This window comes from Caloenas nicobarica, chromosome 3, assembly GCF_036013445.1.
Source record: "Caloenas nicobarica isolate bCalNic1 chromosome 3, bCalNic1.hap1, whole genome shotgun sequence".
Lineage (NCBI taxonomy): Eukaryota > Metazoa > Chordata > Aves > Columbiformes > Columbidae > Caloenas > Caloenas nicobarica.
The window spans coordinates 56,327,720-56,399,808 of NC_088247.1; the positions used below are offsets into that span (position 1 = coordinate 56,327,720).

The 72,089-nt window shown below is 38.4% G+C and overlaps 1 protein-coding gene across 1 annotated transcript; it reads left to right on the plus strand.

Moving 5' to 3' along the window:
• The first annotated feature begins 31,833 nt into the window (after nucleotides 1-31,833).
• On the plus strand, nucleotides 31,834-39,796 carry CENPW (centromere protein W). Its single transcript, XM_065632330.1, has 3 exons — nucleotides 31,834-32,017; nucleotides 36,973-37,086; nucleotides 38,798-39,796. The coding sequence occupies exons 1-3, from the start codon at nucleotides 31,928-31,930 to the stop codon at nucleotides 38,822-38,824; spliced, it is 231 nt and encodes a 76-aa protein (XP_065488402.1). The 5' UTR covers nucleotides 31,834-31,927; the 3' UTR covers nucleotides 38,825-39,796.
• Nucleotides 39,797-72,089: the final 32,293 nt, after the last annotated feature.

Consider the following 72,089-nt stretch of genomic DNA (forward strand, 5'->3'; position numbering starts at 1 on the left):
ACAGCAACACATAAATGCTGATAAATTATATAATATTTCATTTCCTTTTCTATCATCCTAGGTAGCTATGTAGTCTGCCCCTGTGACACACCAGCTTTTCCTAAGATGTCTCTGGACCCTCATCTCCCCTCCATTGCTTCCAGTTTTGAAATGTCACTTGAGGGTCTATTACCCATTAATTAGTGCATTTAACTTGACCTGTATGTTTTATTTGCTGTAGTGTCTCAAGCAAAATGTTCTACAGTACTAAATCAAATATTCCACCATGGGAATTATTTTAACCCTATTACCTTTATCAAAAAAACCCCAGAACCTTATTTTTAAAAGTAGTTTGACATAGGCTCATGCGAACAAACTATGTAAATAAGAATTCACTGGACAGCACCTTCTTTTAATGCAATCCAGTAGTGGTCACATAGTTTCACTTAAGAACGAGAGTAGCTTGCCAGGCCTGCAGATGACTTTGTCACCTTGTTTACCCTTTTGAGTAAGCCCATCAGATGGCACTGTTGCACATAGTCTTGTAAGCTCTCTCTCAGCCCATTTGAGCAAATTTTTAGTCCTGTAAGAACAGAATTTTCTTGAGTCTTTTTTTCCCCGAAATCTATGCCCTCTATGGGATCCATGAGCAGCAGTCACTGTTTTTTTTTTTTTTTTTTTTGACTTTCCAGCATAGAAAGACTTTCAGCAGATAGAATTATCCGACCTTGAGAATCAGGCATTTGAACAGCCATCCTTGAAAGCAGAAAGAAATTCTTGGAGTGGTATGTAGGTGTATTATGAAATCATTCGCATTAAGACAGGACTGGTATGCTGTTGATAACAGTGTCAAAGCTGGAGAGCCATATTGAGAAGGAAAGTCATTCTCCCTTTCTCCACTTCTTCCTTCCTTGCCCGCTGTGCCAGGGAGTCTCTGCCATAACTTTCCAACTGATCAGCCTGTTCTCTCCAGCTTCTGGGGATGCAGCCTCTGTGGGTCAGGGGAGCATCAGGGTTGTCATTCAAGGCAATATCACGGAATATTAGAAGAAAGAAATGTGGGAGGAAAAAGCAAGGTAAAGCTCAGGAAAAAGCCTGATTTGTTCTACATGGCTTCAGCACGTCCCTTGTCTACCTTAAACCAACTGGTGTCACACATACATTCATGTTGCATAAGTTCTTTACACTTGCCTTTTTACTTAAAGAGGCATTAAACATTGATTAAAAAGTGCCATATTTGCCACTGAGGGACTCATGTACTGTAGCAGAAATATCCCTAACAAAACTGAAAACTTCAAACAAACCAGAAAAGTGAAGAGCCATATCCTTGCATATGCTGTTCAAGAATTATATTTTGTTAGAAATCTAGTAGAAAGTTAGCAAAGAGTCAGTTTGACCAAGGCGGTCCTACTACCTGCTAGCAATATCTGCTGCTTAGGCTAGAAAGCAAACAGGCTTGAATTGTAACTGAGATTCCAAACATCCTACAAATTGAGTTCCTTTCCTAATATAGTATCACATTGTTATGGTTATAATAGAACAGTCTCTGTGGCAGATAGTCACCATCTGAAGAAAAAGCCCAATCATGCAAGATCCTAAAATAAAACTGAGGAAATGATGTATGTGTGCATATACGTGTGCATTGGGAGAACATAAATCATCTTTTACCTGAAAGTTGTACTTGAAAATATCCATTATTTATTAATCCAATCATAAGGTCAGTGATTTACTTCTCTTTCACATTTATTCCCAGGAAAATGTCAATGCTAGTCTGAGAAAGCACAAGAAACAAGCCATACAGAAATTATTTATCCAGTCGTTGGAGGCTCCAATATTATTTAAGTGAAGCTCCCAACTAATTTTGATGATGAATGACAGAAAAATTAAAGTCACAAATACTGGGCCAGACCTTTACTAAGCAGAGTCAGTGTGATTATATGAATATAAACTGGGAAAGAGCTGATTTGCAGAATATATGCTATACATCCAAAATTGACTTGAGTGCAATGGGTCAGATAGTAGTATTAGCATGGTTTTAGATAAAACATAAGTCACACTGTGCCAGTTCCATTTGCTTTAGCCTGACTTCAACCACCAGCTTCATCCATTTGTTTCAACTGAATCAATTCTGGTTTACACCAGTGTGGCAGGAGGAACAGGTCCCTTGCTGTGGCCAGACACTTCAGCAGCAAACTCAGTGATGGATCACAGAGTTATTCTTATGCAAGAAAACATTTATAAACTGTTTGTGAAACATTTGTTTTGTCTGTAGTCTAGAATTTAAATTAATTCCATGCTCCTTTGTGAAACACTCATTGACCAGTAAGAGAAGTTTGAACTTTAAAATAATCCCAAATCTACCCAGTTCTGCATGGGAATTGCATTACTTGTAGCTTGAGAAGAATGACTTGCTGTAGCTAATTCCTTTTTCTTGACCCCTGAGTTTAACAAAGATCTTTCCATGTTGTCACTTTAACAGGCCAGTGTGGATGCTATTTCTTCATTATGCCTTCTTTGAAATAGAACCAGGCTCTGAAAAGTCCCCTTGGAAATGAGAATGTTTCCTGCCACATGCTCTGCGGGGACGGAGGAACACCAGGGTGACTGATGGAAGTTTTGTGTCCTAATGTAAAGGTACAAGCTTTCTGTAAAAGATGACAGAGGAAGGGAGTTTATTTTTGCGTAAGTGGTATATATTTTTCTATTTGTGTTTTTCTATTAGAAAAGGTTGGTTATGGTCTCTTGGTAAACCTGGATTCTCCTCTTCCTGCCACCCCCCACAATCTCAAGACAGCGAATGCAGCAAATGACCCACTGCACATGAGTTAATGCTTTAGCAGTCTCACAGATGAGCCCTGCAAGGATGTGAGCTCTGCATGGGACAGGCACAATGTAGCTGTCTTGTAGGGTTCAGCTGAGCACAGGGTTTCCTGGCCCCAGTACCAATCGCTTTAAACTGACTGTGACCTGAAGATACGAGATGCTCATTAGAGGCCTTAGTAGCCTAATATCATCAGTAGATTGAACAAAGCTGCTCCAGTCTTTGCCAGCACAAACATTAATAAAAGGGACCATGTCAATAAAAGTTTCCAAGATGAACCCATAGAATAAGGCACTTATAGACTATTATAAACAATTTGCCCCTTGGTGGTTGTCCGTTATCAGGCCCAGTCAAAGTCTTGATAAGCCCTGCCTCTTTAGGAATCATTAATTTCCTTGGAAATTTAAACAGCTGTCACTTGTGATATTCTTCAGGTGTACATGTGGGAAAGATTAGCTCGTGTTTATAATCCAATCTGTTCATTAAGCGCCTGCCCATGTGGAACCTCCTTCGCAGACTGAGAGTTCGGCTTGCAAATCTCCCACAGATAATTGGAGGCAGCCATGAACTATGCGAATGAGCTGTCGACAACAGGGATTGTGAGGCCTTACTAATATCAGCTGGTCTCAGTACAAAGTTTAATGATTTCTCGCAAATGGGATTTCACCTTTCTGGGCACATGTGCTTAGTCCTGATGAACAAGAAGAGCCAGACTGGTGACTTGCACTTCCTGCTTGGGCTGCTGTCCTTCCAGCTTGCGCTTGCTCTCTGATGTGACATCTTTGTATAAGGCAGTGAATCGCCTCATACTGGAACTAGAGCCATATGAGGTAACTGTCAATGCATTGAGGGCACTGATAGGGCTTAATGACCCCAACTGGCCTCAACTGGGACACTCACCCACACTTCCCCTGCCCAGAGGCTCTCTATAAGGTCAGGAAGAGGCACCTGGTCCTGTCCTGAGCTGTGTTGTAGGTGTGCCTGTCTCCAGCTCTGCCTCCCAAATAGACCTTGGAGCTACTCTGTAGTTAGCTTGTATCCTGGATGAACCCCCTCCATCGTATGTCGTAGCTTATCTCTAGCCCTGTCTCCAGCTCCATCTCATTTTGCTCCTGACTGCAGCCCCTGGGTGGACCCTGGCCCTGGTTCATCGCTTGTCTTGGGAGCTGTTGATGGTCCCTGCTGGAGACCCTGGTCCTGCCTGCTGTGGGATGGTGCCTTGTTGGGGAGGGCACGGCCTGTGCTGGGGTCACCCTTGGCTGCTGACTTCTCCTCCTTCATGGGGCAATCCTTTTCTTGCTGCTCCCTGACTCTACCCATCTCTGATGGGTATAAGCTCCAGAGCCTTTTTTGTGCTGTTTCATTGGTAGCACAATTTCTCTGTGTCCCTTGGGTCATGCTCTAGTATTAAAAATGCTTCCAAAACGCCTGGTTTGATGGCCATGGTGGCAGTCAAGGGGACAGGTGTCATTGGGTAACAGTGTTTTCTAGAACAGTGACATAGCTCAAGGAATCAGGGACTTGCACAATCATGCCCTGAAGAGCACAAGTGCTTTTAAACACCTGCTTATTTCCACTTTTGATCATTGTGCAATTCCACTCAGGCAGCAAGATCAGTCAACATCACAATACTTGCTATATGGTCATTTAGCGTGGGCTAAGTGTTTCAGATGTCTCGCAGTTTTGCTAAAGAAGTGAGGAGCAGCTGAGAAAGTACAGACTACCTCACTGAAGCTACTGGGAGTGGAAGCTGTTTAATGTCTTGCAGAAGATGCTTACTGTTTAAATAAAAAGTCATTTTCTCAGTTTACTCCTTCATTATTCTGAAAAGGTAATGTTCATTTTTTCATTTCCCAACCCTAACTCTTTCTTGAAGCTCCTAAGAGCTTGAATAAAATTCTCCCAATTTTCCTTTTCTTTCACAGTTTATCTTTAAACCATTGCCTTTACAATGAAAAGAGACTGTATCTCATTTCAGGGTCCACCCAAGACTGCTTTAGTAAAACTGCAAGGACTACTGGGCTTTCAGCCAAGATCTCTCATCTAGGCCAGGGTGGAAGATTCGGGTTTTGAGTGAGAATTTTTGAAGAGATGGGTGGAGGTGCATGTCAATACTTCTAAAAGACATGCTCTGGCTTTGAAGTACCTTTCTGGAGATAAATAGATTCTGCACATACCACACACCGACACTGGAATTTGTGCTACTGCCTGACCTTTTTGACTAAGAAAGACTGATCTTTGATTTTCAGATGGGCTCCATTCTTACAGCAGAAGTCTGCTCTGATCCATCACATAGACAAGAAGAATAAGTCAGTGCAAACTTTGAAGGTGTGCCAAGTATCGGATTGGCTCAGCAATACTCAGTTTCATTGAACTATTTTATTATTTTCTGTGATGTTAATTTATTGTGGTCAACAGCTTTGCCACTTGAACAGGAAACAGTAGACTCTGGGGTATATCTTTCAAGAGCAGCATAGGTTAACTATGTCATTGCACTTATTGATTCATTTCAAACAATGGTTATGTATTTATGTTTTAGAGCAAGGACATACATGACTGAAGAAAAAATGAGTGAATAAGGCAGACTGCATATTGGACTACATTAAGAGAAGCATGGCTAGTTGATCAAGGGGAGTTATAAGTACCCTTTACTTGGTGCTTGGGAGGCCACACCTGGGATACAGAGTCTAGTTTTGGCCTCAGTTCAGGAGGGAGAAACTGGAGCAAGACTAGAGGGGCTACTGAGCTGGTTGAGAGCCCAGAACACATCACCCCTGAGGAGAAACTGAGGGAGCTGGGCTTGTTTCTTCCTGGCAAAGAGCAGCCTAAAGGGTGATCTAATAGCAGTAGAAGCAGACTTACAGAGACGACAGAGCCAAACTTTTATCTTTTATGGCAAAGTATATAAGAAGGGTCGATGGACACATAACGTGGCTTGGGATGTGTTGCGGTTTAACCTGGCAAGCAGCTAAACACCACACAGCCGCTTCCTCGCTCCCCGCTGCCTCAGTGGGATGAGAGTGAAAATTGGAAAAATGGTACACCTTGTGGATTACAATAAAGATAGTTTAATAGGACAGAAAGGGAAAATAATGATAAAAATAATAAAAGAATATATAAAACAAGTGATGTGCAATGCAGTTGCTCACCACCCGTCAGCTGATACTCAGCCAGCTCCCAAGTAGTAGTTTTCCTGGCCAGTTTCTCCCAAAATAACTACTGAACATGATGTCACATGGTATGGAATATCCCTTTGGCCAGTTTGGGTCAGCTGTCTTGGCTGTGCCCCCTCCCTGCTTCTTGTCCAGTTGACATGGTGTGAGAAACTGAAAAGTCCTCGACTGCTTAGCAACAACTAAAACATCAGTGTGTTATCAACATTATTCTCATACTAAATCCAAAACACAGCACTATACCAGCTACTAGGAAGAAAATTAACCCTATTCCAGCCAAAATCAGAACAGGAGGACATTAAGAAAAAACTTTTTGACTAGTAGGGTAGAGTAGGGGAACCAGGTAGTGTGTAATGAGAGCCAAACACTTCTTAGTAGTGCCCACTGAAAGGACAAGAGGCAATGAGTGCCAACTAAGTACAGGAAACTCTATTTAAACATAGGAAAAAACCTTTTTTATGGTAAGAATGATCAAACATTGGAACAGATTGCCTAGAGATGCTGTGGAAATATCCTTGGATATTTCAAAATGTGACTAGGGAAGGTCCTGGACAACCTGGTCTAGCTGATCCTGCTCTGAGTAGCAGGGTGGACTACACATTTGTGAGAAGTTACTTCCAACCTCAGCTATCCTTTGATCCCCTGAAGTTTGTCAGTTGTTGCTAGATTGGTCAGAATTTGGAACCTTGCTGTTTTTTCCCCAGAGTATATGATAGATACAGTCAGCTTTTGATTATCCAAAAAGTAGATTTTTCAGGTTGCGCATTAACTACTAAACTTGTGCAGAGATATCAAACCTAGCTCAGGTGGAGCCAGATCAGGTCCAGAACAGTCTCTCTGAGTTTGTGTGGTGCCATATGTCACTAACCTGGGTCAGCACTACCTGAATGACTTTTCTTGAACATACTCTCAAGGTACGATCTGGTAGTTTATATCAGATGTACCTTGACACTGTCTGAGTAGTCTTAACTCTGTAATAATCTCAAGAAATTAAGATGCACCTTTATTTAAATCTTTCTACTGGTATTGAAACAATACAAGTTTGGAGTTTGTTTCAAAATCAGGTTCTATTGGTGTCATATCTTATTTTTTCTCCCTACATATATGAGATCATGCTCAGATTTTAAGAACAGAATATGAAAGGAGCCACTTTTCATAAAATGATATAAAATGTAATCTACTTGTGTCGTCATTGTGGAACTCTTACCTCATTCTTCTTCCAGGTGTACCAGTACAGTCACAGATGTATCACAAGATGCTTCTGCTGAACTTTCCTGTAGCTTCTTAAACATAAAAGAAATAATCTAAGCATTTTTACCTAGTCTTCAGCAATTTTTATAGCTAATTGCAAATTTAAGGTGCCCAGTTCCCTTTAAAATGTACTACTTTATCATTGTACTATGCATCTGCTTGATTCCTGAAGCTGCAGACTTGGGAAATTGTTCCTGGTCGGAAAACCTCCAGAGCCTGCAGGTATATAGCTACGCTGTTCATATAATACAAAACACAGACCTTTAGCATATACATTGTTTTCAATACATTGATATTTCACTACCTGTTAGAAACTACCTGATTAAGAAAATACTTTGAAATTATTGTGCAGGGTAGCCAGGAATTGTGTGAGGATGGCCATTGCATTTGCATGGAGCAATTAATGCCCAATATGAACACCTAGAAGGCTGAGCCCTACTACTGGTTTTTGACTGTGTGCGTGTGGGTGGTCAACTATTCCTTTCCCACTGAAAATTAGTATCTTGCAGAAAAAGTAGCTTATATCAAATTGCCTTAAAAAAATAGTTGCATCCCAAGACTACTCATTCTGCCTTTGGCAGAAAGGGTTTTAGAAGAAAGCTTATATTAAAACCTATTTACTTTAACAACAGTAAACAGTTTATAAGAACAAATTGGATGAAAGAAGACCCAGCCACTTTTGCCCATACACCGATCTTATCAGTGCATCCTCGCCTAGTGGTGATGTCTCTTAACACTACACTGCAGTTACTGATATCTTAGCTCCTATGGGAAAAGTATCCATCCCAGTCAGAACCCAGAGCGATATGAGCCTCTCCTTTTGGTCTTTGTTGAAGACAAGTAATTAATCGTGTGAACTGAACGAGGAAAAAGACATTATCTGACTACTTTTTTTTTTTTTTTTTTAATAATGATTAGTAAGTGGTTCAAAAGGGCACTACACATTGAAGGTTTAATTCTACCCTAGCATCATTTCAATGACTCGGCTGCATTACACTGACAGTTAGACGGTGAAAAGTAATCATTATTTCAAAGTCTGCACACAATGGAGGAAAGTAATAGTACAATCACAGCATGCTACATGCCCGGGTTCGGGTCTTCATAGACTCTGGGTCTCCTTCCCTTCCTCTCACTGGAGGGGAAGTTCTGCATAATGCCAAACTATCACAGGGTGTGAGGAACTGCACAGGCAGAAATAAGTTCCTGGAAACTAGCCCACCAGCAGAGATGAGGCTCCATGTCCTACCAGCAATGTGGCTTGTTGGAGCAGATGTATCTTGCTCTGGTCCTTATAACAGAAAGCTCACGCTTTAGTAAGAGGTTGACCCATCTTGTCCCTTTCTGATAAAAATCATGCCCATGCCTTCTACCTCACCTCCAGAGTCACACTCTTCCAGGTCACATTAATATTTTGCTCTTTCCTGTCTTTTGACATGGCCTCTAGAGGATAGGCTGCTGCCAGCACTGGCCAGGTTTTGGGAGTAGGTGGCCATGCTGTGCTATGTGCTGACCTCAGCACGCTACGTGTGTTGGAAGCAGGCTGTAATGGACCACAGCTGTAGATGGACATCCTTATCTCTGTATCATGGTAGAGGATAAGCAAGAACATGCCTCACAGCTGAGGCCCTACTGTGAATGTGCAGGCTCTTAGAGAGCTTTAAGACCATGAAAAGTCATAGATAGAGGTGCCCACTAAATTTTAGATACCTTCATGATAGGGCACTGCTGGATAATAGCTTTCTTCATAACTTTTCTTGGAAGTAAGTTTTGTCTACATTGCATCAATTTTAGATGCTCTCAATCATTCTCAACAAATTGGAAGCATTTTTGTTTAGTATAACTGAGTTATATTTTGATACATTCAGTTTAAGCACTTTAATTAAGTTTTGGAATTCTGTTTCCAGGATGAAGTTTGAGATTTTGATATATTTTATTTTCAGTTCCTCCCTTTCCTTGGCAATCCCCTGCTACCATTAGATTAAAGTATTTGTCTTTCTGAATTGTGGCCTAAATGGTTACAGCTGTTGAATCATCCCAGGCTAATCAAGATGAATTATGGTATCTGGTATTTGAATAGACTTAGCTCTCTCTTCACGTAGCTTTGTAAATCACTCTGCCTATGTCTATACAACCTTTGACAAGAACCCATGCTCATGGCATGTTCCCTGACACAGCTGCCTCCCAGGTGGCTCATGGACAACTTGTCTGGGCAAACCAGGTGGTGAGATCAAGGCTGCGGGATGCCACCTGTTGGGATGGTCTCTGAGATCACCTGGGGCCAGCCTCACAGACTGGCTGCTGGACCATGGGAACTGTGAAGCTGGTGCCATGGTCAGCCACAGGATGGTTCTCCAAGCTGTGCTGGGAGCAGTGAGGTCCAGTGACAGCAACCAGGGCCACCTAAGCATCCAGATCACCTGAAACATCCATATGTAGGAGACAGGCTCAAGGTTAAGCTGGGAAGTCCAGACAGCTGGCAATGGTCAGGCTCAGGCACGGCTGCAAACATCACTTGGGCAGAAATCAAGGGTGAGGGTCTGAGCTTAAAAGCTGCTCCCAAGGAAAGAAGGGTAGAAACCCGCTTCTGACAGCTCCTTTCTCACAGCTCTCTGGCCCAAGGCCATACAGTTGTCTCAAAAGGTAGCACTAAGATCAGGCAGCCAGGCCCTGGCAAGGAGGTGGAGGGGAAAGATGTTGCACGCAGACCCCCAACAAGCAGTGTAGCCTTGGCCTTGGAGACAGGTGGATATAAGCTGTTGTGCAAGATGGCTCTCCCATTCTGAAAACAGGTTTGCCAGTGTTTGCACTGCACTTGGAAAGTTCAGCACAGCATATGTATATTAAGGTGTCTTATATCATACTGTCTTTGAAAGTCCAACTGGGCCTGGCCTAAGACTGTGTGGCTTTGTAGGTCACAAACCTGTATAGCACAGACCATACCCAAAGATGAACAAATAACTTCAAACAAGCTTTCAATATTTGCACATAAGAAGTCATTAATGCTTTCTACATGTAGCTGGATTCCTCTGAGAGAGATTTGTAATTCTAACACCCTAAAAAAATCCAGAAGTCCAAGTTTTTTCAGACAGATTGCACAAGTGCTATGTTTTCTTCCTTACCACATTTAACTATGGTAATGATATGGAAAAGCAAGACCTAGACAGGCTGGAGAGTCGGGCATGGAAAAATTTAATGAAATATAACAAGGGCAAGTGTAGATTCTTGCATCTGGGCAGGAACAACCCCAGGTTCCAGTATAGGTTGGGGAATGACTTATTAGAGAGCAGCATAGGGGAAAGGGACCTGGGGGTCCTGGTGGACAGCAGGATGACCATGAGCCAGCACTGTGCCCTTGTGGCCAAGAAGGCCAATGGCATCCTGGGGTGTATTAGAAGGGGGGTGGTTAGTAGGTCGAGAGAGGTTCTCCTTCCCCTCTACTCTGCCCTGGTGAGACCTCATCTGGAATATTGTGTCCAGTTCTGGGCTCCTCAGTTCAAGAAGGACAGGGAACTGCTGGAGAGAGTCCAGCGCAGGGCCACGAAGATGAATGAAGGGAGTGGAGAATCTCCCTCCTGAGAAAAGGCTGAGGGAGCTGGGTCTCTTTAGCTTGGAGAAGAGGAGACTGAGGGGTGACCTCATTAATGTTTATAAATATATAAAGAGTGAGTGTCACGAGGATGGAGCCAGGCTCTTCTTGGTGACAACCAATGATAGGACAAGGGGCAATGGATACAAACTGGAACACAGGAGGTTCCACTTAAATTTGAGAAGAAACTTCTTCACACTGAGAGTGACAGAACACTGGAACAGGCTGCCCAGGGGGGTTGTGGAGTCTCCTTCTCTGGAGACATTCAAAACCCTCCTGGATATATTCCTATGTAACCTCATCTAGGTGTTCCTGCTCCGGCAGGGGGATTGGACTAGATGATCTTTCGAGGTCCCTTCCAATTCCTAACATTCTGTAATTCTGTGAACTTGCATTTGAGGTAATGGACAAAAGCATTGGCTATTTGGAGATTGCTGTTTGGATTCACCTCAATTATCTGCCATGCAATTATTTCATCTATAAGACCTTATCTAAATGTTGAGTTTCGAACTCTGAGGTGCTGGAACCACATTGCTACATTTCTCTTTTTGTTTATAGGTTAGATTGATATTGCCAGTGATATTCATGCCAAAGAGTGCCTCCTGAAGAAATGAGGTAGACTGGTCTGTTTCTGCACTGCTTAAGTCTCTGCCATTTGCAAGGATAGGTCTTGTCTTTGCTGCACATCAGCAGCGTGCACAGTCCTATAAGTACAACCTCTTCTCCCTTGCACACAGAGACCATTGGCCATGCTACTGAGTACCCCAATCTTCTCTCAGAAGGTGTAGAGCTCTGCCTTGTGCAAGATATGGAGAGAGAAATGTGCCAAGAGAACGAGAACTGGGATGGATGATAGGCAGCCTGTCCATAAAGGCTGTACCCCAGCATGGACTGGCCCCAATCAGTGCTTAGATTTTTCAGCTGAAAGAAATGTTGGTAAACACTAACGCAGAGAAAGAATGCAGACTATGCTGTATTCAGGGAGAATGTGGAGGTCATATAGGGATGTTGATTAGTGTTGCACAAAGTGCTTCATAAGGTCCCTGACTGGTAGTGAGAGAGAGGCTCTGGCATACATGTACACAAAGTGCATGGTCCTGTAGTTCTTCTGGGTCCTTCAGTCCTTGAGGTTGTGGCTGCATTTCTCCCCTCAGCTTGTTGTTTACACTCTCCTCACCTGAGGACTGACAAAGTCACAAGACCTTATTGTCAGCCTCCTCCTGGCGCTGTCTATGCTGGCTGTTCATGGCATCTAGGGAAGGAAATTTGACGGGTTCTGGTGTGTGCAGGATGAGCCTGTGTCCCATGGTTCTGTCCCTTCCATTTGGGAAGAGCACCACTGAGTGACACCAATTATCTCCTCAGGTGCCTTAAGCTGGATGCCTTGAAGGAGTGGTGATGCTGTTGGCACACACTTCTTGGAGCTATTTTGAGTTGCCTCTGCCCTACTCATATGTTCTACTTTTTTCTACTCTTGACCCTTTGATTCTTGACCATTCCTCTTTGATGTGTCTGTAATTTTTTGCTGTTTTTTTAATGTCATCATCCTTTCCTGGCTGGGTAGCTGGTATTAAGCATGAACTGAAGTCTGTTTGTAAGGGGAAATCCAGTGAGAGCAATGGTCATAAGCAGATCTGGAGGGAAAAACAAGAACAGAGCATGCAAATGGGAGCATACCCAGAGGACTCCCAGTTTTGTACTACTGCCAGCTGAGAGGTTTACTGAATCAGAAGTAGTTTCTATGCATTTAGTAACCTGTAATTGATTTTTCTTCATTAACTGGTCTAGTGTCCCCTCAAACCCACCTGTGTCCAACATTCACTACTGTCCATATTGCATGAAGAACCATGCTCTCACATTTGTTTGGATCAGAATTTACAGTCTTCACTTGATACCTTCCTGGTTTTGCACTGGAGAAAAAAGTGAGCAGCTGATCCTTATTCACCCCCGTGCACCTTATGATTCTGTAAACTCTTCATATTTTCCTTCAGTGGTGTGTCTTCCAGAACAGACTGCCCTACTCAGCCATTCCCTGTACTTTTAAATGATTTTTAAATGAGCCATCATTTAAAAATGTAATTTTTTTTTCTAGGGCTGTAGCTTATAAGCAATTTATGTTTCTCTGGATAATTAATCTTTCATGGATGTAGAGCCACCACTATTAAAGGCCATCTCCTTGTACTGACTCTACTTACACAGAAAAATATCCATAGTATTATCACTTCAGAGGTAATCGTTTATGAAATCCTTTGAACTGTCTTGTACACAGAAACTTTTACCCCTGTACCACACAGACATTCCTATTTCTATAAACTTGGAGGCTTCCTGTAATGCAATACAATAATTTCACAGTTTAATAAAGCATTGTCTTCTGTCTGCTTTTCAGTTTAATTGAAGCAACGTACTAGAAAAAAAGAGCAAGTCTAAAAACTCTTGGAAGGTACAACCTGAGCTACAGCAAGCACAAGCCAAGTGCCTGCAAATGTTTGCTTGTGTTGTGTCTCTTGCAGCAATTGCAATAGCTGTTAAATGTGCATGTGTGCCTTCAGGGAGGCTTGTACTAAAGGCTTCAGAAATGGTGGTTCAAGTGCTGCTGCCCATAAATAACATTACCTCCCATGACTCAGATTTACTGGCCTTGAGCCTTCTGTTCTCATTTTTGCTCATTTGTAAATGTAAAGCCCACACTGTCAAAGATAATCTATTAGGATGCTCTAAGAGATTTTCTTAACCACAATAGACTAAAGGATCCATTTTGTATGATCAGATTGTGTTTTTTGTAAAGGGTGGTGGGGTTTTTTTTGAAATTTTTTTATCAGCATGTGAAGCTCTATTGCTTTTGTCTCTTTAACTACATGATAGGTAAATCATCTTGCTGATGCCAGCATGCTAAGAACCAGGTATGTGAAAGAGCTTTTACAAATAATACTTCTTGCCCTTTGGCCATTTAAAAACCAAACCAACCAAACAAAATATCCTCCTATAGCTAAGATGTGATCTGTTTAACACAACAGAGGTTTTCCAGGACTTGGGTGAATTTTAACCATTCTTTTTGACATGTCAAGCTGTGTGAAGCAATGAAATTCTGATTGCCGTGTGGTGAGACGACTGGATAGTGTTACAGTTCCCTCATTAAGAGGTACTGGAGTTAACCAGGGGGAGTTGAACTTTCCTCTGTATTAAAACAACAAGTGTGGGAGACGAGGAGAGCAAGCTGGAGTAAGGGAGTTCACCTTATAACAACAAAGACTTAACATGCAGTATATCAAGTCTCCTGAACTTTGTCCTGCTTGGTAGTTTATCAGACAACCAAGATGAATAAAATAGCAAAGAATGATTTAAATGTGTCCTGATTTCAATCTTTTGGCCTATTTTTCAACTTAATTCTTTTTGTGTTTTATTATTTCATTGCTGTGTGTTCCCTCTCATCAAGAGATGTTCACAGTTTATATTAGGGTTCAAAATACATGCAGATCCCATTAGTGGAATAAAACACAGCGAAAATGGGTGAGATGTAATGCAGGAGTTTTGCTAACCTAATAATGATTTTTCCCTTTCCAGCATTGTAGCCAATTTACACTAAAAACAAAACACAACTCAAATACTCTCCACTAATTGTTTTTGTCAATGTTAACAGTACCAAACCACTGTTAAAATCCACGACAATATATCTGTGGCTTTTTGCAAACAGCAAAAAAAATTCATACAATCAAGATGTGAATAAACCTTATAAAATGATCAGACATTCTCTATCAAATTTTACAGAAAGTCTGAATGAAAATTGGAAGAGTGACATTTCAGTTCACAAGGTTAACATCAGCATATTATGATTGTTGGGGGTTGGTTCCAGAAAAAGATGAAGACACCATAACAAATCACAAGACCAACGTTCAACCCTGCAGAATTACTTAGAAATAATCATTCCAAAACCAGTTTACCCTGGAAAAAAACAATTTATTGAAGTCTTAATGTTGAGGCAAAATCAAGACACTGAGAAACACTGCTGTCAATTACAGCTGAACGAAAGCAAGTCAAGGAAGATAATTGTGTCCCATATTCTGTCCTACTGTCCTTGGGAATTGCAGCTCTCTCTTGCATTTGCAAGTCTTTCTTTCCCAGATGCTCATGCTCTATTATAGCCATGCATGCACTGACTGGCTCCTTTATATGCATAGATTGACTAGATGGGTACATCGTCTTGGCTGAGCTGTAACAGTTTTTTATTCAGAGACAGCATTTAATTCAAGGTTTTAAAGTATTTTTCCCAGGACAGGAAAGCGCAGAGCGGGTTACTGCAGTTTATGCAGAGAAAACGTACACAGCAGTAGAGAAGGGAAAAGAACCTGGTTAATTTGCAGCGAGTATGAGTTTCAAACACTGTCAAAGCTTGAACAAGGCACCAGTTTTCCCGGTCAGACTCTATGCCTTGCTGATGGGGCCTGCAACAGCTAGCAGCTGCAAGGGTCGGCTTCTGCCACGGGATCTTGAACAACACACAGCGACTTCACATCTTTGTGTCTAAAATGTGCCATGGAGTTAGAAGTCAGTAACAGAGAGCTCATGAGCAGACTAGAGAACAATCTTGATCACATCTTCTCTTCCAAGATAATAGAAAAATTTTGCTCAGTGCTTGGACTCACTGTTTCCTAAACAAGTTACTCACTTGTGGGTTAGCTAGGCTGATGTCTGGGCCAGTAGCCAGAGTTTAAAGAGGAAGAAAGCAGTCATGCACTTAATTTTTCCTTCCTAAATTATCTGCTTTTTGATTTATCTTGGTAAGTGTTTCACTGCGGCAAATGTATGGCTCTCCAATTACTCAGCCTGGGCGTGCAATGCTTCTTAAGAATGTAAATTACTTGGAGCAGGGGCTTCATGTTTCTCTATGGTGCCTAATACAATAGGTCATAAGTCTGGCTTCAACTTCTGGATACTAAAGCAGCATAAATATTTAAATAAAATGTTACTCTATTATCTTGTATATTTGAAGTTGGGCCCACGTATAATGGATCCTCTCAGCAGTCTGCAGGGTCTGTACCAAGGAGGCAATTTTATATGCTTCTCCAACAGAACAAGAATGTATTCTGCATTGTCTTGGGTAACATCACCTGATAAATTCATTGCAGGCGCTTCCATATGCATCGTGTGACTGCACTTATCTCTGGTGTAACTAGGAAAAACAGATACATTTTTAGCCTGGATGTTTGACCTAGTAAATACTTACGACCTAACATAAGCCCCAATTCAGCAAGGTAATTAAGCACATACCTAAATACCCACGAGAATGAAATCAGCCACACTTTTGAGTGTCTTGTTGAATCTGGGCCATACAGAAGCTGATCACATCAAGCAACTACCCACATCAAGTTCCCATAAAAGAAAATTGATTTCCAGAGTGTATTCCCTCAGGCTGTTAACACTGAAGAAGAGTGAGTGATAAAATTTCTGCTGCTGCTTCTTCTTGGACAGATGCTGTGCATGTACTTGCTTTCGCCGAAGTATTTTCTCTCTGGTATTACAAGTGATTTGGGAATTTTGGGAACTAAACCAAATAATGTGAAATAAAGATCCATGCTTTTTGGTATGATTTACCCCCCAGACCTTGAGAAATAGGACTATCCTATTAAATACATTAAATATTGAAATAGATGAAAATTAGTAACAGGAAAGCCTGTTGGATCTGGTTGAACTTTGTGGCATGTCTGTTCTTTAAATGGTTTTGTGGTCTGTGGGCTAGTCCTACTTTTTATGTGTGGAGCCTACAGCTTCAAGAGTGAGGACACTGCTCTGGAATATAGAGGTCAGTTAGCCAGTGACTGGTCAGCATTTCGATGTGTACTTTGTTGCCCTTTTGAGAAATATCAGTGCACTACAGTTGCCCAAGTTATCACTTAGAGATGCTTCGTGGATGTGATAAAGAGGACTCTTCTCTATCTGTGGATCAACAATTTATCATACATTCAGAGATAAGTGGAACTTTGGACCATAGCCTTTGGAATTTTTTTAAGGTGACTAAAGTTCTCTCTTTAAGTACATTGAGTGCTGTCTTGGGATTTATACTAGCACTATTGTTCCAGGGCATGAGCACAGCAAAATCACTGCCTTTACTGAAACGATTATTCACAGTGCATTATATATAGTCTGGTTATGTGAAATTGTTAATTAAGAATGCCCTCTGGCTGAATTGTGTGATCAAATGCTATTGCAGTGTATATGATCAGAAGGATCATCACTTTACTATTACTAGACACAGATACAAAAAATATTTTGACTCGTAGCCACGAAGGAGTGAGAATGAATCCTCAGAACATTAAGTCTTCTGGAGATTAGTGCTGAGAGAAAACATCAGGCTTCTAAAATTATATTTTTTCTGACTCAGTTTAGTCTGATCTGCATTAATCCGCCCATCTTTAAAAGTGTCTCCAGTTAAACCTGCTGCCAGATCAGACCATAGAGCTATTCTAAACTGCCATACAGCAGTGCAGACAAACCCACGGTTACCAGGAATGCAACAGCACCATCATTGCTGTTTTATCTCCATTGTGATAGTGTCTATGGACACTATCATTATACTCTGTTTTAGCCAAGTACAGTAACATGGCAGTCCCTTCTCAACAGGGTTTAATCATCTGGTTAAAGCAATGGTTTAATCAGTGTGTTGAAAGCAGTGATGATAGTAAAAGAAAAATAGGCTTGCATGGTTTCTTATGATATGTAATTTTTTATATATAACCCAGACATAAGAAGCTAAGAGATATTAATGACTCTTTAGATGGGACGATAGCTTCAGGGCCTTGACAAGAAGTGACTTTGTGGATTATGTATAGCTGTAAATGACTGCCTGAAGGAGAGGGTGAAATGCTTGGGACATTAAAAATTGCAGGAAACACTCCTTTTCCACACTTCTTCAGTGGAAGTTCTGTTGCTTGGATCTCCTTGGGTATCTCTACAGTGGCTCAAGCTGTATCTATGCCTTCAAACTCATGTCTGTGAACCAAGTAACTTTTAAGTTACCCTTTTACGAAAATTTTCAGTATAGCAGTTTTTTATGTAGAACATAGCCGATCTCTTCAGACACCTCGAGGAACCAGAAGTATTTCCCCACTGGCAGACAAGATGGAGCTCACTCCTTACTTCCCTGGTCTTAAATCAAACCTGAAGGGCTTCATTTTGTATCTCCTTATTGACTTGCCGGTGTAGGGAGACCATTCCTCTGAGGGACTTTGTTTCTGTGTTGAGAACCGGTAGCTATCATCGACTTTGAGAAACAGCAGCTTGGAGAACCGGATTACTGTGAGGCTGAGCAAGGACTTTGATCTCATCTTGTCAAATAGTGTTCATCTTTCTTATTATGAAACCCGAGCACATCACTTAGTTTCCCATTTTACAGTAATGCAATGTTTTCTTAAGACTGTTATTTGAATCTTCCTCCGAGCTGTGAATTAAAAGGTAAGGCAAAGGTAAGATTCATTTCACAATTCCCAATGAACGTGAAGATTTCTGGACATGAAAAGAACTGGCCTCACATTTTTTGGCTGGGGACTCCTGAAACCAGATGGTATAGATTTTGTACCTAAGCTTATTCAGCGTTTACTGCTGGCTGCTATATTAGTCCTGGCAGCTGCTTGGAAACCTCCTATCCCCCTGAAAATTAACACCTGGTTTCAGAAATACTGAAGTATAAGTGATGGAAAAACTATCTAGCTTCCTAAGAAGAAAACTCATGCATTATTGAATGGAAATTTGTTAGCCCAGAAGTAACTCCTCCTCTAGAAGAAGCAAAAGGGATATCTACTGAAAAAGGTAACTTTGTCTCATGGAAAAACTGTCTAAAAAATTAACAAATTTCAAGTGTCTGCAAACACATTCAGATAAATAAATATTACTATGCATGGTTTAAGTGTTTGGAAACTAAAGACAAACTTAAACAATGTTTTCAGACTTGGGCATCTATCTCCACAGACCTGAAGTAGTACTTTGGTACTTTGGTATTTTTGGTTCTGATAACTCTTACATCACCTGTTTGTTATTAAATATGTCTGCAGGTGTTCGGATTTAGGGTAACAGTTTGGTCCTAATATCTTAGAGTCAGTAAACGTGTCTGTGAAGTGAGGACTGAGATTCCTGTATCAACTTTACTGCAGTTTTGTGATGCCTAGATACTTGTTTGTAAGGGTCCGATAAGTGCTACAGCCATAAATGTATGTGTGCAGGGGAAAAAAAGGACTAGATTTTACAAAAGGATTGAAGCATCTTCAACTTTGCTTATTTCAGAAGGAATTAAGAACTAGTCTGGCTTCTTATTTATTGTAATTTTTAACTTGTAAACTTAGATCAGAATTAATTCCCCTCCAATTTTAGAAAATAAGTAGATTTTATGTATGTGAATGTCTAAGGTGTCTCTTTGAAATCCCATTTTCCTAAAATCTACATATGCTCCCACGTCTGCTCAAGCAGTGTCTCACACACCTCAAGGCAGCCCTGACAAAAAATCACATGCAATGAATGCCCAGCCCATAGAGCTCATGCCCCTGAGACTGCACAGACTTACAGGCTCCTGCCTGTAGGGTGTTGTTCCTGTTATATACTCCAGTATTTTTTCAGCAGAACCTGCAGTTCAGGGGAATATGAGGGGAGGTAAGGTGTCATTGGTGCCTTGAGGGTGGGAGAACTTCTTTTGTCCTCCTCCTTTCCCCTTTTGCCACCTGCCCATGATCAACTCTATACACCTCAGACTGTCTCTAGATAGAGATTTTGACAGTGCAGTATACACTCCTGCCACCTTTTTAGGCGGGTAATAGAGGATTATTGTTTGGCTCCCCACATCACTTTTTCTGAGTGTGGGGGCACTCACGTGTCAGACCGTGACTTAAATTTACAGACCTTTGCACAACTTGATTTTAAACTAATCACCTATTTTTGACTGCTAATGTATGTCATTCGGTTAAGACCTCAGAGATTGAACATCACCATTAAATTTACATTGTCTTCAGTTTGCAAAATTTAATGTGGTCAAAATAATGTTTAAAACACACTTTCACACTACAAATCAAGCTTTTAGATAACCCAGCAGGAAAAACACATGCTTTTTCTTAACAGCTGCAATTGCTCCTCCAGCTGTGCAGTATGTCCACACACTGATACAGGGGTTCGTGTTTGGCTTTGAGTCGGTCCACAGGAGAAGACATCCACATTCCTGAGTTGCACTCGGGTACACTGTTTTACCAAAATGTAGTTGAGCTGCACATGAAAGCAGCAGAGAAGGCAGAAAGTGGTACAGTTTTGTAGCACGTATTTGCAAGAATGCCTTTCCAGCACTCTTGTCCTTGCACTCCTCTATGAACTATACTTTCCGTTTTGGCTTTGACATGTGAATGAGTGCTAGTGCTCAGTCCATGTTTTCCTTGCCAAACATTTTACTGACCTCTGGAGTAAGTGGACAACTACTCATGCAGCTATTTAGGATTCTTTTTTTAACATTTGGCAGTCAATGGGAGAAGACATCTTGTAAAAGACGAGCTGTATTTATTTAACATATTACACAGTGAAGATAGTGGTTTACAAAGATAATAGATGCTAAGGTTGCAACTAATCCTACAGAATTCAGAAAATATTCCGATTCATTTGCAGACTGTAGCCTTTATTCGAATAACAAGAAAGATTTTTTGTATTTCAAATATCAACTTTATTGACAGGAAATGCAAGACACAAATGTCTATTAAACTTATATCTCACTAAGTTCTGAGCATGTTGCTTTATAGAACTGTATCAACTGAAAAGGCCTAAGTCTCTGAGACACCAAATTAGATGTCATGGGCATTTTATGTCTGAAGTTGTATTTGTAGCTTTCATTGCTTGCATCTAAGAGGAAAATTCAAGCATATGAAAAAACTACTGGAAGTGATTAAAAACTACCCAATAAAATCTATTAATGTATTCCCTTATGGAAGAGTTAACGAGGGAGTAGAAAAATTAGCCATCCACGAAGAATCCTCATTGTCTTTTGCATAGGCATAGGGTGAGAACTTCACTAATAATTTTCAAATGCTTACTAAATTTTAAAGATTGGAGGAGTATTTGGGATCTCACGGTGCTCTTCATGTATTGAAAAACATAATAAAGTATTAAAATATAATTTAGATTTGGAAAAGGATCTATATGTTCTGTTTGTTTGGAGCAATGGCTTTCAGGAGGCATCCTAAGGAGAGGGTTTTCTGTTCATGTGTATGTAGATTTGTTGACCTGAACAGATAATAAATAAATCAGGGCTGATACTGGAAAAATGGTATTTGTGATATTAATGCATGTCCTTGGCTCCTCTGATTTATTATATGCCAGAATACAGGTAATTCTGTATAAAACTGCATTTATCATTTAGTTATGCATATAGCAATTCATATTCCTGACAGGTTCAGTCAGAATTGTGTATAATACAGTACACTCATATATTTCAAGCTATCAGAGAAATGCTAGAACTGGAAATCTGGAATAAAATCTTCCAAAAGACAAAACTCCCAAACCCAATCTTGTGCAGAAGTTCCCATTTAATTGCTAAATTCCATCTTATATATGTATGGAACAGCGTCCCCAAGGGAACACAATCTAAATTAAAACTCTGGATCCAGACACTGATGTTAGGAGAATTCAGATCTCTCGTATGTACAGCTATGCATATACACAGAACATATATTCCCGTGAATTTATGCTCAGACTCATAGCTATCTACTTGCATGTTTAATTGTGTTGCTGTGCTATTGCATTATTGTTTCCTATTGGAATAAGGTAAAGTCAAATTTTGAAATGAAACTATTTCATGGAAGATTTAATAAATTTCTTACCTTGTGCTTGCCCCCTGACATCAAGCAACTCTTTGGGTGTCATGCAGCATAATTCTGAGCTCTGCTTAAAATCTGAGAACAGGTTATGCAATGGATACTTTCTAAACAAAAAACATGGCAAAACAACAAACAAGCAAAAATAATTGCTTACAATGGCTGAAGTGCAGGGCAGTGCCTATGGATCAGACCCTGCACCCCTGATTGCCAACCAGTACTTTCTACTTACTCTTCTAGGTGATACCTTTGTGGTGAGTATATTTTTCTTGGGAGAATGATCCTCATTCCATTTCCTCCTTAAATTTTGGGGCTGAAGACTGCATTCGCCACCTCCCAGAAGCATGCCCCAGCCATCAGGCTGTGGACAGGCAGAGACATCTATTACACTTCCCATTCTGCCTGCTGAAATACTGTTGCCACAGCAAACAGAGCATAATTCAGCACTAGAAAGAAAAAGCACAAGTAGCTGATGTTGTAGGTCAGTGGTAAGGACAGTCTCGAAGCATGGAGGAGATCCATAGCATGAGACTAGCAGGCACAGCTCTGGCCTGAGCCAACAAGACAAATCCTGGACACGGCCCAGAGGATAATGCATGGTGGGGTTTGCCCCCAGCAGTGAGGATTGACTAGATCACCCTATTAGGGAGAAGATAATTTAGCCATAGCTACCTGAGGCATAGCATGCCTCTTGCTCTCAGACCCAAGACTATGCCTTACATTATACTCACAAGTACAGATCTAGCCTATAAGATCGAAGCGGAGAGTCTTATTCTGAATGAACAACCAGATTCTGCTGTTTGGGTCTACTAAAATCAACTAATTCACAAATAAAGAACAGATTAAAAAAAATAATTGATAGCTATTTCAAATTGTCCTATGTGCTGGCAATCACAAGGAGAAGCAGTATGGCTGTGAGCTGTACATCAAGATACTGATACCTGTGGCTTCTTTATACAGTCATACATATTTCGGGACTGTATCTCAGGACTCTTGTAGCTAAGGGCAAATGAAGATTCGTCATCCACACATAGAATTCATGAGTGTAAGAATTGTGGCAGAAGGCAATTGTTAAATTTATTTTGCAAATATAAATCAATTTACTTCTTTGTAAAAAAAAGTAATAGGCAAAACTAATTAAAGTGCAATCGTGGTAATTATTGAAATCAGTGAGAGTTCTGAGTTCACAAGGCACCCAAATTGGATTAATCTGCTCAAAATATAATATTACAAAGAAACATTTAAAGTCTATGCATTTATGAACATGTGTTCTACGGTATAATTTTGTTTAATCTTCAGAGGCCTCTCAGAGGCCTCTAAATTTAATCTTAGACAAACTGGCAAACTTTTGCCTGACTAAAGAAAGCCAAATAAAGCCTAAAAAGGGATTGTTAGGATCAGAACTATTCGTTGTCTCCAGCTGCTTTGTTCTGCACTGGTATTGTAAATATGTCATAAATTCAGCTTAATTGGAGAGTTAAGCTAGGTTTACAGCTGTTTTGCTTACTTGTAGCACTGCAAAACAGCTGAGCATGCCAGTGAGTATGGGCTTTCAACCAAATGACATTTACACTAGAACCGCTCTCGAAAGAACTGCATCTAGGTGCAGCTTTCCATATTCTTGCACATGTTTTTTTTTTTTTTTCTTTTCTCTTTCTCCCAATGGCTCTTTTCCAGGACACTTCACACATATGAGTAGACCTAGTCATGTCACTACGTCATCAGATAAAAGTGAGAAGAACGCTAGAGAGATGCAAACACATCTTTCAAAACAGTAAATACCTTTAGACCAGTTTGAAAAACGTGCTGGAAAAAAAAATCCTGTTGTCAAGCATAAGCATATTTTTATTTACTCTACAAGGCAGGGTAGTATTCAATAGGAATGTATTACTATTTAAAAAAATCTGACAAAGCACAGACCTGCCACATTTTTAGGCAAAGAGCTGCCTCTGAACAGCAATTTTATGTTTCCCTCTGCATTGTTTAATGGCAGCACTGAGCAGTTGGTTTGTACAGGGGCAAAGTGCTATCAGTCAGGATGGTAACTAGAAGCAGTTTGAGGCTACTGACCTGCTCCAAGGGAACTGTTCCATAGCACATCTGGAAGCTAGCGTATCACTGGCGCTCTTAAAGAGGCATAGCCCATAACCAGGTAAAGGTACTTAAAAACCCTCACAGAAACCTTATTTACTATGAAGAACATCACTGTAGACTGAAAAAACAAGCTTAATCTTTGCTAATATTCAGGCTAGGTAGTCTAAATACGAAATGCCTATCTGCAATTCGTGGGATAAAGGCGAGAGACCTTAGAGCTGGCTTCTGTCTTCCAGGTGTTCCAGCTCTTTCAAAAAAATATTGCATTTGTGTTATGATTCACTCTGTGTTTTTCTGGGTTTACTTTTTTAACAACTGTATTTGTGCCGATGCAAGAAGTGAGACTTTCAGCTTAAAATAGACTTTTTTCTTAGCTTTGTGGTAGTTAAGTTACACCACGTAAGCTCTGGTAGGTAGCCTTGATGTGTCTACAAAAATAGTATGGCACCTCCATTTATTAAACGAGTTCTACTAGCTACTGTGCTTCCACGAACATTTCCTGTTTTAACAACAGGCTTACACAGCAGTTTGGGGTAGATGAAGAAAACTCGATATGGCTTCTCTTGTCCATAGACTATACGATTATTTTTATGTTAAGGCTCCAATGCAGTTTCTCACAGCAGAGAGCAGCATCTTGCCTCTGTGCAAGGCTGCAGCTACAGCTGCTATCTTTTAGTTTTATTAACCTGAAGCGTTACGCCCTCACTATTTTTCTTGGTGTCAAGCACTTTTTGAAGAAAGTGTGTTTGTTCTGTAGGAAAAGAAAAAGATTGTATCAGCAGTTGTTTATTTACAAAATTGTGGTCAAAGTTACATTTATTTAAGCAATACTTACTGGTGTCAGTTTACATTAGAAGAAGCATATACAGTATCTTTCACTCTGTAAACTACCACTTCCATTCAATAACATATGAAACTGCAAATGTTATCGTCCCCAGAAGGCAAAATGAGTCTAAGCTAATAAAAGAATTTTTAGCTTGATGGATAATTTATGTTTGAAGCCTCTTTTCATGCACTATATAGCAGGATATTTTAAAAAGCCCCAAACCTACATTCCTAAGAATAAAATTTGCAGTTAACTAGCCGAAAGGAAAAGGATTTAGTAATTCATATACTTCACCATATTCTCCGAAGAAGTATTTTTCCCTTGTCTACGCTACAGCAGCAGAAATTTTTAAAAATTTATCTTTTTCATTTAAGTACTTTTAGAAAGCTCCTGATTCTCAATACAATCTGAAATAGTTTCAGAAGGTTTTATATTTTGCTTATCATTGTTCTTTAAAAAAAGGTGTTTGCAAATTTGAAAAAAGCGTACATAGAGCCACATTCAGGAAGATTTCTGTGCACTCAAAAGGAATGTAAGCATTTCGGTAATGACAGAAAGTAAAGAATAATTTTGTCATTCTCCAGAATGTTTATCTTTACTAATACAGATATGCAATTAAAATTTTAAATCACTTTTTTTCTCCAGCAAAATAGATAGTTCAACACTGCGCATCCCACTCTCGATAGCTTGTATTAGATCATTCATTTCTTAACATAATTTTGAAGACCAATCATTTTATGTCTGCTTGCTAAAGAAGGTTGATCACTAAGGAACAATTTCTGGTAAACTGTTTGGCATAAACTATATTACTTCATTCTCAGGTGACTGCATGTTCCTTTTGGCACTTAACAAAACCTCTTCGCTTCTGAAAAACTGTATGGAAAAAATATATTCTGATTACAGCCTGTTCTGAATTACTCATATTTTATCTGAAATGTTCTTTTTAAACTCCCTTATTGGCTATGATGGTAAAAGAAATTTTAAAAAAATACTTAATTTTTCCCTCTCACATCTTCATGACTGCAGAATACGTGCCAACTTTGTGCACTAAGGACCACTCCTATTGTTTTAGAGGTGCATTCCATGCCCCTGAAAGTCAAGATTTAAATTCTTGCTCCACTATAGCTGCTATTCTTCTATCATGTTCACATATAACGATAATATTTTGGCTTGACTACTGTCACGTGAAGTGAGATTTAAGCAGTCAGCAATCAGTTTCCCTCATCTGAAACCTAACCTGTCTGTCACTTTATTGATTCTCTCTGAATTCAGTTTGCTGTAATCCATCATTAGGGGCACTGGGGCAAATCCCACTGGTTATCACTTATTGTTTATTAATTTAAAAAAAAAATAACTGTATTTATGTTTTTGGCCTGAGATATACATGTGATCAGGTGTCTAAGTGGCTTTAATGTTAATAAAAATGCATGTATATCCCTTTGTTTTAGTACATTTACAGAGCATGCAGGCAGTACTGGGCACAAAGTGGGCGTTTTTCATTTACAGTGGCCTCTTGACTGCTTCCTCCACTACTGCAGGAGAGCTAGGGATTAGTGACAATCAGAAACACTAGAAGGAGGCAATTTTTTTTTTTCTGCAGGGGTTGATATCTCAAATTGGGATGACCCATTTTCCTCTGCAGCCACAGCCAGAAAACTGGTGGAAAGATGCATAGCTAAGCAGGCTATTCTGCAGCACATCGGTTATTTCGTGAATAAGCATAACCTGAAGGAAATCAGTGAAGAGATAGGAATAATACTGTTGCAGTATTCTGGGGTTTCTTTCTGACTGAAGAAAAAGTCAATTAAGAAAAAACCTGGTCCCTGTGGAAGGTGAAAGCTAATGTCTCTTCTAGTGAGGCTAAAATGTGTTGCTATCCTTCATGTGAAAAATAAAGCATAGAAAAACCATCAGGGTCAGGCCTTCTTGTGGTCAACACCTCTGAACTACCCTCCCTGATAATTTAAAAGTTGGCAGTTGAGTAATATGTATCCATCTATTAATCTTTGTTTGAGTTCTTTATTGGTGGCCACTAGCATTAAAGAAATTACTAGACCAGTTTTCAGTAAAGATTGCAGGGAATGTCATTAAGTTTTGCCCTTTCGTTTCTCCTCTGTTTGTAAGACACTTGCATAAAATATATTTTTGGAAGGTAGACAACAGGTTCTTTTCAGAATATCATTTAAGTTTGGGAAAGCTTCTCAGAGACAGTGGTCTTTTTGGCAGGTCTGGGTTAGCTGATCAGGGTAGAGGCACTGGAACATCCTTCTGGCTTGGATGTGCTTGTGGAAAGCACGACATCTGCAGAAGATAACATTGTTCCTTCTGGAATTTGGAGAAGGAAATATGACTGGCATTAAATGGGTGTAGTAGACTCAGGAGCAAAATGCAAAAATGTAAAAATCTAAAAAAGTAATGAGAAAAGTTACACAAACACAGACAAAGTCTGTATCTGAAGTAATTCTTTTTGGTGTTATTTATTCATCTTTATGGATTTCATTGGAAACACCTAAAATAAATAATTTTCTTTTACGGAATTAAATAAATTATTGAACATATATATCAATGTCATCCTGCATTAAATTACTTAAAAAGCAGTAAGACTGATACACCTTTAGTTGATGGCATGTCAAGTGCATGAGGAGTATCTCTGAAGGTAAAAGCAACGGCAGAGCTGTGCTTTATATGCCTTTACTTTTTTCATGAATGCAATCCCAACAGTTACAACAGGGAGACAGTGTCTGGCCTGTGGAACTCAACTGACTTTAGGCAGGCTCTTCACAGCTTGGTATACAGAGGGCTGACATACAGGATGTCCTGAAAAACAAAACTGAAGCATAAAATCAGCAAACAGTCTGAATTTCAAACTTAATTTATGGTGTTTTGCATTTCCTGTTTTTCACTATTCAACACCCGGCCTGAAAACAGATAGAAATAGGGCTAATTAAAAAAAAAAAATTAATTTAATTTAATTTAATTTAATTTAATTTAAAAAATAATTGATCCTAGAGACATCTTTCTTCTCCTCATGAAAATAAAAGGTGAATGCCAAACACACCTTTGAGCTTCCAGTATTTACTACTACAATTAACTTATTGCCATTATACTAATAGTGACAGTCACAAGAGAAAAGTTTCTTGTTAAAATTGCCATTTCCACCTTCTTTTTCAAACAAGAGATTTACTTACATTTCACAGAGGAGAGGAAGACATACAATTTGCTCCTTTGTAGTCTTTTTTTTCCTGTTTCTCTACAAAAGTATTCAACCACACCTGAATTATCATATATACAACAGAAAGAATATACAGATGTAACAGGAGAGTCAGTCTGTGAACTCCAACCACTATGATCAAACCTATCAACTACATTATAGAAGAGTTTACTTTTGCTGAATTGTTATGTTCTGGTTTAGAGATATCTTTTCATCACTGAAGACAACATCAAAAGATTTTAGGCTTTGACATTCACATCCAGGATAAATTTCAAAGTCTTTCATCAACCACTGAAACTGGATTAGCACCAGAAAGCATTTAACAGTCTCTATCTGACTAGAGAAGAAAACGAGCGACCTTTGGCTTAGCAAGAATCTATAAAATGTAATTATTAATTTCAAGATATCACACATTTAAAATGGAACTCTTCAGCATTTTTGGGAAGGCTGACTCTAAAATTACGAACTGATGAAGAGTCTGACTGAAGACAATGTCAAAATCCAGAAATAAAATAATTAAACTAATAGTTACAAAGGACAGGCTGGGTGAGACAATTTAACAAGTTAAGACTGCTTTTCAATTTAAGTTCCAAAAATTACCCTTGTTTCAACTTACAGTTTATTAGTGGAGTGGATAAAATTAGTCTTTAAATTAATCTCTTTCCTTGCAGAAATGGAGAACAAAATGTTTACTGGTTTGCAGTTCAGCAGTGATGGCCCCAAGATTGGCCTCTTTTTAGTCACTGAAATGTATGGAACTGTTTTCAAGAAACCCACACAATCTGGAAGCAAAACTGACAAAATAACGTAACTGAAACTGCCTTTACTCAAAAACATCACAAAGGTTGTTTGTTTTCTTGAAGAAGACAGACCTGGATGGTGGCATTTTAATTGCTGAATTTTTCTAGCTCTTATCGTCGGTATCAGATGATGTATTTAGTTCTAAAACACAGTTCAGTATTGCTGGAAAACTGGGAAGATTCTGTGCAGCAGCTGAAGCCATGAAACACATCCAGTTCACAAAATGAACTAATGTATGCTTAAAAACTGCAATAGTTAAAAAGCGAAAAACATGAAATTCTTGAAATACAATTTGAAAAGACAGTAACTGCTTGTAGAAAATGGATGCAAAACTCCTGCAGCTCTTGAACAGGCAAAACATGAAAACGTGCCTATAAGGCACAGAATTGTCTTTTTTTATAAAGCTGCGTGAGCATGACAAAATTAACAATTTCAGCTTTTCCAGAATTCATTTAAAATACATTTAGCATTATTCTTTTAGCTGTTTAAAATATATTTCATAGTAGCATTTTACCAGAACCTTACAGATTCTATCAGAGGGACAGAAAAATGTCATGTTCAAATCAGAAACATAATGTGAGTTTGCAGGTTTCTATGATTTTCTAATGTAACCATTAATCCATGTGTTAATATAAATAAAATCACTTAAACATTAGGGATTTTTAGGAAATTTAGTCATTTAGTTAACTTATAAAATCAGTTTTTCCATAGCAATGCATAATGTACAGCAATATACTTTTTTCTTGTCCTACAATATTCCTGTGTTAAAATTAAACTATTCAAAAATCATATACACAGCAATATTTACTGATAAAAAAATAAAATATATATTAAAGGAGAAATTTTAGCTATTGAAATTCAAGTTTGTTCAGTAAATCAGAACATATAATTTAACATTTTTACATCGAACCTCTGTTATCAATTGCTTGCAGTAACTAATGTCATAAATTTTTCAAAACATAAGAAAAAAGGAAATCTGATAAATGAGTAGATTTGAGACAGCACTTTAAACTATTATTTTCTGTGGCTAAAACCAAATACTAGTCTAGCAGGAATATAAAACTAAGAGAACCGACAAAAGTTTAAAAGTATTAGACTTAATAGTAGATTTTATTATTCAGTCATTGTCTATATAGCAAGCACATGACTAAAGATATAGTTAGTCTCAATATCTGTCATTTTATGCAGATCACTGCATGGTTTCAAATTTGTTGATGCGTTTTAATAGTTTTAGACCTGTAGTAGAGGTACTTTTGCAACTGATAGTTCGTAAAAAGCTTGCCCACACCAGTTCCCCATAGACAGTGTGAGACTGCAAGGCCCAATTCTCAGTTGCAGTAAGGTCCAATGGAGCTACTGATTTACCCCAGCTTGGAATCTGTTGTCATGCTGAATTATTGTTGTTCCCAATGCAAGTTTCTATGTGCATATTATGAGCATTACAGTATATGACTCCATGTAGCTCCTGAGTCACAGCCATTTAGTTAACTGAAAAAACAAATGTTTACTTCTAGCAGTGCTGCTGAGCTATTAACTGTGATTACTATTAAACTGCAGAAAAAAACCCTATGATTTTGTGTGCTCATTCGTTCACAGAAAAAAATGTTAAGACCCTGATTCTAAGATCTGCATCGCTGTTGACAGTTAATGGCAAGTGACTGTCAAGGCTGAAAGAACAAAGCATGATTTTCAAATATCTGACAGAGTATGAAGAACTGGCAGATCTTAAATTCTCTCCTGCTGTCAGACATCATACTGCTGCTATTTGGACTATGTTTTGTGCATATAGCAAAATAAACTAAAATACCAAAGCATACACATTTAAGAGCATACTTCAATAAAACTGATTTGTATCTGGCTGCTGACAATTTTGAATATATTAAGCCAATATATTTATCTTTTTGATTTAACATTTAAATTTGCAAACATCTCATAGGCCAAAGAAAACAAAAAACTTAATAAATATGCTGAAAAACTCCATACCTCAGTATGAAATCCTGACCCCTTCTCCAACTAAGTACACACAGTCCAAATACACTGAGAATGCCAAGCTACAGGGGCCCCTCTGTGGGGAAACCTGTATTTCAGTCAGCAGCATCCGTCAGCTGAAACAGAAGTGTAGGGACAGATGCTAGAGAAAGGATGACACTTTAAAGTGGCGGCTTATTTCAGAATGAGTGTGTGTTTCTGTGTACAATTAAGTCAATGCCACACTTGTACTAATGCTGTACTTTATCCAGATTTATGTGCAGAACAGAACTATCACTCTAGGCTCATTTTAGTGTTGGTTTGTGGTGCTAATTAGGCTCCTGGTCCTGCAGTCCACCCAGACTAGGCCATTTGGTGTCACATCTCCCCGCAGGGTCACACAAGGCAATGAAGGAGGGAAGCAGAGTGTTGTACCACTCTCTCAACCTCTGCAGCAAATACATTCTATCACACCTGGGAGAGGATTGCCAACCTAAAATCCACAACTGTTGGCCTGAAGCTTGTTTAGGCAGGACCGTGCTGGTGCCGGTGCCGGTGCCTGTGACTGGCGCCACGTCCCCTCCATTCTGGGAAACCTCTGCCTGTGGCAGCGGCCGCATGCAAAGTCTAAGTAAAGGCGGTCAGGAACCCGCCACGTCCATTTTCTTTCTTGTGGATTAAAAAAAAAGCCTGGGTGGAGGTTTGGGTAACTTGTTAAAGCCAGAGCTAAACCAGCGTTTCAGTCAGCTTACAAGGGAAGCAGTTTGACACACCGTTGCTTGCGAGGGGAGCGACTGTCACCGTGTCCACCCGGGGCCCGGTTACAAATTCGGCACCAGCTCGGGCAGCTCTTCTCACCCCACGTCCCCAACCCACGCGGTGGGACCGTGACTTTTAAGCCGGCAACCGCTGTCGTTGAGACGGGACAGCCTCCCCCTGAAGGCAGCGACTGGGGGCGAGGGCCGGGCCCGGCGCGCCCGCGGGGCTCGGGAGAGCGGCGGGGCTGGGACCGCTGCTGGCGGTGCGCGGGGAGGTAGGACGGCGCCTCTTGCTCTCTCAGCTTTCCCCGCAGCGGCCCGGCCGCTCGGGGCCAGAGGCGCCGGACGCCTCTCCCGCAACGACTGCGATCTCTTGCGGTTTCCAGGGAAACGCCTCGGCGCCGCCGCCGCGGCCGGCGGGCGGGGCGGGGCCGGGGGCGGGGCGGGGCGCGGAGCGCTGCTCGCCCCTGCGCGCTGCTCGGGGGCGGTGCCGCCCGCGGCCGTTGGGAAGTGCGTCACGGCGGGCGCGCGGCTGCGCCAGGGCGGCGGATTCGAACGGCGGAGGGCGGTTGGGCGGGAGCCGTTGGGTCCGTTCGCGGCGGCCTCAGCGGAAGGAGGAGGAAGAGGAGGATGAAGCGCACGGCGCCTCGCAGCACGTTGCGGAAAATAATCAAGAAGCACAAGCCTCAGTTACGCCTGGCGGCGAACGCCGACCTGCTGGTGAGGAAGGAGAGGGGCGGGCGCCGGGTGTGCGGCCTGGAGGTGGGTGCGGGCCGCTCCGCCCCTCGGCGCTGGCCCCGGAGTCTCCCGCCTGCCTTCCGCGGGTGCAGGCGGGGGGCAGCGCCTGCCCCAAGCCGCCGACTGCGGTCCCCAGCAACTCGGGCAGCGCGGTGAGCTGGAGGGGCTGCATCCTCCAGCACCACGATGCTCCCCTGGGGAGCCTGGGCTCGTAGCGCGGGGAGGGAGCAGTTGTGCTGTTGGCAATCGCGGTCGCCTGCAGCTATCCCGATTCCCTGGGGGCAGGTGTCCCTAAATTGGGACATTTAGTCTCGAAATGTTTTATTGCTTAAAATATATGAACGGGTGGATTGTGCGAACTGGAGCACTTTGGAGTTTCCGGTTGTAATGGGATGTCAGGTTACTTCTAATGTTTCTGCATGCAGAAAGGAGGCAAAGCTTGTGAGGAGATCAGCAATTGATTAGACCAATAAAATACTAGTAAGTAGTGAATGCAGCTTTCTGCTTTGCTGGTGGCTGCTGTTTTGTGAGTTTCTGACAGTGAGTTTGGGGCTTTAGGGACAGGCTGATGCATAAATATTGTGTTGCTACATGTGCACACTGCTGTTCAAATACTTTGATGTAGATAGACTGAGGAACAGGAATTTGGATGATGTGGCTGATGTTGTTTATGTAGAGCAATTTGAGTAGACCGATATCAATAACTGAATTGTGATTAAGAAGTTGCGAAGATGTTAAGGCATCTTGAATGATTATACTTTTGTAGAAGGCCATCTAAGTAATTTCTCACTATAACTAAGGAATGACAAGTCTTGTTAGTAATCTAATGACAGTAAGGTGTTGGGATCATGTTCATGGTTTAAAAACACCTTCCATAAAGGTGTATGGATAACAGATCCTATTAAACAAGTTTCAGAAAGCTGAGCCCAACAAGGCCGGATTCCTTCTGACCTGTTGTAAGGGATTTGTGGCACAGAAAGGGTTTGTCTCACCAAGAAATTACTTGACTACAACAAGGAAACCTGACCTCGAGAGAGCTTGTGGTAGCTGCCATATTGAAAAAAAAATATATTTATATCTGTGTATAAAAAAATATTCTTTGAAGTGAATGAATAGGCTTAACTTGCTTGACTGTCATGCCGTCTTATTTTCATATGCATGTGATTCTCAGAGCCTTAATGCATACTGTTTATTAGTGTGGTCCCTGACCTGAATTATATGTCCGTGTTTCATATGTGTATAAAAGTTGTGTCTTTAAGTGTCTTGAAGGTTGGTATCTGGATATATGAAGCTAAATGTAAATATACAAAACTTAAAAACATAATGAGATTAATATAAATGAATATCATAATTACATGAGAGGATTTAGATTTGAATAGAGACAGTACATATTTTTCTGATTGGTCTAATAAAAATGTGATCTCTTCCTACTGCTTTTGCTGTCTTTGGAGTATTTTATGGACTAAGGACCTGGCCTCTTGCTACTCGTGCTCATGCCAACTCAAAACTTACTCAGCGGAATGCGGTAGTCAACTAATCAAACTTACACAATCACTAATACAATTTTTTATAATTGTTAGTAACAGTTGGTCTGTGTTTCTATGGTCATGTTCATTTAGCTTTGAGGCAGTGTAGCTGTCCAAAAAGGAATAAGCGGGACAGCCCTCCAAATCTTGACTATTGGTTCCCATCTCTTCCTTGCCCTAGCAGTAGTGTTCAGACAATCAATGAATTGACTGAAACTAGTGAGGAACTAGTGAGTGGACTACCTTAAAATATGGCTATACAGATATTCATTACAACACAAAGGATGAGATGAGAATGAATTTTAATAATGTGGAAGTTTAGATTATCTCTTCTGGTGATGCCAAATTAAATGGCCTATAGTGTTAGAAGGCTTGGCTTTTTTTAACAGCAGTGTGCAGGGGTAGTGATTGTCCATTATATTCTTCAAGTAGGTGTGTGGCTAACAGCTCTTTAGCTTTTTATTTCAATGAGTATATAATCAACACAGCTGGAGTTTTTCTTTAATAAAAAAGAGAGGGAGTTTAGTCCTGTAGTTAGACAAGTAACAAGTTTTGAGAGTATTTTTTTAGTGTCTCTTATTCCCTACAAACCTTTTAAGATTTATTAGATTGCACACTTTAGAAATTTATATAGTAGCTATCTTAACAAGAGGAAACTGTGTACATTTTGAGCACAGTGCTTGTGTCTTCTGCAGGCAAATATAAGAATTGGCTAGTTCCGTTTCTGGCCTATCTTCCTGGAAGGTCCATGCTTTATGTTTCATTTTGCCAGTCCAGTGAGGAGGTCTGCCTGCTTGGCTTATAATCAGGTTGATTTCATTTTCCTGACCTTCAGTGATTATTTTTCCTCGATAAACCAATGTCTTCTTACAGGATCGTTTCTACAATTTTGAAAAACATAAGAATTCAGACAATTTTGTTAAATACCCAAATGGAGTTTCGTCTTCACTTTTCAGATTCTTTTGATCATATCTCTTTTTGAAATTTGAAAATTTGTCAGAACCTGTTTCATAGCATCTTTCTCTGTGCACAGTCTAGTGAACAAATTTCATCGAAGTTTCTCAAGAAGCTGTTTTTTTGAAGGAGTGCGATAATACCTTTCAGTGAAGAGATAGGAGTAGTGTTTAATGTTTTTCCAATGCTCTTAAAATTCAGTTATGTCCCTTTTTGAAAAGAAGTAAAGATTATAGTACTGAAGCTCAGATATTAACCCCCTACTGGTCTGAGAACAAAAAGCAGCAAACTTTGTTCTAGCTTGAAATTACAGAAGAAAAGCAGGAATCCAGTTTTATGCTAGAAGCTCAGGTTTGTATTTACATTGCAGAAAAAACTTGAAGTATTGCATTGAATGCCCCCTTTTTTCTTTGTTATTGGCATAGAATGATGAATAAGTATACACTGAAGGCAAAATACCAGTCTAAAGAATTGTTCTGAAGTTAAGGCAGCAAAACAAAATTATGGAGCTTGTCTCTACTGTTCATTAGTCGTGTTGAACAGGTGTGTGGAAGTTGCTCTGCAAGCAGTGTCATGAGTTTTTATATACATCCTTTAAATTTTACAACCTATCGATTATAGGAAATAATCATCCTTTTGTGTAAGATGGTTTTCACTAGTAGTTCAAAACTTCTTATTTTATGTAGAGGGACAATAATCTAATACATAATAAAGCAAAGTATTTAAACAAATGTGGTATCACTTAGGTACTTGTCAGTCACTGTCACCTTCATGGTATTCAGTCATTCTGCTTGTTATTAGCCTTTCTCAATTGCCTTGAATAATCTGGAATATTTATTAACGTGTGCTCTTTTGTGCAGCGTTCTGATTTTTAGTTATATGACACTGTTTAAATCTATAAGAGTTCAGAAGAAGTTTCTCAACATGTAGCAATTCACTTTGAAAACAGGAAAATAAAGGTACAATGATTCTGAGAGAAGATGTGGTTTTTAAAGGCAGTTTTAAAACTAACACTTTTAGGTATCTCAGCAGGAGGACTTCCGAGTATGGAGGATTTTGTTCTGCCTCCCGCTTCTCTCCCAGGTTGTTTTCAGAAATCTAACCTCCATGTTAAGTCTGATAATGAGAGTTCTAATGTTTAACACTATTTTAGTGCCACTGCTTGGTTCTGTTGAAGATTATTTCTGTGTAACTAAAGACTAATTTAAAAACGGCTTTCATATTTTGGTAAATAAATCTGTGAGAACATCTGATTTTTTTTGTGTAGTAGATACTTCCAAACAATGCCAAATATTTTATAAATTTATCTGTTGCACACTACCTTCATTTAGTTCAGGAGATTAAAAAAAACCCCTAAATTTCTTGTCATATGCACATTGAAGTGCCTGTCCTTTTAACAGATACTTTGTGCTGCAAACTCACTGGCAAAGTATTTCCTATAAACTCTAACTTGTAACCTTCCTTGTTATCTCTTTATAGGCTTTGCAGATTAGGTATGGCAGAATAAGTATATCACCTAATTAATATAAGTAAAATTTTCATGTATTTCAGTAATATTTTTCTGAGCTCTTGATTGAAAAAAGTATTTTTTTTACGCCTTACATAATAAAGCTAATATTGTTTGAAAGATGAATTTACAAAAGGTGCAATTACCAATTTTCAGATTGGACTACTAAAATAGTTCACGTAGTATCTGTGTAGTGCAAGAGGTTTGTATTATGGGTCCCCTATTACACAAGGGTGCTTTAGTTGGCAGTTTTTAGTACAAGTTGGAGCAATTCCTTGCCTGCTGAAATTTTTGCTACTTCTGTACTAGCAGAGCAGCATTCTGTATTGAGTAGAATACTGCCCTAACAGTTCTTTTTGCGTAAAAAGGTTAAGTAAGTGATGTGCTAGGAAAAAAATGGATGGAACCTCCTGACAGTGGACAATTTCTTGTTCTGGAGAAATTAATGTCAATGATCCTTTGCACTGGAAAGGGGCAGAAGTCCTTGAACTTGTCTGTGGTCCATTTGGTGATAAGGCAGGGCTGAATTTGCTGTTCATTAAAAGTCTGTCTGTTGTAGTCACTGGAAGCTGACTACATTTACAAATAAGCAAAAAGGCTCCTTATTCTCTGATATTTATATTTACATTTTATTATAAAAACATAAGAAAAATCAGATTTGATTTGTTAGATCTGTTGTTTGTATGAGCATTTCTAGGGTACTTTTATGATTTAATTACGCTAAATTGAAACTATATTTACAGGAGTCTTGCAGTAAGGAATGTCTTTGGAATTTATTAAGACTCGAACCAAGAGGTGCTTTGTTTTCCTGAGAACACCTTTCAGGAATTTGGAAGCAGTCTAATACGTGAATCCTCTATCTCAAACAATGAACCTCTAAAAAAAACAAACTGTGCGTAACAGTTTGAATCCTTCTTGATTTTTTTTTTTTTTCCTTCCTTCTTTTAAAGGTGCATTTGAATTTCTTACTGTTTCTCCATCGGCTGGCAGAAGAAGCCAGGACAAATGCTTTCGAGAACAAAAGTAAAATAATTAAAGTGGAGCACACTATAGCTGCAGCAAAGGTAATAAAGCATTTTTAATATTTTTCTTTTTTGTTTAAGGTAAAATATATAATGACAGCATACACAAAAGTTATGTGTGTTAGCAGTGATTTTTTTTTTTTTTTTTAATTTATAATCCAAAACCTGCAGAAATGTGTTGCTCCTTAGTCCATTGTTGGCTTCATTCACTTTTACCAAGACATCAAATTAACTCTTCTTGCCCTATTAAATATAGCCCTATTTTTCTTGGCTATTCCATGTTTAAATTCATAGTTTCAATATGTGGGTAAATCTACACAGTAGTCTACCAGCAAGCATCCTTGGGCTGAAAGCCCAGGGAACAGGAACAAATTCCAAAGTTGGAGGATCTTTATTTCAGATGGTACTATGTCAAGGAAGCCTGCTCTCCTAACTTCAGTAATAGAAATGAAGCTTTATGGAACAGGTGAGAAATAGTTCAGAGAGGTTTAAATATCTATCTTACACCTTCAGTTCTTACCTGCTTAGCCTGAAAGACATCTGGAGTGGATTCTTGCAGAATTGTGTGGATACTACTTGAACAAACAGATACTTTGTGGGGTGTTGTGTTCCCCAAGGAAAGAACTAAGGGAGAATTAAACTGTGGATTGCTATATGAGTAGTTCAGCGTAACAAAAATTGCTGTATAAATATCTGTGAAGGAGGAATCCTCTGCATTACAGAGAATAGTAAGCTTTGTGTACATGCAAAAGAAGGGAGAGAGGAAGGTGTTATTCAACTTTCTTTCTCTGGAAAGAATTAGAGTAGTGTCAAAGTATGAGTGAAATCCTTTTGTATTCCGTAGCTCATTTCACTCGCTACTATATGTCTGCTTTACCTACATTTCATGAAGGAACTCAGTCTCTTTAATCTGTTATCTGTTCAATCACCCGTTGTTGCTGGGCAAATTGGAAGAACAAAACTCAGTGTTATCTGATATTTGGGTCCTGTGGCTTCTGTTTATCTTCAGTATTTTTTTTTCCTATGGTGAAATGTTTAGTTTGATACTTTCTATTACTATAGTAACAGAAATATATACAGGATGTGTAGGGTAGCCAAGTGAATGTTACAGTTGGAATCTTATGCATTTGTAATTTCTTTTTAACTGCAATCTTAACATTATTTGAACATTTTTGTGCTCCATTTATTTTTTTTTTTAAGATGAGAAGAAAGGAAAATCTGCCTGTATATTAATAATGTTAACACTTAAATGGTCCCACTTGGGCTTTGAAGTTCATTTTTCAACTTAAACTCCAAACCAAAAAATGTCCTTCCAAGGGTCTGGGCACTCTTGATATAGAAGGAAATAAGGTATTACAAACAAAAATTGAGCATAGTAGCTGTATAATTGCAAATCTTTTTTTTCTTTTTGTCTAGGCCTAATGGGGTAAGAACTTCAAGGAATCTGCTGAGGGCTTGAGAGTGCTATTGCTGTTTCTTAGCACTTATTTTTAAAATAAGCCTTTTATTTTACAGAATTATTGGTTATGAGGGTTCTTGTTTAAAAAAAATACTTTCTAGTATGGCATTTATGCTTTTGCTTTATTTCTAACTTTTTCCTTAGACTTTTACCCTTGGTGGCTCTACTCTAGGAAACTGATTGTTTGGCTAGGTGAACCTTTGGTCTGAGTAGCCTAGTGTTTTGGATCTCTAACTGCTGCCTGGATTGTAGTGATAAAAGCAGTGATGAATATACTTTTTTCTTTTTTTGCAGGTTATTTTAAAGAAAAGCAGAGGCTAGAAAACAGACCACTGGAATTTCAAAACGTTTTTTCTGTATTTTCTTACTAATGTGAGATCCTGTGAGCCAACTTTTGCACTTCTGGAAGTATTTAGTTTCATTGTCTGTCTCCTGACTCTGAGTATCTTGCCGTTTCTGAAAAAAAATTTAAAAAAAAATCTTAATGTATATTTTCATCCACTTCATGTATAATTTTGATCTGCGTCACTTGTAACTTTGGTCTTTTGATATACCTTATTTCTTCAATAATAATGGAGGAATGCCTATACCATAGTCAGTCTTCAGGTATGACATGTCATTTCATGTCAGAAATGTCAAACTTTTAAAGGAGACCAGTAATAAAAGTGCAGGTTTCACTGAATTCATTATAGGTTATGCAGTTCAAAGCAGATTTACTAGCTAAACAAAATCTTGGCTTTTAAAACAATTGCTGTAGAAACTACTGTATTAAAGATCTTGGCTTCAATTTATTTATAAATGTCTTAATATTTTTAAAATACTTTGAAAAGCAGGCTAAAAGTTCTGCGTTCTGGGGAAAGAATGCATATTTTGTATTTCTAAGTCATGCTTTGAACTGTTAAGCTGGCCTATTGTTTGATGTGGTCCATGAGACAAGTTGGTGGTCTCTAACTCAGTTGGTGTGGACAGATGCACATTATGGAAGAGATCTGGCACAGTGGGTGTTTTTGAAGTTAGGTCCCTTACAAATAGTGAAGATAAGCTGGCATGAGTGCCAAGCTACTTTCTCTTTGCTTTTGAGTGTCATTCTAATGTGTCAGAAGTCTGGAAAAATACATTATGTAAAAATCTCTTTAAATTAAAATCGTATTCTCTTCTTAATCTGACATTTTTAAACAATTGCTGAACACTTTGCTTAATAAATCTTTTAATAAAGATATGGTTAAACCTCAAAGTTTGAGCTAATAATAAAGTTTTGTGGAACATGTGGTTGCTGATCCTTCATATGCCTAGTGAGCTGTCCTTAAAATAAAGAATGTTTAAAAGCATTGTGTATTGAGTAGTCGAATTTTGTTTAACATGTTACTGAGTATATTCTAGAAACTTGGAAAAAATAATTGCGTTTTATAAATATTTTTGTAGCCTAAGGAAACTGAAGAAATGCCAGAACTTTAAATTTCATATCGTGTCCACGTACTTCTTAAAATCCTGTACAACCTATGAAAAGTCATCCTTTTACAGTATGCAGAAAGGATGTATCTTCTGCTTCACTGAACTCATAGGGCTTCAGTCTGCTTCTTGTAAGGTTGACTAGATTCCTTATTCTGCATGTTCTTCTCTTACTCCCTTGGAATCCACAAAGAAAGCTGAGAACATAGATGTGTAGAGGATATTTGGACTTACTAATTTGAAGTACGTTCTCAGGAATAAGGGAGATCTGACTGGATATTTATATTTTTCTTTGTAATTACTGTCCATGATTTAACTATTTTATTGCAACACTAGATTTTCCTTTGCTAGAAATGTTCTCTAAATTTTTCCCTGGAATATTTTCTTACAGTCTTGTATAACCACATTCCTTTCCTCATTATACAGTTGAGTGCTGTAGCTTTTGGAACTTGCTTTAATGTCCACTTTAACAGTGGACAGTGTTTTCTTAACACCCATGAACACTTCCAATTAATATAACTAATAATCTATTTTGTTATTGAATCTCTATTTAATGACAAACATCAAAGCACGTTGTTCTAGAATATTTCTTTTTAAACTAAATCTGTGGTAGAAGGCCTAATGAAGTTGGGCTCTCATTTGAATTCCTGTGTCGATTGTCTGCCATTAGGAGGAAAAAGACAAGGATTACTGAGGGAAGAGTCATGCTGATGTGTTAATAAGGTGTCTCTTCTACTCAACTGTTTTCATGAAACCTTGAGAAATTTAGTGTTCAGAAACAACTGAGACTATTGACTCACCATTGAATTTCCTCTGGTTTTAAAGGTAAGATTCAAGAGATCTTGGGAAGAAGTGTTTAGACAATGCCATTATGATTCTTCATTTCCTCAGGAAAACAGGATAGAAGTTCTGAAAAAATAAAAGCACACTACAACATTGTTCAGTGTTTGCATTTTCTTTCTTTGCAGCTTTTCTGTTTCATCTCCTACCTTGCCCTTTCACTATGACCATCAGTGAAAGAGGGAAAAGTCAAAATTAAGAAATAAAACAATTCAGCAAAAGTACTTCTGGTGACCCTTGTTTTGGTTTTCAGCTTTTCATGTAACTAATGTTAGTTCCTGGGCTAGTGGGTGGTATCATAAGTGATTAAGACACAAAAGAAGGAAAATGTTTATTGTTAACCAGGTGACTGAGAGAAGAGAGTGTTTTACTTTGCAGGGTGTTGCTGCTGCTGGTTTTGTTTCACCTCGTGTGTGGAGTGACTGATGAAAGAGAATCTGCTGTTTGCCAACTTGTATAAGTCTCATGAGGAGTATGCACTGCTCTGGCTCTCACGGTTACACCATTTTGCTTGCAAGATAAGCAAGGAGAGAAGATAATTGTGAAAGCTTTAAAACTAGATTCACGCATACTTTTGTTTTAATTTTTGGAACATGTAAGTTTACTATTTTCTCTGCAGTATAAATCACCTGATTATTAGGTTTAAAACTAAAATGTTGATATTAAGAATGGGTTATCAGTGAAGGTTAGATCTATGGAGAGATCAGCCATTTAACTCCTAGTGGAGTCAACAGGAATTTATGGACTTGCATACTTTTGTGTGTCAGGGCCCCAATAATGACCATTCTATTTGAATCAAAAGTGATATTAGACCATTAAGTCTGCTGTTTTGGTTCAGAAAATCAATACAGATGCTAGAGAGGGTGTACCTTTGGTGTTTCATTGTGCTTGTATGTGGAGGAATGCAGGATTGCTAAAAAAGAATGTTAAGTTCCATAATAGAAGTAGTAAATATTCTCTGGCTATAGTGTTACAGTAAAGAAAAAAAATCAGAAATATGTATGCTGTAATAGGAAAATTCTTTTGCTAGCCATAAGGTGGGGATAGAGCAAAAACTGTCCTTTCCTTCCCTGCAGTAACTTCCCGTTAGAGAAAATAATTCTGTTTATTCCTACTAAAAAGATTATGTTGTGACACTTCCAGATATTTTTTGAAGACTACCAAGGCTGCACTGCTGACATATGTAGGGCAATTAATGTTTTAAAAAAAAATCCCATTCACATCAAAAAAGGGTGTCCTGCTCATCTGTGCTGAGAGGGTAAAAGTGGGGCTTTGACGGATCTTGAAGAAATTTATTTCTTCGAAACTCATTGTTTCAGCATCATAGTTTTCATAGTTACAGGTCTATAGTTATGTGTACAACATAGCCTCATTTTTAGAAACTGGTGTTCTATTGGCAGTTTTGTGCAGCAGGATTTCGTGCAGGACATTGCTCGTTTAGCAACCTTAACTATAAAACATATAGCTTGTATTGGTTGAATTGCCAACTCAGCATTCCATTAGTCAGCTTAGAACAACTAATGGTAGGGCATTGAAACCCTAAATGCATGGAGTTTTGAGGTGACTTATGATTATGAGTATATATTTAGAAGGTGTGACTTATATTTCAAATAAAAGTGCTGATTACAGTAAATCAAAATTCCTTTTTCCAGAGCTGTAAACTATATGTCAAGTTTAGGTTACTCAGACTGTTTTGAAGCACTGTGTGTAATTGTTTTTCAGTTCAAGATACTATATATACATATTGAAATGTAGATTCCTTGATATATTTTAATGGTACTGTACTTGTAGCTGCTGTGTTAGCTTACTTAGATAGCTGTATGAGAAGGCGCTGAAGTCACTTGCTTTGTTCGGCCTGGAGAAGAGGAGACACAGAGGAGAGCTCATCACAGCCTACAGCTTCCTCACAAGAGGAGGAGGAGGGGCAGGCACTGATCTCTTCTCTTTAGTGACCAATGACAGAACCCAAGGGAATGGCAGGAAGATGTGCCAGGGGAGGTTTAGGTTGGACATTAGGAAAAGGTTCTTCCCCCAGAGGGTGGTGGAGCACTGGAACAGGCTCCCCAGGGAGGTGTCACGGCCCCAAGCCTGACAGTGTTCAAGAAGAGACTGGACAACACCCTCAGACACATGGTGTGAATTGAACTGTGGGGTTGTCCTGTGCAGGGACAGGAGTTGGACTCGATGATCCTTGTGGGCACCTTCCAACTCAACATTCTATGATTATATGATTCTATAATAAAAGAGCATAATAGAACAAAGTTCTTATGTGTTTGAGTAGTTTCAGTTCTAGGGTGAGAAGATGCTGACAGCATTTTTGTTGTGCAAAATACAGAACTGCAATTTTTTGAGGAAGCTGGTGAAGAGTCTTCGCACCTGACAGCTCAGGGTTCTGCAGACGTAGTCAGTTGGAATTCATTCCTTTACTGTTTGGTGAACAGCGTTGGGGGTATGTTGGTTTCTTTGCGATCCACATTCATCAAATTCACTTGGGCTTTGGTACATAATATTCCCTTGTGGGCTGGGCTATTTATGTTATCCTGACCAAACAGCTGAAAGATCTTTTCAGGTTATCTGATACCTGTAAGATAAGTTTCTTGCTGAGAAGGTCACTTTCCTGGTGGAATGACTTCAGTGTATGGAGAGCTTGGTAGAGTGTAGAAAAATGCCTCAACAGCCCTAAAATTACTTCTGGTTTACAAAAGAAATGTAGACTCAGCCTTACTACTGGGTGATAATGTGATTGCAGCAGTTAAATAAATCCAAGAGCACTTCCTGCAGGAAGAGCTTGCTCTTAACCTGCTAGCACTAGGTCAGGCTCTACAGAAACAGACACTTCTATTTTGTTTCCTGAGCGTGTAGAAAGCACAGAAAGATATATTTTGGCAATTGAATGGTTTCCGAATCAAAAATTATACAGGGTAGGTAGTTTCGAATAAATATAATTCGGAAGATGGTTGGATTAGTATTTGTGGTAACCTCTATAACTGACAGCCTAATGTGAATTTTTTGTTTAACTTCAGCAGGTAAGTACACACACACAGATTAGATTATACAACTGAAATCAGTATTAGTGAGATTTGTGCCAGTTTTATAAATAAACCAGATAAAGGAAAATGTAACATGTAAGCCAGTTTTAAAAATGCTGTTTTGTAGCTGAAATTTTCTTAGTGCAAGCAAGCCTCTAGTCCAGCTGTTGGAGGGTACTCACAGAGTAAAAGCTGAAATTAACCTACTGATTGTGGCTTACATTAAAATGTTTAAATTCTTAATTCTTTAGTTTGTTTTCACTCTTCAGAGAAAAATTATGTGTGTGAAATGCTTTTTCCAAAATTGGTCAGCTATTTATTACTGATTTCTGAAGGCTGGTTAGCAATTAAAAATGAGTTGAAGACAGACCCTGATTAAAGAAAAAAATGAGGAGAGAGCAGTAAGGAAAAGGCACAACACAGTAAATGATTGCCTGACCATCCTGAACTGTTTCTGTATTTTTACAAATTGTTTTTCAGGTGGAAGTTTAATTGTTGGTTCCCACACTCTCTAAATGTAAGTTGTTATGCTTTGGGGGTGGAGGGCAGTAGTTTTCGTATAATCTAAGTAACGATGCTCTTCTAAAACTTTTTCTAATAAAGTTAATGCTGTGTCTGTTCAACATTAACTTTAGTTTAACTAAGGTTTTCTGGAATATGGGATATCTTCCTAAATTATCATCAGAGTTCCACATGATAATTAATTTTGATGGTACTTTTGCTGTTGCCTATTCTGGAAGTTTTCTCCATGAATTTGTATGAATAAATCTTGAAAATTCAGATCAGAAGTGGACAAAAGAAATTCATTTTGTTTGGTCTAAGAGCTTTACCGGGAACTTTTCCATAGCTACTAGTATATGTAAATTAACTTACCAGCTTTTCAGTAATTTATCTTGATTTTGTTTTCCTTGTTGTTTCCCTTTCCTATTCCAGGTAAGACTGGAGAGCGTAGTGAAGTTTTATTTTAAGGCAGCAGCAAGATTTTAAAATCCACTACTGCCAAAATAATGGATTAACTATCAATTTTCTTTGACGGAACATTAGTATTCTTTATATGAATTTCAACAATAATACATTTTTCATTTAAATGTTTAAATGACCAACAGGCTGTTCACCTATAGATGTTGGTCGCAGATGAGTAAGTGCACGCGTGTGTGTATATATATATATGAGCGGCTGCAAAATTAAGAATGAGAATCCCTCTTCATCACTACTCGTGGGGTTTTTTTGGTAGGTTTGTGGGTTTTTTGGTGGGGTGGAGTTTGTTTTTTAGTGGAAATAAGGGAAAGTTACCAAAGATGGTTAACTTGATGAATAGGCACTGTAGTTAGTACAAGAATCCTTCAGCAGTCTGTTGGCTTTGAAATGTATACTGAGTTCAAGAGAATTTAACGAAAAAGCTTCAAAGGAGCCATCAACAGCTAGGTGAAGCTTTCTTTTCCTCTCTTTGACTGAAGTGTATAAAATGGGAAGGAGGGAAGGAGCAGTTGGCTAAGAATGGTTCCAAATAGGAAAAAAACATAGTCGAGCCCCATTGCTGGTATTATTTCAGATTTATGCAATGTCTTGCAGACAAATTATCTGAAATTAGTTTGAATCCACTGTCCCAGAAGACACCTGTGCTGGAGAAAGCTTCAATCTCAAGGCAGAGTATGGAACTTCTCCTCATCTTGTCTCTTGTGGCTCTGTGGCGTGTGCTCTGCTGCTGGCCATGAGTGTGTGAAGTAAGGATCTGCACTGGGCAAATACCCAGGTCTTGGGATATTTGCTTACTTTTCTCTGTTCACTTTCATAATTCTGTATATATGTAGCATAAACACAAATATTGCGAGACTGAGAAAGTAGGACCTAGGGTTTAATGATACTTTTTGCTGACCGCAATTTTTGAAGTTGTCTCAACAAGGTATGGAATAACTTACTGGCTTGAGGTGGTGTTAATTGTACTATAATTTTGTACCTACAAACAGAAAGAAATGTTATTGTTAATGTTATTTTTCACGCTACCGTGCCTTATGTGGAACTTTTCTTATTTGCTAAACAGCTAGCTGGCAGTGCAGCTATAGCCAAGAGTTGGAAGAATAGGCAATATTAAAAACAGAGGATGAATGCAAGCACAGCAGTTTTACTTTGGCATATTATTTTCATGAACCTAACATCTTTTGCAAGGTTTTCCTGGAAATAAAAAGAAAACACCTTTCCAAATCATCTTTACTTGGGTAGAATGGATGCTTAATTATGCTGAACTTCTCCAAAACAAACGTTCATGTATTGACCTGAATTGTACCTTGGATATTTCTGCTAAGATGTTTTTCTCCTACTTCTTGCTTGCCCACTTTCACTCGCAAGGAAAGAGGATGGGATAAGTTGGATATTCTTTTCTTCTAAGGAAAACTCTTCTAATGGCTCTTTTTTGGTCAAGTTGCTGGTGAAGCAGAAAGCCATATATTAATATCTCTAAAATGGTGTCTTAGAAATTTGGTGATTTACCACAAAGGTATTATTTTACCTCTACTAACTGTAGTTTAAAATGTTTGTTCTGATGTGTAAAACCTTCTCTGCATGTACTGGATTTTATGTATGCAACTTTTAAGAAATATAGATTTTTTAATTTTTTTTTTTTTACAGGTCGGAAACTCTAGGTATTTTCTAACGTATAAGACTCCAGATGGAACTTTAGACAACCTGGGCCTACATTTTATTCTCTGAGGAGCCCATCGATTTAAAATATGACTACTTTACAGTTGAGAATGGAAAGGATTTTTGTTCGATTATTTTACTTTTTTGTTTGATTATTTTACATTTTTGTTCAGGTTTTTTTTCTTGACTTTTTTTGCTAAATACAGGGGCTAGTAGATATATTAAAGGAGGGTTTTTTTGCTAAATATTTGATATCATATTCCTTTATTCAAGCATGAAAATCCAATTATGACTCATCTTCCAGAGAAATCTTCCAGTTTCCATAACATTCCTAATATTTTTAATTTTGAAGACTAAGCAGAGTTTCTTCCCAGTATTTTCTGTTCCTCTATTTCCAGCCCCTAACTTCAGTGCTAAAGGGAAGAAAAGGAGAGGAGAGAATGGTTCGGGGGTTGCAGAAAATTTACACTGGAACCTAAGCAATACCAACAGGTACAAGGCTTTAAAGAGTGAAAAGAGTAGGTGAAGCAACTGCTGCATGTTTCCCTATCAAACCTAGATAATCCTTTGGGGAGACAATGAGATGAACCTTTGTTAGCAATGCTCTTGCTTTTGCTTAAAAATTGTGGAAATGCTTCTCTCCAGGCCTCAAAAAAAAAAAAAAGCTTTATTTTTTCTTTCCTCTTTATTAGCAAAAAACAAGAAAGCCTCACATCCAATGTAAACATGAACCGAGACAAGTTAATTTCTTTTTTAGTGTGTTAATTATTAGTAGAAAAAAAATTGTTTCATTTTCTTTCTATTTTTTCTTGGAGGAATACATATTCTTTTGAGAAAACTTCTAAAAATTAGAAGCTGAATGTTTAAAGCTGTACCAAAACTGGGACTTTATAAATTGTACTAATATTGGTTTGTCAGAAAACTATCATGGTGTTATTGCACAAACAAGCAAAATTCTCCTAATAATAAAGAAACACTTTTGAAATACTTTTGTCCAAGCTTTCTCTTGCAAATTCCGTGTAAAATGATAATGTTTGTTAAAAAGCTTGTGTATAATATTTTTAGAACTTAGTAAGTTTAACTAATGTCTGTATCCCTCTTGAAAAGAAATGTGGACCACGTTTGAGACATAATTTGTGTAACAAAATATCTTTATTTCTGAGTTAATTTAATTTTTACATGCCTCTGTTACAGAGGAAGTATACTTTTAATAAAAGTCATGTGTTTAGGGCAGTAATTTTTGCATTCAACATAAATAATTTTTGTTGTTTCTGTTTGATGTGAAGTCTACATTTTCTGTGAGTAAACTTCTAAGAAGTTACAGTATGGATCTCATCTTACTATATCAGTACCCTTGTGTTACCAATCACTATATTGGAAATAAGTCTTTAGAGGTTAATATCAAATTTTGAGCAAAACAATGACTGTACTTTTAATACAAGACACACTCACAATCCTTTTTTTACCTAGGTTTCTTGCACTATCCTTGGAAACCCAGAGAAAAATAAATTTCATTCTGTTCATGTAATTTCCCATTTAAAGAGGGTCTAGCACCACATGAAATTTTCCTGACCTTTAGCAATGTCAGAACATGAAGCAGAGGAGGAGGATGTCCTATGGTGTAGAGTACATTAAGGGGATTACCTCATCAGCATGAAAGGTCCATAACTAATCTACACCAGAGACATGTGAGCTGTTGGAGGAGGACATTCTTGAGGATATAAAGAAACACATCAAAACATTTTCTCTGAGAGTTGTTCAGCACGTAAGTGAAGCAGCCAATACGGGAATGTTTCTGAATTGCCATGTCAAATTTGTTCTCTGTTGCCATTGTTTTTTGTTCGTATACATACCCATACCCCAAATTTCAAAGCTAAGATGGGGTTGATAAAAGACGCAATCAAATTCTGCTTCTTATGAAAAAACAAGCTGCAGGGGGAGGTTGTTCCTGGTATCGTCCTTAGAGTAAGAAGCAAGGTTCTCCCTACACTGGTAACTGTGGAGATCTAATAATGTGTTCTTTCTCCAGTCTTGCTTGAGCTTGTATGAAGCCAGTAGAGAAATAATTATAAAGATTCAAGCCCTAGCACTAGTCAAATGAGATGCAGTTCTGCCCATCCATCATGCACAACTCCATAACTGCTGCTATGATAGACTTGCTGTAACTTAAGCATTAGTATCATCTTAGTACATATTTTTCTATGTATAATATTTTTTTTCCTAGAGCAATGTTTTATGATAGATTTGAAAAAAAAAAAAAATGGCCAAAAGCTGTAAATACAGTTTTCCAGAAATAAAGAGCTCACGGAAATGAGTCAACCCAAAATTTAATTAGCCATGCTTGAATGTTGCAAATAGCATGGCTTTAAAATATTTGGGTCTGAAAAACCTGCTGCAATTTTGTGTGTGAATCTTTGTTTGAAAGTATTCCTTTTTATTAAGAGAAAAAAATGATCCAATACTCAGTCTATGGGGACTTGCCAAAAATAGTTTTATTTGTTCTGATTAGGTCACGGTAGTATACTTATCATTAACCATTCATTTAAATTATATTTCTTTTCAACAGGAAGTGTATCTTATTTAAATGTTTTCTTGCAGCTTGCAATACTCTAAAACATTTTTGAGCAAAAAATTCATAAAGTCTTCCTTCTTTACCACGAATTATTGATGAGTAATTCAGTTTCTTCAAAAGTATTCAGCATTTGAAATTGTTTGTTGAATATTCTTAGTGAATCTTGGGGTTTAGCTCACTTGTTAGCCGTCTGTTTTCACTGATTGCCATTTGAAAGGCTACAGTCTGCAATCAGCCAGTTAGTTTGCATGTTATTTTTCTTTGTCCTGATTGAACACATGTAATAATTCTTAGCTGGAAGCTTGCAGAAGACACGTGTAAACATGCCATTCAGTAAACACTTACTGAAATGTGCTTAAATTGCTTAAATCCCTACTCCTGATGATAAACTTTATTTCAGTATTTGGGAGAGGCTAAGCTGAAATATATATGTATTTTTTTAAATCTGAATTTGTGGAAAATATTTCACAGTAGTTGATCAGTTCTAGCTGCAGAGCTATATAAGTGTAATAAATAATACAGCCTTACTGAAGTTCAGGGTTTTTTTTTTCTTGGAGTGAAATAACATATTTGTACAGAACATAAGTAGTAGATGAAAGATTTGACAAAGTGCATTGGGAAAAACCCATCCCCTTAGGAAAAGTCCAGGAAGAACAGATGTAATCTCCAATACAAGTGGTTCTAAGAACTGTAGCCTTTTGATCTGAAAGGAAGCCAATTACTAAAAACTTGCAGACAATAACTTCTTTACGATACTGCGCCTTCAGTTAAGATTTAGAGAGGCAAGCTGCTTTCTCTGTTTATCTGTTTGCTGTTCTGCAGTAGGATCCAAATCTTAGGTCAACTGAGGTAAATAGCAGAAGTTATTAATACTTAAGAGATCAGTATTAAAATACATAGAATTCTGTATCTCATCTCCAATATTAAGAGCCATTCTTGTCACTGCCTTTCAGCATTAGATTTTGTCAGGGGCTCAGCTGTCTGGGCATTGCAGTTGCTGAAGAGAAATTATCAGCTGGCTGAGATAAAGACCTTTTTAGGTGAACTTTTTGTGATGTCCATAATTTTTACTTTTTAGGATTTTTTTTTAATATCTGTAGTTACTTTCTGTGCCAAATTTTCCCCATTTAGACTGATACAAATCCAAAGTCATACAAAGTGATCTATACTGCTGAAAATAGGAGCAAGATTTTCCCCCCCTTTTGGTTTGACTACTGCATCTTGCTCTGCAGCACAGACTCCAGACTACACCTAATTTTTCTGTGATACTTGATGTTAACTAAGTAACAGCATCTGTACTGCTGCTAAATTGAGGGTTTTGAATACTAGGCTTCCACACTAGCAGATATTTTTTGGCAAGTACGTACCTTTACCACAAAGTTGTTGCTATTATGGGATTGTTTTAGTCATATGCTGAAAGTCATTTTCTTAAATGCAGTTTTAATTCTTTCTTTGTTTTGTTTTTATTGTTTGTATAAGAACACCACATGCTAATTCACCACATGATGTGTATGCACGGTCCAAATATCACAAAGTCAGTTCCAAAGTCCAGACATTTACCAGTCTCCCTCTCATAAAGCATATAATGGCAAAATCCTTATTCCAAATTCAAGTCAACCAGAACTTTGGAGTATCTTCAGAGTAAAATACTTTTCAGAACAGCTACAGGCATCTTGATATATAACCCACAGTGGGGTGGACATAACCCTCTAATACTGAAAATATACTACATAATTTACACATGATGACAAGATAAACGTTTTTATAAGAATTTCTTCAAAAGAAGAAGGAGTAAGAAAACAACTGAGAATAAATAGAAACACTTTCCTGTTCTTCTAAACCCACATTTGGTACAGCCGTGATGGCAGCCAACACCTTTTTGGCACAGAGCCCTGCCAGTTGCTTCATCCCAAATTCAGAGAGACACAAAACTCAACTCCTCTTCTGGAATTTTTCCAACCATTTTGGGAGTTTGCCTTCCTGAAAGAGACTGGGGAAAGGAGAACATATAATCCTTTTTCTCTTGCTTCCTGCTTGTTAATAAATTGAAAATGACATAGTCTACAAACATGAACTTGGGTCCCCTTATTTTGCAGGATTCCTCAAAAAGTATAAATCATCAGAAACTTAAGTGTTATTAAGTATTTTTATACCAATTATTTTGTCCAAGATCACACGGTTCTCTTATGTAAAGCAAAATTAGTGCATTTTAAATGTGTTCATTTTATTTTATGAAAGCGTATCATAAGCCATATAAAATAAGCTACTTAAGTTAATGTCAAGGGGAAAAATCTTTTTTGGAATTTCCTAGGATTTTATGTAGCCAATTTTGCAGCAGTAACATCCCTGATTGGATAAGGGTTTAGTACATAACCTTTTCAACCAATTTGGTCTCAGTTTGTGTTAGAATTACAGTCCTTAACTCAATAATTAATTCTCAAGAGCAAAATATTTAGAGAACTATTTCTACCAAGAAACAGTGCTGAAGAGTTTTTCCAGAACATGAATTTTAAATCCCTAAATGTTATAAAGAAAAAGTGTAAAGAAAGTGAAGTTTTCACACACACACGCATGCTAACATATATATGTTTGAGTCCTACATGTATGCACAAATAGATGTGTCTAGCCAGCCAATTGAATGCCCATCCTGGCAAGATACAGCCTCAGATTCCCAGTCCTGTATTTTCTTTTTCATACCTGAGAACTGTAAATATCTTCTGAACTGAAAGAAGAGCAAGACTGGAGTTCAAATGCAGATTCTCGAGTCCCGGGGGCTCTCTGCTATACACAGCAAAGTGAAAGATATTTGTTCTGTTTCTGTAGTTCACTCAGGTCCTTGTATGTCACTCCATCAACAAAAAGAGTTAAATTCTGCTCATGGGGGACAACCAGAACTGTGCAATCTCATCTTACTTTCCCACATCAAAGATCCTAGCACAGGGTGAGGTATGAGCTGCTTTTGCTGTAGTTACTCTCATCTGTTGAATGGTGTTTTGAATCCAGTTGCCATCCAGAATACAGTAGAACAGGTTCAAAACTCCCCTAACCTACCCTAGAAACATTAGGCTGGACAGTCCACATAGTTCCTCTTTCCTTCCTCACCTCTTCAGGTGAAGCAGCAGAAATTATGTCTACTCCCCCTCCAAAAAGTCTTGACCAGGTTTGTTTGGTTTTTCTAAATTTTGAACTGTGATGACTGGCAATTTATGAGGGGAAGACTGCTATTCCATGTTATTATTTGATATTATTAAGGAAATCTGGAATGTGTTCAGGTCAGAATCATTGCAAACTCAGTGGAAAGGATGACTGACTTTACCCCGACTTGTGCACTGCCAACATTTCATCTCCTGATACGAGTGAATTTTTTGAGTGCCAGGAGGTTTTACAGTCCTTTGTAGTGAGTGAAACATCTTCATTTTGCCAAGAAACGTTACTTGGATGTGCTTTTGAAATGAATCCTAATTAAAGCAAGATACAATCTAGAAGAGAGGTGAGTCCCACTGGAATCTGTTTCTCATCCCTCCTCTGAGCAATATGACTTAATTGTGCTAGCTACAGGGAAGCACCGTTGTTCTTCTGAAGCCAAGAAAGAAAAAACTAATCTGATTTCACTAAGAGATGCTGGAAGCTGTCTTGTGTTCAGTTACATACAGGTGGATTGAAAGTCCCCTCCATTAAATATAGCTCCATGCTGTCCTGGTTCTGTTTCATTATATATCCAGAATATCTGGAGGACTCTTATGATTCTGTAAGGATGAACTGACTAAAGCATCACTTCTTAATTTGCTGTCAGACCCATTTTTACCAGACTGTTGTACTGTTATCCAGCATTGTGTTTTCTGATTCATTTGGAGGATCTTGCTGTTAAATATTTTATATTAACACCTGGTTATCTAAATGTTTATGTTAAAAAGAATTTAGTCATATGTTTTTCACTTTCTGGATAATACGAGTGCTAAGAACATTGTCTGTTGTGAGAAGAAATATGAGGAGCTTGTCCTACATGTATTGAGAGACTGGGTTAAAAGGCCAGTGCTTGTAAGCCTTGGGTCCTAAAACAGAGAAGTGCCTCAGTCAGCTTTTTTGGATATGTTAAGTGGGATTTTCCCAAACACATTACTTAAAGATGGGTCTATACTACATTTGTTTAAGTAAAACATACATGGCATGTTGAAAAGAATTGGTGGAAGGATTAATTACATTAATTACATGAATTACAATGGAGTAAGCTGTTATGAATTTCTTGCATCTTACTGTATGTGTGATGCAATTTGCCTTTCTGCTATTTTGACTTATCTCACATTCACACTGTAGCCTGTAGCACAAAGCCAGTTTCAAAACTTTCATGGATTCTTTCTTTATTAAAATATTTTCCTGCTCCAATTTGTTTTGATAAGCTTAAATCTATCTATAAGACAACCATATAATCCTATACTTCTGAACATCAATTTTATTGATCTAGATTGTTCCAAAGCAAAAGGAAGGGTTTTGTGCCAATCTGAATTTCTGTCATTTGATTTGCGTTTCACCACAGGTGGACTACGAGGTTTGTTTATCCTGAGTTTTTAAAATTTTAACTAAGCGTCCATTTGGAGTTGGGTAAATGTTATTTTTAAAATAAATGCTGCAGATCAATGAAATAATTGGATTTTCTTGTTGTATTCTTTTCATTTTATGACTTTTTTCTCTATGAAGATGGAGGCAGAAGATAATCACAAACCAAAATGTTTTGCAAAAGTTTTAAAATTAAATTAAACTTAAAAAGCATACATTTTTAGTAAATCTTGGTGCATGAAGGTTCTTTCCCTTACTCTCTCTTTCCCTTAAGATATGCAAAGGATTGGTAGATGGAGGTTGTTAGTGCTGGGGCTGAGCTCTGGATCTTGCTTTACTAAAAAATTTCTATTTTAGGTCTCTGCTAGAATTCCCAAAAGCTTTTAATCAGAGCTGGATATTGAGATGGATATCAAGTCAGAAGAGATTAGTTTAGCTAATAATGCCCTGTAAAAAGTTTTCGTTTTGTGCTTTACTTAAGCTTGTATTTCTGTCTTGACTTCTATGGGGTGCTGGAAACTACAAGAAAGAAATAAATACTAATCCTGAATTTCATCTGTCTTAGGCAAAAGCCCCATTTAGGAAACAAAGTTTTTAATCACAGATATTTAAGCGAAGCAAAATATTCCATCATCTGCCATTCTTAAAGCCATGCCAAAATTGTGATATGCTATTCAATTTCTTTGGATTTAGAAATACTAATAAAAATAGTAAGGTTTGACCTTACAAAATAATTTTCTGATGTTAGACTCTGGCACTTTGTGTACTATCATAGATTAAGTAGATGGCTCATCATTCCCAGGGACTGCTAAACTTGTAATGTGCTGAAGCTGCAAAACCTTATACCCATTTTGAGGTTTTCATGGCTACTGTAACTAAACATATTAGATATAGCAAGAGCAGCTGCATTAAAAGCATCACTGGAAGTAAGTAGAAAATGCTGTAGTCTCCTTTTCTAAAGAAGTTACATTGGCATCACTTTTCAGTGGGCATACAGAAGCAATGGCTTATGAAATATTGGGTATAACTATCACTACAGATTACTTATTCTGATAATCATTTATGTCCTTTTAGAATTATTTAAACAGATGAAGTAGGAACTCTGGTCATATAAATGCAGACCGAAACAAATCTTTTAACCTTCTCACCTCTGAAAAGCTTGAATAATTGAATCAAATACACTTTTCCTGAAGGAAGAAGGTCAAGCTTATTTTTTTTTTTCTTTCAGAGAAGGGAAAGCTTTAGGTTGTGCACTAGTCATTAACTTCAAACACAGTGCAAACTCTTTCAAACAGGTGTAAGAAAATAATTGGGCCACTTGCACTCTGCATTCTTTATGATATATAAATCTGCTCTTTGCAGAAGTATTTAGATATTTTGTAGTGGGAGAATGGTCAAGGAAATAGTAAAAGTTTGAAAATGTATTTCAGGAACTGATGGTATGGAAATCAGTAAAGGAGGATGAGAATTATTGTTTGGTTCCAAAGGCAATACTATCAATATAAGGGAAAGAAACACACAGTAGAAGAAACTAGCACAGTTCTGAGTCATTCCTAAGGGAGTTTAGGATCAGGAAAGCACAAAAGAGAAAGCTGGTGTGAGTTGATATCACAGGTTCTGTATAAGTTCAGGAGAGGGAGGAAGAAGTGTGGAGAAGGGAATAGGTGATGAGGAGCAACTCTGCTTCAATTTTTGTACATTTTAAAAAATTATTCTTAATTATAAGAATAATAAGTTGGATAAGAGGGTTATTTTCCCATTGAGCATTATTTTTCATTTGACTGAAATTATCAGTTCTGCTTCATGACAAAAGCCGGCACATCATAATACTGTTATGATGGGGTTACCGTGTTTGGTGCTTTTGAACAGAAATTTTATAAGGAGATTCTTTCTCTTGATATTTTCAGTCACATATTCCAGACCTTAGTGGGTCTGACAGATAAGATATGAGTCAACACCAAAATTTGTAGGGATTTGATTGGGTGAGGGATCTCTAAACATTTCAGTTCTAATTTTCAGTCTACCTTTCTGGTGGTTGTGGGTGCAGTTCCCAAATACATATTTTTCAGCTAAATGTAACTCTTTCAATCAGACCGTGTAGACTGCAGGATTAGGCCCTGGTTTAAAAAGGGTATCTTATCTCCTGTTATACTTAGCTGAAAGTAAATCAGAAAAAAATTCAACTTTAAGCATTTTAAACCAGATGATCCTTTTCATCTGGAGTAAGTTTATCCTTACGGGGACAACACAGTACAGCCCTTAGAGAAATACCTCGTTAAAAACCATGTATTGAATAACCACATTTTCAAAAGAAGCATTTCAACTGATTGCCGAAATACAGCTGTCCTTGCAAAGTCAGCATGCAAGGGAGAATCATGCAGATTAGCACAGACATAACAATGTGAGCCTTTTGGGTCAATTTGAGGAAATGGCAAGAGTCGTAGCGGCTGGGTGCGCACCTATTCAAGGAGACCACATAATTATTTCATCCTGATGATATCATTTCATCAGCATGCTAGTATTTAAGCTGCTTTTTCCTCCACACATTTTACTCATCTAGTTATAGCTTTCTTTAGACAAGTAAAATGATAGCCTTTTCCTTCTACAACAGAAAACAGACTGGTCCAAATAGGATTCAATTTTCTGTGCCGCAAAGACTAGCTGATTAATTATTTTTCAGTTGAAGAATAAAATGTGGGAAATTCTATAGGAGGACTTTCATAGACTTCTAGGGAAAGAAATAAAACAAAATTTAAAAACCCCAAAAGACACTGTACTCTTGTTTTTAAGAAGGTGCATTGTGCATCATTTGAAATGGTCAAGATTTCTCTGGTGCTCCACGAAAAACTGCAAAGCACATAGTCACTTCAATTGAATTACTAATCTTCAGGGTGTAGGCATGGCAAAAAAAAAAAAAAATCGTTATGATTTCTTGTAGCTACATCTACTGCTTTGATTATATCAGAGGCCAAAACACCCACTGCCATCCCACAAATGAGAAAGCCTCGTAGTATATCCTGGCAGGATAATGCAATGCCATGGAGAAGTGCACTTGTACAGTGTGTTAGCTCTGCTAAACCATAGGTTTCATGCCTATTTGGGAAGTTCCCTCTTTTTAATTTATTTCGAATCTGACCAGATATCTGATCTCCTGTAGTCTATGCACTGCAAGGATCAGAAGGACTTGTAGGATTAGGAAAGAAGCTGGAAAAGAGCTACTAGAACTAGCACTGCTGCTGAAACTCATGAATCTACAGTGGCAAAAGCACAGTAAATTAATCGTAGTGAAGTCCTGTACTAATTTTATATTGTTTGTGTTGGTGCATGAGTTATCTTTATAACAGTTCGAATGTTGCATTGTGCATCCCTGTGTAGTAGCTGAAAAGTCTCTAGCCTTTGTAGTGATATACCACTCACCATGCACGTCCACACATATGGACAGATAAAGATATTATTGTCTTGGAGTTGTCTGGTTGGGGAATTGCTAAGAGTTGTCAGCTTTGTGTGAGAGGCGGAGTCCTTTTTAGTACTGAGGTTTATGACTTTCTGTCCTATTCAGTTCTCCACCTATGGAGAAGCATGGGGTGAATATGTGTACTCTCTGCAAATGAGCTAAACCCATGTCACAGCATTATAACTCATGATAAAAAAGTATCTTGCAATGATAACTCTTTAAACATTTTGTATCAAAAATAGTGAACGTAAATAGTTACAGAACTAATTTTTGTGGTGACACAAAAGATGATGATTGGGTCACACAAGAAGCTCATGAGGTTCTCTGTATGTAGAACCACACGTTCTATAATGATGCAATTGATTTTGCTACCACCAAGTTCTGAGTAACTCTCAGAAGGCAAACAGTCTCACAGCTACCATGATTTATGGGAATCCAGTAAGTCTGGGAATCAAGTCCCTGAATGACTTTAGTTGATTTTACGTTATGTTTATAAAGGTTGTAGTCATGGTGAGACCAAGGAAAGAATTACAGATTGCTTAGAAAAAACTAGTAGGAAGCTCTGTTTATTTGCAGTCTCTGAAAGAAAGGCTCCACCCTTCTGCTTTGATTTAAAGGTAGTATAGGAACAGGACTGAAACTGAGGTATCTCTCCTTTAGAAAGATATCTCCTTGTAAAGAAGTAAAAAAAAGAAAGACAGAGAAGTCTATTTGTTCGACTAACAAGTAGATAGCCCGTATCAAATATTCATTTATACTTCTAAATTATCTTTGCGACAGTCTTATACTTTCCTTTCTAAGAGTTTGACTCCTAAAGTAATGTGTGAAGTCATTCAGGTTTTGTCTTCTAACTCAAAATATGTTTCCGTCTGCTAACTTCCATTGTTTAAAAATAGGGCATACTCTGCTGAAAGTCAAACTTGTGTGTCATTACCGTATGTGAACCTTTTGACCTGGCAGAATTATCTGCAAGTGTTTAGAACTTACTTCTAGAAGAATTAATAGAGTTGAGTAATACCCACAGACAAAGATAACTGTTTTGTAACAAAGTCTTTTGCTAACACTAAAGAAGTGACTGAACATTAGCGACTTACAAATTCTGAAGAATTAAACAGCGAAAAATTAGATGAGATGGTAATAACAGAGGGATGAAAAGCATATAGCGAACTTTTGTATAATAACATTACTGTCACCTCTTTAGATAGCCAGATTAGTATTCACAGTACAATGCTATAAGTACCCATTTATGAATATACCAAGCTCTCTATTTTGGAAAGCGAGTAATTATTTTGCTTGAGAATTCTGGCTAATCATTCACTTCAGTGCTTACAAGCTATAGATTTCAAGAGAACAATAGGTCCCAACTGCCTCTCACAGAAATGAGGTAGATATTGCACGACAACAGATGACTCCAGCACAAACCTGAAATTTGATTCTTTTTTTATTTAAATTGCATGCATAAACCAAGCTAAATTGTATGAAAATGTGTCCAGACACAAAATCTGGTCTATTTTTTCCATGAAAGATGAGAGAGCAAAACGTAGCAAGTGATGTATCTGTTGTCCTCATTTCTGGTCCTGTGCAGGTACTTGCTCGAATACCACCAGAAACATCCCTTTGGGATGCTGGGAAATTCTACCTTTTAGTCTCAAAGAAGCAATGGTGCCTTGTTTGTGTTTCCAGCCAGCTTAGGAACTCTGCAAGTTGCTTATGGCTATAAGAAACAAACAAACCTGTTTAAAACCTATGGCTGTTGCTTTTATGGCCTGGATTTAGGAGGAGAGGAAAGCACGATGTTACCTGTGGCAGCGTGCTTTCTTACATGGTGCTATTGACCCTGAGCCAGTGAAGTTCTCATCCACTGCTCTGGGGCTGTAAGAGTTCAGCCAGTAAATTCAAAAATATTACAGTTTGTCCTTGACAATAAGGGGTTTGACAAAAGGACTCTGACAAAAGCAGAAAATAGCGAAAGGTGCAGTCACTACCACTCTTTTTACCGAAGGAATTTGTGAATGCGTGTTTGATGGTAAATGCCAGGCAGCGTTGTGATCTTCACAGTGAGCCATGACAGGTCTCTCCACTAATCTTCCTTGAATGTATTTTCAGAGACTGCTTTTAAAACTAAGTATTTAAGTGGCATGCTGCTCATCTCTCTTTCCCAGGTACTGGAGCTTTCAAAGATATTGAAAGGGTTTCGTCTTTGAATTTAATGAGTTTAGGAGGTTATGACAAGTCTTTAAGGCACCTAGATGACATGGCGCTTAGTGAAACACCACCTGCCTCTTAAATGCATTGCATGTTGTGGAAGTTTCAGTTCCAGGTTAGGTGTCCAGGCTTTTAAATCATTGTTGTGGTACAATTAGGGAACCGAGAAAGTGATCTTGGGAAACAAGCAGGGAGTTACCTGAGTTGCCAGGAGAAGGATGGAGAGGCCAGAGGTAGGAATCTTCCTCTAGGTAATTTTTATCCTCTCTTGTAGCTGGACATGTAGAAAGGTAATTTTTCTGTCTGTGAAAAATGAGGAGAACTGTCTTTGTATTGATATATTAGTAGCGTGGAAACAGAATTCAATCCCTCTCCCAGGGAAAGTGTTTCTACAATTTGAAGAAATTTGTCAGGAGAGACTGAGAAAGATCTGCTCCTCAGTGGCCACCACCCAAATAGTTAGGGCTCTCAGCTGGACCAGGTAGCCTGGGGTCAAGTTCCTGTTCCACTTGGGGCACGGCAGGGGCTTCAAGCAGCTCACTTGCTGTGGCTCGTCCTCATATATACAGACCAGTAGAAATTTAGATCCTCCCTGGATTAAGTGGCAGTTAAGTAGCTGAAGAACATCAAGGACACCAAAACGGAGCTTAAATGTGTAAGTACGAATGTGGACACCTAAACAGTTAAACCTCTTGCGTATTTAATCTCCTTAGGAGAAATGAGTTGCAAACTCTGCAGATACCCTTGGGTAAGTTAATAAACTATGAATGTTTGCTATCCCAGAAGAAAAAAAAAAAAGCATGTAGCCAAGTAATTGATTAATTAAATTTTCTGTCCATCCTCTAGTTTGTACTACTATTTTATAATCCCAGAGAATTACTTGTTTTAAAACTATACAGTAAACCAAACTTTTAATAGAATCACAATCTGCAATCTTTGCCACAGTGCACCCACCATATTCAAGTAGTTTTACTGGAAGAAGCAGCACGTTGAGGAATTCTTTCCAGATTATTATAGTACTTTCTTGCTCAGATTTTCCAAACAAATGCTGTATGAATGCAGTAATCATCCTCACTTGAGGATTTTGAGATTTATAGGAAAAATGTCATGATAAGTGTTGGGTAGAGTCCCAGTTGTATGAATATGCAATAATGTTCTATGGAGTCTTAACACAATACTTTGTCCACAATTGTGCTTATAGTTGGCATATTTATCACATTTGCTCAAATAGCATTTGCCAGACAAAAAAAGAGCTGGCATCATCATTTATCTTGGAGGTTTTTTCAAGCTCAGGAAGACAGAAAAAAGCAATCCTTACCTGAGGAAAAGCTGACCAAAATGTAATGCTTTCTCAGAAAACATGGCTAACTCTTTTCAGGTTTGTGGAATAGGAAGTCCATATAGAAAGTTGATTCTTTTAGACATTAGTTATACCACATAAACTTGTGATTTTGTCTTTTTTCATCTCCCTATTAAAGTCTTATTTGTCAGTTCAATTAGAAATCTTTTCAAATGTATTTGTTCTCATTAGCTAGTGAGTGTATCTGATCGTTGTGCTCCTGCTGAAGACCCTGCTTTCTACACCTCTTTCTCAGATCTGTATACAATGAGGGTAATTAAGTTTTAGAAGATGAATGACATTTTCAGTAACATCCTGTCCTTGTTAGTGGTGCTAGTCTCTAAGTTGTTTACCAACTGTAATTTCACAAACAATAGTCAGTTATACTTTAGGATTTCAAAAGTTTCCTATTCCCCACTGCCTGATACTGTCCCTGTGCCTGTCAGAGGCTTTTAAGTCCTATGTCACAGAACAACCATGTCATAATGTTCCTCTGACATTTGGCACAACCAGCAGAGAAGAGAGAGTGGATGCAAAAGGGGAGGTTCTTGAAGGGGACCTGCCACCAGCAGAGCTGCTTCCAGTTCCTCCAGCAAAGGATTCGTTGCAGGAGCTTTTCAGCTGCTTGCTCTGACCTGTCTTTCAGGAGGTATCTGACAACTTTGTTATTTAGTCTTTCAAGCTGATAAATTTCAGACAATAATCCTTCATTTTTACTGAATTACATTTCCTACTGCAACTAGACAAAGGTAATATGTCAGGAGTTGGATACTGCTGGCCTTGGGAGGTACACAAAAGAGTAGAGACACCATGTAAGTTGGTTTTGTCTGATCTTACATATATCCTGCAATGTCCATTTCTAGGATTGAGAGAGTAGTTTAATCTACCTTTCTGTTCATGTGTTAGCTTTGCTGATACGAGGAAAAATAGTGTCTCCATGGTCTTGTCTGATGTTCCATAACCAACTCTCTGGTTGCTCAGTGGCAGCCCTTCCAATGGTTTTAGACAGCAGCTATTCAAACATTGCAAACATACATCATGAACAGAAACAAAGTTGTGCTTAGCTGTCCTCTCCATGATGTTCACTTGTGCTTTCACAAAGGTCCTGAGAGGAAGAGTAGGGAAAAGTAGCACCCCTCAGCTTTTTTAATCAGCGTTTTTACAGTGTGGTTGCACAAACATGGGCATCTTAGCAGAAGCAAACACAGATAAAGCACGTTTTGCTAGGTAAGCATTCCACAAACTTGAATTTTTGGATCTGTCTATACCCAGTTGCCACAGAGTACCATCAGATGCTGTCATCCAGCTTTAAAAAAAATCAGCTCCTGTTAAAAGTTGTCAAATGTCTGTAAACAGGATGTACCCAGCATTACCTGGATGTCTCCTGCTAAGAAATGGATTTGTTCCCAAGGAACAGGTAATAACAGTTATTAGGGTAGGAAACTAAGCCAAGGATTTCGAAAGATGTTAAAAAGAAAGGAAGGATGTGGGATTGTGCAGAGTGGTCCAGGACACTGTAAATATGAAGAATAACAAAATTAAATGTAGCATGGGAAAATTAGGCTGATTTACAGGATTTTTTTGCTAATTATGAAGTCTATTAAGCTGAGAAAATTTTTCCAAGAAAAGTGGTAGAATAACCATCCTTTGGGATATTTAAAACAGCCTGAACAAAGCTCTCTAAATCATAAAATAAGGAAGAATCTGGCACTGACCTGAAAGATGGAAAAAGTGAAGAAATAGCTTTTTTCAATAACTAATTTCCACAAGTCTATGAGAACATAAAACTAAACAGTTAAAAATAAATGAGGTAGAAATATTGCTGTAAACACAACAGACTTATCTGGAAGCAGTAATTGATTGTCAATAAATCAGTTCCCTGGTGAGAAAACTTTAAAAAGTGTTTCTACAGCATGAAATTGTCCTCAACTGAAAACAAACAGAAGACTTATTTTTAGCAGCATATTCATCAACTGTTACTTGAATGCATGTTTTTCTCCTTTGCCCAGTAAAATGATGCTTTTTGTTTCCTAATATTAACCAAAGGAAAAGGTGATCTCTGAAAAATTGATGTTATTTTATGAGTAGAAAAAAGGACTTTTGGAAAAGAGATACAAAGGTCTTCGTCTCTCTTCATAACAGAAGTGGACAGCCCTCATGAATTTTAGCAGTATTTGGACTGCTTAACAGTCTAAACATCACTTAACAGTCTAGACATCGTACAGGACAGCCACTGTGTAAAAGAATGAGATCAGAGCAAGTCTTAAACTTACTGAAAGCTGCCTCTAGTGATATAATCTCATTTATTTTTTCCCCACAAGAAAGGCTAAATGAAGGAAAAGTTGGCCTTAGAAAATATAATTTAAAAAAATACATTGTTAACTTTGTTAGTATGTGAAGAACTGGTAATGAGGGTGAGATATGAATGTTAGGAAAACAATGGTTACTGCAAGTGCTTTGGGAATCCAAAGTCCCTTTAATTATTTTTTTGACAAAGAGATTGAAGATAAAGTAACATTTTATTGATTTGACATGGAAGGCCTTTAGACACTTGGATTTTACTCTGCTACCACAGTTAGATGGTACCGCCTTTTGTTCCTTTGCTGGGCTTTGTGCTAAATGGAGTGCAGCTTTTCCACAGATTTGGTCCCAAATCTTCTCTGCCAAAGTGAGAAGACCACCAAGATTTTCCTCAAAGCCCTGTGAGGTAGTGGTCCCAGCATGCCATTATTAATGAAATATTTTCAATTTTTGTGGTATGTATTGAGACCATTTTGGCCACAGTTAGTGTATTTCAGTCAAACAAGAAAGTACTCCTGCTGAAGTGAGTGAGTAAATTCTCCCCAAGGCTATATGCATCTCATTACCTGTGATTTCCGTTAAAGAGAAGACAACTAAAAACATAACTCAAGAATTTTAAAAAGAGAGTCACACTCTTTGTCACATCAGCCAGCCTGCTATTAAAAGAGGCTACTCTGTGAGTTTTCACATCTCCAGCCCAGTGTGGAATAGAATTTTAAAGCATTTGAAACTGTTAGTTTAATAATATTTAAAGGTTTTAAAACCACTTTTATTATGAGGCAAAGGATATTGACTTTTCTCATGATTTCCCAGTTCCAGAAACCTATTATTAATTAAAACATTGTGTGCCACTGGCTTTTCTTTCCTTTTCCACTTCCCTCTGCACTTTACTTTTCAGTTGGCCATGGGTTTTATATATTTCAGTGTTGGAAAAAATAATTTATTCTCATTCTTGACATAACAAGCAACCAGCTATATCCTAAAGGAAAATATAGCTGTTTAAAATAATTAGAATGGAATGGAGATGAATGGAATGGAATGGAATGGAATGGAATGGAATAGAATAGAATAGAATAGGATAGAATAGAATAGAATAGAATAGTTCCAGTTGGAAGGAATCTAGAACAATCATCTAGTCCAATTGCCAGCTGCCTAGTAGATTAGGGCTGTCTCTATGGTGGGGCATTGATCTGAGCTGGCCATATTGCAAAACAGGTCTCTCTACACTCTCTGTTCTTAGCCTCGTGTTCTGAATCAATCTCTGAAAGAGTTTTTCACATATGTCCACTGTGGCTGGGACCAAAATGATGATTTAAAAAAAAAAGACTTGAATTGGAGCGATGACAATGCAGGTAAGGATTAGGAAAACCTTTTAACTCGAAGAATTATGAACTGTTAGGTTGCCTTGGGAGGCTCACAAGGACAGGTTAGACTACCTATCAGGAAGGCACAACTGATGGCTGATCTTGTCTTAGGACAAGGAAGAAGACCTCTCAAGGCCCTGTACTTTTTCTGAATCAACCTCTGGGCCTAACTCCCTTCATTGACTAGAGAGCAACTGGGCTGACTGGGCTGGCTGCCCAAGGCTGGGTGATGTGGCTGCTCTCCATGCCGGTCTAGCTCTTAGTGAATTTGGTTGCTGCACGGTGTCATTAAATGTCAAGGATATTTGCTGAAGGCAAAGCGTGCTTCTCATTTTTGTCTAGAGGCTGACTCACACAGAATATAGCAGCCTTCTATTTCTCCCAGTTACTCCATTCACTTCCAGTTACTTCAGGTAGAAGAGACTTTTACGAAGCAACCAAAGATGCGAGGTCTGCTGTAAAGCCTATATGGACTTTTATGAGGAGTTGGCTTTTTTCCAGATTTCCCAAGCTTTAAGAGAAATAAATGAAAAAAACCCAACAAACCACAAACAAACAAACAAAACAACAACAACGAAACCCACCCAAATCCCCAAAACAACAACAAATCCCACAACAAACCCCACCCAAACCACAGAACAACAACAAAACAAAAAGCAAACAACCAAAAACCCCAATCGACAACAAAATCAACAAAACCCCTCAGTGTATTGCAAAGGCAAGCTATTATAAAAATGGCATACCAGTATATTCTCATGGAACTCTAATCTGTTATTCTTTTGTATGGCTTATGATAACCTTAATTTACCTCAGTCTGTAGTCCTTTTTCCAGAAGATCACTGTCAGTTCAGTACGTTGAGCGGAACTACTCTGGAAATACATCAGGCTTTACAGAAGTTGGAAAGGGCTGCCAAAATCAAGAGACATTCGCATTATTAAGGTGCTTGCCTCCTTCAATAAACAACTGGATTCTATTTTCTCATCTGCTACAAAGAAAGAAGATGGTGGAAATTTCATTTATGCCAGTCCTTTGCATGTAGTTACTGCATAAGCATGACTCATTTTCTCCATGTCTGCCTGAAGACCATAAGCTCTGATTTGTAGAAAACTTGAGTCTTCATATGTGTCATTGGAATCTCTGATCCCTGTGCCTTCAACATGTGAAGAGGTACGCCATGCTTAATATGTTAAAAAATTTAGCCACGGATGTCTTAATTTTGACACCAAAAACTGGCGGCTTCTTTTACATCTGTGTCTCTCACTTGGTTGCATCAAAGTAATCTTTTTTCCCTAGTAATTTAGGGAGCGGATACCGCAGTAACAAGAACCACAGGCAAGTTCATGACAAAGAACAGTAGCCTTTTAAATTCAACATCTAACATTCAATTGCCTGTTGCAGACAGAGAAGGATAATACTAGCTTGTTCTGCTGTCAAAACCACTAGAGGGGACTTCACACAGAAATTCATCCATCTTTCTGTGAAAGAGCTTATATTTCTCCTTTAACTTACTGGAGAACCTTTATCAATGAGCAGGTGTTTTTGACAAGTGCAGTGAGAAAGAAAGAGGTATAAGTACAGCAGAAGCTAAGGCTGTTGCCATTTCCAATTACCAACCCTTTTGTGCTCCACCCACAAAGTGGGTAAGTTGGTTTGGGTGTTTCTTATGTTTACTGTGAAATGTTTATGCTTATGGAAATTAAGCAGGTGGTGATTTTCAGGTCACACGAAAATTATCCTGAAAGGACGTCTGCCTAGGATTTCCTTATTCTTACCCAGCTAGAAATTGTTGTCAACTATTCCTTTGAGCTAAACGTACAGAGAGCACAAGTATTATTTTGACTACTTCAATGAGGTTCAACGTAATATTTTAAAATGCCTGTGATAGGTGAGTGACTTGGTGCTGCCGACCATCTAGAACTACAATGTGAAATGAAGTTTTTGGTCTAGGAAATTTAAAAAGTGGTCGCCAGCAGTACACTGAAGCGCACAGATGGTAAGCAGTTTGCCTGAGGTAGGACATGCCAGTGAGGAAAGCAGAGCCATAAGGTTTCTGATGAGCAGTTCCCTGTTATGTCTCCTGGACAAGGTGGTTTTGATGCTCATTACTGAGAGCACAGAGGATAAGCTCAGTGATCAAAGGTATTTCTCCTCCCAAGGACAAGATTTTGGCAACTGTGTGCTAATTTTAGTTATAGTCCTACCGCCTTCTTATCTGAACTGCCCTTTTATATTGACTAGAAATAGAAGTGGTTTTGTTGTCGTTATTTTCTGTGTGTGTGTGTGTGTGTGTGTGTGAAAACAAGGTTTGGGGGGGGTATTATTTTTACTGTGTCATTTTATAAACAGACATACACATGCACACGTATTTATAAAAGCTCGATTTAAGTCCCTGTTTTCTTCTGCTACATTCTCTCTGAACAGGACTTTCTGTAACCATGGCAGCAATTGTGTAAGAAATGGTGGTTATCACCAGCAGCATTGCTATCTTTTAATCTTCAGAAACAGCCTTTTTTTGCAAATCTTGGCTCCATTAGCACCAAGAAAGCTGTATCTTGTCAGATTTCTTGGCTGATTCTCTTCTTGATGTGACCTCTCACTTTGAGATGCGTCAGTGACATTGAGTTCTGGTGCAAAGCGTACTATAAAGTTGTGGGATCACCACAACAGGACACCACAGCAGGGCTCTTTTAAGCTGAGAAAATTTTCTTAACTTAGGAGTTAACAAGAGGATGGACCAAAAATACACTGGGACAGATTCAGTTCCATCTGCTGGTCTCTCTGTGCCTCAGGAATTTAGTTGTATTTGGCCAAATGAAAATTTCCTAGCAGAAGGGAGTTTTTAGTAGACATTAGATTTGGCATGACTCTGAATCTTACCAATCTCAGCCTATATAATAATGGTGCCAGAAGCTGAAGGGGATGAGACTGGAGTGCTACTGTGCTCCAGATAATTCCATCTGGCAGATTGCCACCTTAAGACCATTGTCATCTGGGGTAGGTTAGACCAGCCTGAGGGTTGCTCTAACGCATGCTGCCTCTGTGGCCAGTGCTGGTGGAGAATCGAGAATCCAAGAGCAATAACCAGATCTTCCCAATTATTCACTTCCTCTCCTGCACTGATCAGCTCTTGGCCACAGCAGTGCTTTTCCTCTGTGGGCTCAAGAGTTTTTTTCCACACAATTGTGGCAATGTTCAGTATAGTGGGTGCAAAAGTATAGATCAGAAGCAGAGTGGGGTGGGAAAAAGGTTTTCTCATTTTGCAAAATGTATCTGGATAAAAAGGCCCTTTTTAACCCCAAGAAAAATCCAAAAACTTTTTGAAATGGTTCATGAACAGTTAGACTTAACTAAAGCAGCATGTTTCAATGTATTCGCATAAAAATTGTCTTATCAAAAAGAAAAAACCCAAATGCCTGACTATGTCTAATTTGAAGATCTAGATTCTTTTCAAAGGTCTAATTTATCCCACTGCTCTTATCAAGCTGATTTTACTTCAGGTGTACAAAAGAGTGTACAGACACTGACTTTTCTCTAAGTTGAAGAGAGATGCTAGTTATTTTTTATTATTGTGCATCAAATGATGAAGCAATCAGCTTTATCCTTTGAACTAAGAAAGTACACAATCTACTGCCATTTGTAGCACTGGAAAAAGGTGAGGAACAAACTTCAAAAGCTTCCACTTGTGGTCTAAATAACTATGATATATACTGAGAGGAGAGATTGTTAATCTAATTTTTTTCTTTTCTTTCACTTATTCTCTCTATTCAGGGTGACCCAGCTCCTTCCTGGAAGACCCAGCCTTCCCTGCCACTTTCCAGTGTGTTGGTGGAGATGCTTGGGCTCAGTTTGTTTCTGCTTCAGGCATCAAGATATCTTTTGGTCTCTGGTTCTGTGCAACAAGAACTTCCACTGTGTAGTGCAGTAGTTTTCTATCTGCTTTAAAATCTCATGGCTTTTATTTCTATGTATAGCACACATTTTAGATGATACGCAAGCCTTAGAAATGGAGGAAAAAAACATTTTGTACCCCAGAGTCTATACAGTCTCCCAGCATAGTAAGCATGGCAACTTACTTCACAGGGCCACTAAGTCAACCAGTGAGTGAACTGAGCTGGAGAATTTCAGTGTCCGTCAACAAAGCAACCAGGCACATCCTGAAGAAGAGCTGTGATAAGAAGAGACCGACTTTTCTCTGCTGTAGTTCTCTAAAAGAAGGCGTTAGGCATTATTCTCTTCCCCACAGTAGGTATGAGGAATCCTTTTGCTGTTCAACCCAAGACCGAAAAATTAATATGACTTATTCATGCATCAGCTACTTTTGTTTTATAATATATTCACCACCTTGCCTAAGACTCTGTACTTCTGAATCCTCAGTGGGTGTTGAAACAGCAGATTCACATGTCCATCAGAAATCTAGAAAAATTTATGGGGAGTTCTTTTTAGCAGATCATAATTCAGGCTCGAATTTAATGCAAGTTTTCTTTTTCAGACATTCAAAGGCTGAATAAATAGTGAAAGGAATAGTGCCAAGTGTTATAGGTGATAATATCACAAACCAACTATTATATATATATTTATATATAATTTTTATATATATAATTTATATAGATGTATATATAATAGAAATGGGAAATAGATACTTTAAACTAGAATTTTGTCCTAAGTCGAGCTGTGTAGAAAAATTTATATAGAATGAAAAACCAGAACAAATTCTGGTTTCCTGCAGAAATTTTATATTGTGTTTCATGCAGCTGAGAAACAGCTGTATGGCTGGTGTCTTCAGGAGAGGGAAATTGTGCTGTTTATGAAGAAAATTGAGCCTAGAAGCTTTCATTTGGTCATTCTGAAAACACTTGCTACATCAGAACTATAGAGTCATACCAAGACATTTTAGCAGCATATACATAGGTGAAAGTCTTAGGCGAAGTCTGGATGTCAAAATCCAAATTTCTATCTTGCAAACTGAACATTTAATTGAATTTAATTGTCTACATTTCCAGAACTAGCCCAGTTGTGACAGTCTGCTTAACTGCTAATTCACACCCGTGCCTGTTTGGGGAAGAGTTAAAATGACAGCATCTATATTAGTAAATTAGACTGCACTGGGAATGTTCCTGAATAGGAAAACTCAGTCATCTAACTGTTAAATTGTTAGGAGGTTCCTAGTATGATTATGACCTGGACCAGCTAGCACTATCTCAAACAATTGCTGAGTACAGTAAGGATTTCCAGAGGCCAAGGGTCATTCAAAGATCACAGGCAATTTGGCTGCCGCCAGCATGTTTTGGAAGATGAGAATTTAGGAGTATGGATGTAGGCTGCTCCATGCCAATTGGACTCAGTGACAGAAAACAGTCCCACACTCATATGATTTAGTAGTACAGATGTAGCCAATGTGTTTTCTATCTGTCTCCCAGAGAGGCTTAGTGTAGTAGGTGTTGTTGAGAAAACTAAACACTTCCCAAAGCCGGGATCTTCAGAAAATGATATTATTGTTGACACTTTATGTCCACAATGTTCCACTTTCCCCTCTCCCACAAAAGCAGCTCCCACTGGGTTATCTTGGTGTAAAATACAAACTCAGTTGCCTCCTGACTATACTCCTGAGGGAATACCAGTCTACATTCTCAAACCGTTAAGACACAGGACAACCCTCAAGCCAGCCTTTAGGGGAAGACTTTTTTTTTTTTCGAGTAGCATCCTATCATAGAGAATTTGTTCCATCTAAGAGACAACATAAAGGCACATAGGGAGAAGTCTGACACATAACCTAGTGAAGAAGAACATTAGTTTGTGGTGGGGAGACTAGAGTTCCAGGCCTTGCTTCCAACACCATTCCTCTGTTTTTACAATCACTGGGATGTAAGGCAGCCACTCAGATCTCCCTTCCCCTGATACAAGCCTTGAACATGTAGGAGTTTCTCTTACCTTCAGTAACCTTGTAACTCTGGGCGTTTGATGTGCAGCTGAAGAAAAGCCTCTTCCAAAAAAGAGGTAGTAAGAAGAGAGTGATATGACATCAGATGTCCAAAACCTCCCACCTGGCACTACAGCTGTTTCAGCGTAGAGCTGTTCTACGTTGCTTTAAAGGCAATGAGGATTCTGTCTTTTGTAGCTCTGATGTCACTTCTGTGTAGTTTAAGTCATCATAAACATGGCTTGGAGTTCAACACTTGACCCTTGCTTTTAAAACTCGATTTAATCAGAGTTGCCTTCATTTTCTTTATCCACATTCGTCTAAGTTAGATGCTGTATGTCTATATCCAAAGCTATAAGGATGAATGTCACAGACATATTTTTAAATTAAAAAAAAAAATTTAAAAGAATTTTCATCTTTCGAAAGAAGATTTTATGATTTTTCATCTTTTTAATTTTAAAATCTAAAATAGGAATTCACATGACTTAAATTTGACCATGTTTTCACATGCAATCAAAACCTCACTCTTTGCATGTGCATTTATTAAAGAAATTTGTCCTGAGACTGCACATCTGCAGATTTTTTTTTTTTGAGTGATCCAAAGCACCTGATATATTGAAAGTTCCAACTGTAGATGTTCACAGCAGTTCAAATGTATGGGTTAACATACCTAAACCATTCACCTTGGAATAGTTTATGTATAATTTTAATGTCTTGTTTAGTGAGATTTTGGTTTATCCCATACAGCTAAAGCCTGGAGAGGACGCAGCTTGCATTACATGTTATTCTTTCCAGTAGACTTGTAACTCATACATCTTGGCTGCAAACGAAAAACACAATCTAATTAGTACAGAAAAATGTGACTAATTTGAAACTGTGTTTCTTTAAATAAAATTTTCCATGCCAGCTGTACATCATGTCATACTCTTCACAACACGATAGCCTAATGTGTGCTATCCAGATGAAGCTGGTTGCTTAGCTGCAGCTGCAAGGCCCCAGGGATGGCCCCAGGGATGGGCCAAAACAGACAATAAACATGCATCTCCAGGTCCTTGGTCACTTGAATGACTTTGTAACATTGGATCTTGGGTTTGAGAGGGAAAACAAATTCAGAAAAAGTGTTTCCTGGACTTCTTCACCCAGCTCTGACAGCAAATAGTAATAAATTTGTGTATTTACTGTATCACTGAGGCCCACTTTGATAAGTATTTACTCTGTTTCCAAGAAAAAAAAGTTGTACAAGTGGTTACTATGACAACCACTGACTCTGAAAAAGCATTTAGCTTTATAACCTTTTGATTCTCATTTTAAATTATCCTCTCAGATTTTGTTCTAATCTTAATTTAACTTTGTGTGTCACAGTCATAGGCTGGGAGAGGATTTCTCTACTGAGATAAATGCTTCAGTTTAAAATGTGGTACTTTGTACATCTGCGATTGCAGTTGTATTGCAGGTGGTGGCAGGTGTGTTAAAATCTCTGGGTACACAGTTTGTACCTTCCTCTGATCAGAAGGGATGTAGAAGATGTGATAGTTATTGGGATTAAAAATAAAAGAAATTTAATATCCCTAGCAGACATCTATTATTTTATCTTCTGATGGTAGACTGTAGAGCATTTAAAATCCTCCCTTCACTTGATTGAATTGCTTTAGATTTCAGTTCTGTGCTAACTTACAGTGTTTCACAGATATGACCTCACAAGCAGTAGACCCCTATGCCTGGAACAACACAAGGTCAGGAAACCTGGTGGTGGGCAAATACATTGCTGTTTTTAAAGGCATGTATATATTCCTTATTTAGTTCTTAAGCCAGAACCCATGTTTAAGGCTAAGTGGTTTTATCCTTGCTGATGACCAGTAGCTCTGGTCATGGTTACGTCCTTACTATGGGTCAATGGTTCAAGTACTGGTTAGTGACGCAGGCT

What these genes read in the sequence shown, in the direction of transcription:
- CENPW (XM_065632330.1), top strand. Translation starts at nt 31,928, where the DNA reads ATGAAGCGCACGGCGCCTCGCAGCACGTTGCGGAAAATAATCAAGAAG. An exon ending in CGGCGAACGCCGACCTGCTG is followed by an intron (nt 32,018 to 36,972) that starts GTGAGGAAGGAG and finishes CTTCTTTTAAAG; the next exon opens with GTGCATTTGAATTTCTTACT. An exon ending in ACACTATAGCTGCAGCAAAG is followed by an intron (nt 37,087 to 38,797) that starts GTAATAAAGCAT and finishes CTTTTTTTGCAG; the next exon opens with GTTATTTTAAAGAAAAGCAG.